At 46.6% G+C, this 72089-nt stretch overlaps 1 long non-coding RNA gene across 1 annotated transcript; it reads right to left on the bottom strand.

Moving 5' to 3' along the window:
* Positions 1–15200: 15200 nt before the first annotated feature.
* On the bottom strand, positions 15201–58746 carry LOC307205136. The gene is made up of 3 exons (XR_013833902.1): positions 58663–58746; positions 58211–58495; positions 15201–15215 (listed from the first exon to the last, which is right to left on the bottom strand). It is a non-coding gene; the product is annotated as an uncharacterized lncRNA (long non-coding RNA).
* Positions 58747–72089: the final 13343 nt, after the last annotated feature.

Below are 72089 nucleotides of genomic sequence, written 5' to 3'. Positions count from 1 at the left end.
AGACCACAAACTCTTCTGATGGGTTGGTTCTAAACTCACTTAAAAAAACCACAAACCGCACTGAGTTATTTTTGAGACTTCCTGATTGAGTAGCACTTCAGCAGAATCTCTCTGCTACTTAACACTTGTCTACAACAGAAACTTAGAAGTCACCAGAGTATTTGAGACAGGGACAGAGATCCATTCTGTTATGCCAGGCAAATTCAAGCCAAACAGTGAACATTCAGAGGTTTGAAGGTTTTACCCCAAAGCAAAGCTAGCAAAGCTCTTGGATATGGAATCATTTTTTTTTAAAGTTTTCACATATGAAATTGTTCTTGACTGATTTCATTGCTCATTCATTCATTTTTTTACTTTATTTTTTACTGTAAAACCCTTTGAGATAAGTTGTGGGATGTGACTCAGAAGTGGAATCAAGGACTTCCGGGTTAGCGCGATCGGTAATGGCTGATTCCTTCTGACTAGGAAGGAGCCGCCTCGAGGAAATCGGGTCTGTACCGCTACGGTGAATCAGAGACCCTTTAAAAATCACAGGCGGGAGAATCCTGTGAGCGTGGGATTCGGCGGGCACTTTTTGCGCCTCCCCCAATTCGCGGGGGATCCCGACTACGGGACCCGGAGTGAAGCGGGGTGAGCGGCGCGGTGCTGTGAATCGACTGCTTTTTCCTCGGAGCGAAGCTGCACAGCCGTTACCGGAGAGCGCTGACTTCTTCCTGGGACAATTCGACTTAAAAGTAACTACCCATGAGTAGGGAAAATTGGAATTATAAAAGGACGGAAAGATTCAATTTGGCACCGAAGTGGGGAGGTCCAAACAATGTGACTCAGAAGTGGAATCAAATAAGCCAATCACTCTTATTCCCTGATACATATTTGCAGTCCCAGTGTCCCAGGGAAGAAAATTTATTTCTGGAATGTCTGCACTCCACACTCTAAAATTTAATGCTTGAAGGTCTCGCTTTCCAAGTCTCACATCTGTTGCTCTGCAGGACTCTCTCCTAGCTATAGCCTGGGATTGATAGATGTGGTTGCTAAAGCAATAATAATAAAAAATCAAGGCTCCTTGTGCTCCTCTCCCCCTTTCTTCCTACCCAGGGTGGCCCTGCCCTCTGCTTTCACATCAGAGATGGCATATCATGCAGAGGTATATTCTTGTTATTTAAAAAGTGCACCTAGACATTCTGTTGTTGCACCCATAACCTAGGTTTAAGATGCTATTTAGCTCCTAGCTTTCATATCTCAGTTTCTAACACTGCTGTTGATAGTCTTTGAAACGATGGTCACCTACTAACATCAGCAGCTGCACACAAACTCTTTCTTGCCCCACCAGCCTCTTCCAACACATATACCAGATTGACTTTCTTCCATGACCATTTCAAGTCTGCACCTATGCTGCCACTTTCAGGCTCAATGAAACTCTTGAGTGGTTCATGTTACTTTCTCTTTGCATAAAGAGTGAATGCCTTTTTGTCTCAGTTCCCCATCAGATTGTATCACTGTGGAACTTGCTACCAGTTCTGTCCCAAGCACCACAGTAATAAACAGCCTCATCTTCAGGCTGGGTGCTGGAGATGGTTAAAGAGCCAGTGTTCCCGGATTCAGAGCCAGTGAACCGATCTGGGATCCCTTCTCCCCGGGTACTGGTACCAGCAAACACAAAGCGAGGAGCCTGTCCAGGTTTCTGTTGATACCAGTGAAAGCTGTACCAGCTACCACTACTTCTAGAGCAGGAGAGTTTCAGAGTTTGGCCCAGGGACACAGACTCCGAGGCTGGCTGAGTTACAGACTGTGAAATGACACCTTTGAAAAAATAAAAATATATGCATCAGAAAAACATTGTGTTTCTATGATAAATTACATGAAAAATGGGTTTGTTGCTCAACCCATTATTATTGCACAGGACAACCTGATCCCATTAACCACCCAGAACCAGACCTGAGTAGTAACTGAGAATGGTGAAAAGAAGAAGGAGCCAAGCCATGGTGAAGTCAAAGGAAGGGAGAGTCCCAAAGACAAACAGCTCCTCAATCTAGCTGCACCTTCCTCCTCCTCCTCCTCTCTTAAATCCCCTGGAAATTAGGAAAGATCTCTCATGCAAATAGGTCCACATCCATTGGCTTGGGCAGAGGCATCATGCTTAGCGACAAAGGGGGTGATTTGCATAAGGAAGGTCCAGTCCTTGGTATCCGAGTTAAAAAGGAAATGATCAAGTAGCAGATTATGAGAAAGTCCAAGAGACGCTGTCGTGAGCATCAGAATACTGGACTGGGATTGCTGCTTATTGCAAATTTATCCTGATTTGTCTGCAAGAAAATTGAACCAAGTCAACTGTTTATGTGGCCTCCATTCACACCTTTTTGCAGGGAGGGAAAATGATGTTACACATGGGAAATGTCACTCTACATTTTCCATTTCCCTCTCACTTTCCTTGTCACAAAAGTCTGCATCTATGAATGGTGATCATGTTTCTGGCCTGTCTTTGTGAAGGATCAAGAGATATGTGAGCATGCGAGGCAGAATTCTCTGACTTTTGCATGGATAGAAAGTGGCCTTGTGTAGAATGACCAGAGTCTCTCATCTGTTGCTCTGCAGGACTCTCTCCTAGCTATGGCAGACAGAAATCTGGCTTTCAGAAAACAAAGCACACATATCCTCCAACCTTCCTCAGAGGAAAATAGTGACATTTCTCATTTCCCCCCATCTGGATTCTTTTCGACACCCCATTTTTTGTTGTCCCCCCACAGAGAAGAAGTGCGAGTGGCACCAGCACTGCACCAATAGGGCACAAGACACATGCTCTCCACGGTCCTGAGAAAACCCCGTAATATTGATTTTATGATATTTTATGATTTGGTAGGTTTGCAAAAATAAAAACACACATCAATAAATGAATTTTAGAAAGGGGCAATATTAGATGCGGATGCAAAAGATTAAAATAAAAATCAAGACTCTTTGCGCTCGGCTCCCCTTTTCTTCCTGCCCAGGGCACCCCTGCCCTCTGCTTGCACCTCAGAGGTGGCACATCACACAGAGCGGGGCCTCAACAGCGGCAGCCATGCCATCCTCCTCCTCCTCCTCCTCCTCGGTCCAGCAGTACAGACACACAGAAAAGGAAACATCTAACTGTTTGTGGACCTCAGCTCCCATCAGCTCCATCAAGTGCAGCTCATTGTCAGGGATGGCGGGAGATGCAGCCCCATAGCATCCATAGGGAAACCTGTGGGTTATGCCTGCCCTTGACAAACTTTCTTTGCCCAAGGCAGTCCATCCATGCATCAGCCTTACAGCAAACATGGTCTTGGGCTGCATTCAGCTTCAGACTTTTCATTCCAATGGGTCTTCTCTGAGAACCCGTTACACACAACTTGCCTAAGCGTACTCAGAGTCTTAGGTAATATTCTTGGGTAGAGAAAGTTATTTTGGGGCCCTTGAGCTCTATACATTAGTAGTTTGGAGTGAACAATGCATAGCAAACATTTTCCTGCCGTGCTCTAGGTGCAACAGGAGGAAACAGTCTGTGCTGTTATCCTATTCTGCCAAATGTTGAGAAGATGCATCAACATCTCCCCTTAGAGGTGAGAACTGGGAGAGCAGGCATCACACACAGTTTTGACCTGCAATTGAAACAATTTGCAAGGCAAATATTCAGATTCATAACATTGTGAAGTATCCATTGCTAACCCCACTGCAATGTACACAGTACCCTAATAATAGAGACTTGGCCACGAGCTTCAGCTTAAATATCTGGATTTGCAGCCATAACCTGAGCAGATAACTGTTTTTGACAGGCACTTTATGCCTGCACAAGCCAAGCTGAGCCCATTAAACCTCCATAACCAGACCTGAGCAAGAACTGAGAAACACGAAGAGAACAAGGATCCAGGCCATGGGGAAAGTTAAAAGTAGGGTGAGCCTGAGAGGCAAACAGCTCTCTGATCTAGCTTCACCTTCCTTCTGCTTTCTTAATTAACCGGGAAATGAGGCATTTTCTATCCTATTTCAATGTCTGGATTGGATTGGCAAGTCTGCACAGCTCCTTTCAGAGGACTGGATTTGCAGTTTCAAGAAAAGGTTTTGCTTCCCACCTGAATGAATCCCTTCTCCCCAGCTGAAAAGATCATAAAACATAAAGCCAACAAGTGACCCAGGTTTCTGTTAGTACCCTTAAAAGCCATCCCAGTGTCCACGCTTGGAGAGGGAGAATGCTTGAATGGTTTGGGCTTGGCCCATAGACAAAGACGCATCATTTTCTGTGTTTCTATGATAAATTACACGAGGTAAATGGGTTTGTTGCTTGACCCATTATCTCAGCACAAGCCGACCTGATCCCATTAAACACCCAGAATCAGACCTGAGCAGTAGCTGAGAACGGCGAAGAGAAGAAGGCGCCAAGCCATGGTGAAGTCAAAGGAAGGCAGAGTCCCAGAGACAAACAGCTCCTCAATCTAGCTGCACCTTCAACCTCCTCCTCTCTCTTAAATCCCCCGAAATGAGAAATGATCTCTCATGCAAATAGGTCTGCATCCATTGGCTTTGTTAAAGGCATCATGCGGAAATGTGATGAATGTCTGACAAATGACCACAGAAATTTTTTTGCCTGAAGGGGGTGATGCAAAATAAGGACATAATTTATTTCCCTTGTGAAAGACAGGGGTGAGAAACCTCAGGACTCTGGGCCAAATGTCTGGCAGTCCCTCTGGTCCTTTGCCTTTTCCCAGGACATGCCCCCTTTCCCAAGGACACGCCTCTCACTGACATGGCTCTGTGCCCTCCTCCATTGCTCTTGTCTGCCTAGACTGCATCCATGAATGATGATTGTGTCTCTGGCCTGCCTGGGCAGAGGATGGAGAGACATGTGCATCTGACTTTGGCATGGATGGAAAGTGGTCTAGTGGGCAATGAGAAGAGTCTCACATCGATTGCTCTGTCCGCCCCCTTTTTGATTCCTATATGCTTACCATTTGTAGGTGGCCCCTAAAAGGGGGAATGTGGCCCTTGTGCTGAATACCTTTTTTTATATCTTCATTCTCCAGGCTGCTCCTTCCGCTGCAGCAAAAGTGCTCCCAAGAATTGCAAAAGCAGCCAGAGGAATGGGCAACTACAGCATGCCTTGTTCACCCCGAACTCACATGGGAGAGGTGGATTAACACCAGTTTCATGTGTTCTCAAAACCATCTCCATCTGTGGGCAGATTTTGAGAGGCCATTTCATAAAATCAACCCAGTTTTACAAGATGAAGACAGTAACACCACGTTCCAGACCTATCCAAACATCTCTCTGTACTCCACTAAAGGGAGCAAAGGGCACCATAAAATTCAAAGGAGATATTCCTGGCAGGAAAAGCACTTTGGGAGGGCTCAGACCAGGGCTTATTTGACGTGAAGTAGCCTGGGAAGAGGGCTTGATTTGAGGAGAGTCCTGAGGGCCAGAGAGACAGGCCCGGAGGGCCACATCTTGCCCATGAGCCTGAGATTCGTCACCTCTCTTCCAGACAGAAAAAGAAGGGCTGAAGCCACTAAACACCAATGATCAGATCTGAGAGAGGAATACAAAGTCAGAACCAGGCCCCCTTCAAGACAGTCGCTTAGCTCCTTCGTCACCTGAGTGTATTCTAAGGTAGATCAAGTTGTGTGCAGACACTGGAGTTTCATGCATGAGGAACACCCAGATAAAATGTTCATCTGTTTAACTTTTTACTGCAGGTGCAAATCTGTCAAATGTAGAGAAACGGAGCTAACATCTCCCCCTAGTGTCTAAAGCTCTGATATGTACAAAGGAGGTTGGGAGGAGGCCGTGGTGATGGTTATCCACCTGTATGCTGCTTTGTCAGGAGCCTGACGAGATGATAACCCAGCTGGGCCATGGGTGGGTCGAAGGGGTGGATGGAAAGGTGAGGACAGATCTTCCCTACTCCTGGCGAAACACAAAGATAAAGTAGAGAATCCTGGAGGGAATCTTGTTTCCTCCCAGATGTTGTTAGACTGCAACACCCTCCACCCCTGAGCTTTCAGATGGTTGTTTATTGAATCTAGGCATTTTTTTTTTCAAACCTATAATTTCAGGAGAAATCATCTAAAGTACACATTTGAATTCATATCATTCCAAATGAAATTTAGTTCATAATTTCCAGTTCTCATGGAACCACATCCTGCCCTCATTGGGTCATTTTGCATTTTGCTGATGTCTGTTGCCACAACCTTATTCACAACCCAGTCCACACCCACAGCCTTTTCCTTAGGGAATGCAAGCAAGGCTGCACATGATAGGTGAGGGGCTTGCCAGTACAAGTTTGCTTTGCCCAAGACTGCCAGTCAAAAAATGTGGAGTCCATTCATGGGTGGAGATCATTTCCTTAATAGCATCAATGTGACTAAATAACTTGATATAATCACACGGTCCTGTCAAAAACAAAGACCGCTCAACTATGACTAGTCATATTTTTGGGTTCTTCTTGTTTTCTCACTCTAGGGAGGTAGAGCAAAGGTTTATGTCTCAGTACCCAAACTGGTTGTACCACGGTGAAACGTTTTACTGTTGTCTTCCCAAGCAAGACAGTAATAAACTGCCTCAACTTCAGCCTGGGTGTTGGAGATGGTTAAATAGCCAGTGTTCCCAGAGATAGAGGCAGTGAACCGATCTGGGATCCCTTCTCCCCGGGTGCTGGTACTATAGATCACAAAGCGAGGAGCCTCTCCAGGTTTCTGTTGATGCCACTGAAAGTAGTACCAGCTACCACCATGACTGCCAGTGCAGGAGAGTTTAGCTGTTTGGCCGGGGGCCACAGAAGAGGAAGCAGGCTGGATCACTGTTGGTTGCGAACTGACACCTTTGAAAAAGAAATAGGAAATAAATCTTAACTTTGTTAAGTTACAGAAATATCACAAAAGCATTATGTTCCTTTGATGAGTACATCGTGAAAAGAGATTTGATCTTGGCCTGTGTTCACTGAGTCCTCGATACTTTTATTTATAAAAATATTTATATTCCTCTGTCTCATAAAAAAATATGTCACAGTGGTTTACAACAATATAAAAATAATAAACTCATAAAATGTTAAAGACAAGTTAAACACAACAAGAAATTAAAAACAAGCATCCATAGACAATTGTGGGGGATTTACTTGAGCAGAAGCTGAGAAGTGCCAGGAAAAACAGAGGCCAGGCCATGGTGAGCTCTCTAAAGGAGTCTGGCTTCCCTTCCGAAAGAGATCTAGATGGGATCCCCTTGATCCTCTCTGAAGCCCTCCAGAAATACCAAATGACTCCTTCATGCAAATTGGCTCTGTACTCATTGGTTCTGCAAGAACTTCTTTATCTACTTGTGTTTGCATAGAGGAGCAGACTGACAGATATACAGAGCTTTTCCCTTTCAAAATTCCAGAAAGGTTTGACCGGTGTGAGCTAAAAAGCATTGGTTGGGGGGGGGGTGACCAGGTGGTATTTAACATGATATCACTTCACTGTTTGCATCCCTGTCTCCAAATAAGTTGATGTCATCACAGATTCTTGTCCAAATCAGGCAATACACATAAAGGCTCCAAGAAACTCTTGAATGATTCTGCCTGCCTCACCCTAGAGAGGAAAGCAGAAGGTTTTTGTCTCACTTCTCCCTCAGATTGTACCACTGTGGAACCCTTGAATGATGCTGTGCTCCCAGTCACAACAGTAATAGACAGCCTCATTTTCGGCCTGGATGTTGGAGATCGTCAAATAGTCCATGTTGCCAGAGATGGAGCAAGTGAAGCGAGCAGAGATCCCTGTTCTCCGGCTAGATCCATAGCACAGAAGAAGAGGAGCCTCTCCAGGTCTCTGCTGAAACCAGTGAAATCCATCCCATTTACTGCCACTGTTTCTAGAGCAGGAAAGTTTAGCTGTTTGGCCCAAGGAGACAGACTCAGAGGCAGGTTGAGTCAAGGCTGGCTGTCAACTGACACCTTGAAAAACACACACAAAGAAAGATGACCATTGAGAATCATAGAATCGTAAAATTGTAGAGGTGGAACACCCCCAGGGGTCATCTAGTCCAACCCCCTTCAATGCAGGAATCTCAGCTAAAGCTTCCAGGACAGATGACCATCCAAGCTCTGCTTAAAACCCTCCAAGGAAGGAGAGTCTACAACCTCTAGAGTCCTACCCTCCAGACAAGGAGAAAACAAGCTTGTTCCCTCTTCCATGTGACAGCCTTGGAGATATTTGAAGATGCCTATCATATCTCCTCACAAGTCTCCTCTTTTCCATGCTAGACATATCCAGCTCCTTCAACTGTTCCTCATAAGGCTTGGTTTCCAGGCCCTTGGTCATCTTGGTTGAGAAGTGACTGAGGACAAATGGGCTTTCCACGCTTTTTAGCTCTTTAGTTCAAACGCTCCTCTGACATCAACAAAAATTGGCCCCTGAGTGCTAGTTCATTCTCAGCTCTAGGGAGGGAAAGGGAATGTTTTTGTCTCACTTCTCCCTCAGATTGTATCACGGTGGAGCTTGTTACTCCCAGTGTACTCCCAATCAGCACAGTGAAAAACTGCCTCATCCTCAGCCTGGATCTTGGAGATGGTTAAATAGCCCATGTTGCCAGAGACGGAACCAGTGAAGCGATCAGAGATGCCAGTTCTCCGGCTAGATCCATAGCACAGAAAAAGAGGAGCCTCTCCGGGTCTCTGCTGAAGCCAGTGAAATTCATTCCATTTACTGCCACCATTTCTTGAGCAGGAGAGTTTAGCTGTTTGGCCCAAGGAGACAGACTCAGAGGCAGGTTGAGTCAAGGTTGGCTGTGAACTGACACCTTGTCATCAAGAAAAGAGGGGAAAGCATGAATTGGGTACATTTTACATGTTCTCAGATATCACAGAGGCACTCAGTCTCCATGACAAGCACAGTGTGTGACTGGGGCAACCCAACCGGATGGGCAGGGTATTAATAATGGAATTATTCAATTATTATAGTGGAAATAGGCTTCTGGAGTGAGTCCTCCATACCCTTACCTAGGCAGAAGCTGAGAAGTGCCAGGAAAAACAGAGGCTGTGCCATGGTGAACTCTCCAAAAGGGTGTGCCTTTCTTTGGGAAAGAGATCAAGATGGGATCTTCTTCCTCCTATCTAAACCCCCCTATAAATACCAAAGGGGTTCTTCATGCAAATTGGTTCTACAGTGATTGGCTCTGCAGGAACTTATTTGACTCCTTGTCCAAAGCCAATATTCTAAGGAGACATTTGCACAAGAGTGATGGGGGCAGAATTCGAAACTCCCATTATTCAAGCCTTCTTCTCCAACAAGAAATTTCATTAGCGTGAACAATTTCTGACATCTGGGCGCAGTACGGTGCCTCAGATTTCAGAATAAAACTGCAGAGTGGAAGGAAAGGAGGACCTTTTCCTGCCTCCTCACTTCCAGCCACTCTCTGAAGACTGGAGAAGCGACAAACTTAAGAATATTAATGGGGCGGGCAGAGGAAGCATGGCTTTCTTTTTGGTAGTCTTCAGATGAGGACTGGACCATGTGAAAAACGGGTATAAGATTTTAGCTGCAGTTCATTCATTTTCAGCTTTGTATTCTTCTTATAAAAAAGTGTGACTAGACATTCCATTGTTGTGCCCTTAACCAAAGTGTAAAGTGCCCTTTAGCTCCTAGCTTTCATATCTCAGAGCTCCAGACCAGAAGTGCTCTGGCAGGACCCTGCTAATGTCTCAGTTTCAGTGAGAAAAATTCTTGGAGGGTATGTAACATTTGTTGTGGAATATGTGTAAAGCTATTCTTTCTCACCATTAACGCCAAACACTTCTTAAAAAGGAGAGACTTGGCAGGTTCCATTGTGCCACTTTCTGGCCAAGACAGGGCTGATTTAGAAATACAGTTGTACCTTGGGTTAAGTACTTAATTTGTTCTGGAGGTCCGTTCTTAACCTGAAACTCTTCTTAACCTGAAGCACCACTTTAGGTATTGGGGCCTCCTACCGCTGCCGCACAATTTCTGTTCTCATCCTGAAACAAAGTTTTTAACCTGAGGTACTGTTTCTGGGTTAGCAGAGTCTGTAACCTGAAGCGTCTGTAACCTGAAGTGTATGTAACCCGAGGTACCACTATACTACAAACACACACAAATACACACACACACACACACACATTTAAGCTTCTCATGGAAACCATCACAGACTGCCCTCTTCCTTCCAAGGCTTTCAAGACTCACAAAACTTTCCCAAGCATGAGACAAAGGTGAATTGGTTGGGAGTGAGGTTGCCTCGGCCTCTGTTGTGTGCACACTGACAGTTATGGTTGGATTTCTGCGCACAAATGAGTAGGAAGGGCAGCTGGGGGTGGAAAGCTGAGCAGGTGTGTCCTTCTGAGCTGCCTCCTGCTTCATTGGCTCTGCAGGTGCTGGCAATGCTCACACTCTCCGTGGCAGTTAAACTCTATGAAATGTGGGGAAGGTGGTCCCACTTCTCCCCCTACAGACAGAGGCAGGAAATGTCAGGTTCTAAAGCATTTCGCAGAAACCAGTTAAATGCAATTGTAGTGGGACAGTGTTTGAGAAGTTGAGTCCAAGATAAAAAAAGTATATAAACAGGTAAAGAAGAATTCCTGGAGAGAGATAGCTCAGTTGGTAGAGCATGAGACTCTGAATCTCAGAGTTGACGCTTCAAGCCCCATATTGGGCAAAAGAGTCCTGCATAGCACGGGGGGACTAGATGACCCTCGTGGTCCCTTCCAACACTTCCAGGAAAGCTCTGGACCTCTTCCAACTGGACTTCATCGCCAACTGCCCTAGGGGAAGGATCCTGATGACTTTGTAATATGCATCCCACCTCAGGAATTTTGCTGCCCTTCAATGTATTTTGAATGCAGTTTCTGTTCTCATTCGCTAATGGAGAATGGCTCAAAAAATAAGACTTCTTGGAACAGCATCAGCTACACTCAAGGCCAGATGAAGCCCTTTAAAGCCCTAACATTCCTATGTGGTTGTGTCACTGTGTGCTGCTCACTGCTGTCATCAGACAGACAGTAATAAACGGCTTTCTCTTCTGCTTCTAGATAGTAAATGGTTCAGCTGGCAGAGTTAGCGGGTTGGCACTTTCTTGCTCAAAAAAGCTCTTCAATCATTCAGGTTACCTACTATAGGGAGGAAAGGAGAAGGTTTTTGTCTCAGTTCCCCATCAGATTGTATCACTGTGATACTTCCAGCTACCAGTGACCTCCACAGCACCACAGTAATAAACTGCCTCATCTTCAGCCTGGGTGTTGGAGATGGTTAAATAGCCAGTGTTCCCGAATTCAGAGCCAGTGAACCGATCTGGGATTCCTTCTCCCCTGCTGGAGCCATACGACACAAAACGAGGAGCCTGTCCAGGTTTCTGTTGATACCAGCCAAAGCTGAGCCAGCCACCACTACCTCTGGAGCAGGAGAGCTTCACATTTTGGCCCAGGGACACTGACTCCGAGGCTGGCTGTGTTAAAGTCTGTGAAATGACACCTTTGCAAAAAGAAAAAGAAAAAAGACTATGCATCATTTTCTGTGTTTATAACGATCAGATAAGCATTGTTTTTCTATGATAAATTACACGAGGTAAATGGGTTTGTTGCTTGACCCATTATCTCAGCACAAGCCGACCTGATCCCATTAACCACCCAGAACCAGACCTGAGCAGTAGCTGAAAACTGTGAAGAGAAGGAGCCAAGCCATGGTGAAGTCAAAGGAAGGGAGAGTCCCAGAGACAAACAGCTCCTCAATCTAGCTGCACCTTCCTCCTCCTCCTCCTCCTCCTCCTCCTCCTCCTCCTCCTCCTCCTCTCTCTTAAATCCCCAGAAATGAGAAATAATCTCTCATGCAAATAGGTCTGCATCAATTGGCTTTGTTAAAGGCATCATGCGGAAATGTGATGAATGTCTGACAAATGACCACAGAAATTTTTTTGCCTGAAGGGGGTGATGCAAAATAAGGACATAATTTATTTCCCTTGTGAAGGACAGGGGTGAGAAACATCAGGACTCAGAGCCAAACGTCTGGCAGTCCCCCTGGTCCTTGGCCTTTTCCCAGGACATGCCCCCTTTCCCAAGGACACGCCTCTCACTGACATGGCTCTGTGCCCTCCTCCATTGCTCTTGTCTGCCTAGACTGCATCCATGAATGGTGATTGTGTCTCTGGCCTGCCTGGGCAGAGGATGGAGAGACATGTGCATCTGACTTTGGCATGGATGGAAAGTGGTCTAGTGGGCAATGATAAGAGTCTCACATCGATTGCTCTGTCCGCCCCCTTTTGGACTCCTGTAAGTTTACCACTTTTAGGTGGCCCCTGAAATAGGGAATGTGGCCCTTGTGCTGAATACCTTTTCCCCCAGCCCTGGTATGGAGGGAGGATGTGTGTGTTCCATTTATGTCCTGAAGTTGCAGAGGAAAACCTGAAGGCAAATATATGTTCATTCTCCAGGCTGCTCCTTGCGCTGCAGCAAAAGTGCTCCCCAGAATTGCAAAAGCAGCCAGAGGGATGGGCCAGTATAGCATCTCTTGTTCACGCCCTGACTCACAAGGGAGAGGTAGATTAACACCAGTTTCATGTGTTCTCAAAACCAGCTTCATCTGGGGGTAGATTTTGAGAGACTATTTCATAAAATCAACCCAGTTTAGCAAAATGAAGCCAGGAACACCACCTTCCAGGCCTATCCAAACCTCTCTCTGTTCTCCATCAAGGGAAGCAAAGGGCACCATAAAATTCGAAGGAGATATTCCTGGCAGGAAAGGCACTTTGGGAGGACTAAAGCAGAGCTTCTTAGGGGTGTAGTAGCCTGGGAAGGGGGCTTGATTGGAGGAGAGTCCTGAGGGCCAGAAACAGGCCTGGAGGGCCACATCTTGGCCATGAGCCTGAGATTCATCACCCGTCCTACAGATAGAGAAAGAAGGGCTGGAGCCATTAAACATGAGTTATCAGATCTGAGAGAGGAATACAACATCAGAACCAGACCCCCATCAAGATGACTGCTTAGCTCATTCGTCATCTGAGTGTATTCTAAGGTAGATCAAGTTGTGTGCAGACACTTGAGTTTCATGCATAAGGAATACCCAGATAAAATGCTCATCTGATTAACTTTTTACTGCAGGTGCAAATCTGTCAAATGTGGAGAAATGGAACTAACTTCTCCCCCTGGTGTCTAAAGCTCTGATATGCACAAAGGTGGTTCGGAGGAGGCCATGGTGATGGTTCCCCACCTGTATGCTGCTTTGTCAGGGGCCTGACTAGATGTAAACCCAGCTGGGCCATGGGTTGGTTGAAGGGGTGAGTGGAAAGGTGAGGACAGATCTTCCCTACTCCTGGCAAAACACAAAGATAAAGTAGAGAATCCTGGAGGGAATCTTGTTTCCTCCCAGATGTTGTTAGACTGCAACACCCTCCACCCCTGAGCTTTCAGACGGTTGTTTATTGAATCTAGGGTTTTCACCAAACCTATAATTTCAGCAGAACTCATCTAAAGTACACATTTGAATTCATGTCATTCCAAATGAAATTTAGATAATGATTTCTTGTTTTCAAGGAACCACATCCTGCCCTCTTTGGGTTTTGCATTTTGCTGATATCTGTTGGCACAACCTTATTCACAACCCAGTCCACACCCACCACCTTTTCCTTAGGGAATGCCCGCAAGGCTGCACATGATAGGTGAGGGGCTTGCCAGTACAATTTTGCTTTGCCCAAGTCTGCCAGTCAAAAAATGTGGAGTCCATTCATGGGTGAAGATCATTTCCTTAATAGCATCAATGTGACTAAATAACTTGATATCATCTCACATTCCTGTCAAAAACAAAGAATGCTCAACTATGACTAGACATGTTTTTGGGTTCTTCTTGTTTTCTCGCTCTAGGGAGGAAGAGCAAAGGTTTTTGTCTCAGTTCCCCATCAGGTTGAACCACTGTGAAACGTTTTACTGTTGCCTTCCCAAGCAAGACAGTAATAAACTGCCTCATCTTCAGCCTGGCTGTTGGAGATGGTTAAATAGTAAGTGTTCCCAGAGGAAGAGCCAGTGAACCGATCTGGGATGCCTTCCCCCCTGGTGCTGGAGCCATACCATACAAAGCGAGGAGCCTGTCCGGGTTTCTGTTGATGCTACTGATAGTCATACCAGCTGCCACCATTACTGGCTGTGCAGGAGAGTTTAGCTGTTTGGCCGAGGGTGACAGATGAAGAAGCAGGCTGCGTCACTGTTGGTTGTGAAGTGACACCTGTCCAAAGAAATATGAAATAAATCATGACTTTGTTAAGTTACACAGATATCACAAAAGCATAATGTTCCCATGATGAGTACATCATGAAAAGAGATTTGATCTTGGCCTGTATTCACTGAGTCCTCCATACTTTTATTTATAAAAATATTTATATTCCTCTGTCTCATAAAATAGAAGATCACCATGGTTTACAACAATATACAAACAATGAAATCATAGAAAGTTAAAGACAAGTTAAAAGCAAAAAAAAAATACAAACAAGCATCCAAAGACAATTGTGGGGGATTTACTTGAGGAGTAGCTGAGAAGTGTCAGGAAAAACAGAGGCCAGGCCATGGTGAGCTCTCTAAAGGAGTCCGGCTTCCCTTCCGAAAGAGATCTAGATGGGATCCTCTTCACCCTCTCAGAAGCCCCCCAGAAATAGCAAATGACTCCTTCATGCAAATTGGCTCTGTGCTCATTGGTTCTGCAAGAACTTCTTTATCTCCTTGCATTTGCATAGAGGTGCAGACAGACAGATATACAGAGCTTTTCCCTCCCAAAATTCCAGAAAGGTTTGACTGGTGTGGGCTAAAAAGCATTGGTTTGGGGGGGTGACCAGGTGGTATTTAACGTGATATCACTTCACTGTCTGCATCCCTGTCTCCAAATAAGTTGATGTCATCACAGTTTCTTCTCCAAAACAGACAATACACAAAACGGCTCCAAGAGACTCTAGAATGATTCTGCCTGCCTCACCTTAGAGAGGAAAGGAGAAGGTTTTTGTCTCACTTCTCCCTCAGATTGTACCACTGTGGAACCCTTGAATGATGCTGTGCTCCCAGTCACAACAGTAATAAACAGCCTCATCTTCAGCCTGGATGTTGGAGATGGTTAAATAGCCCATGTTGCCAGAGATAGAGCCTGTGAACCGATCAGAGATCCCTGTTCTCCGGCTGGATCCATAGCACAGAAAAAGAGGAGCCTCTCCAGGTCTCTGCTGAAACCAGTGAAATCCATCCCACTTACTACCACCTTTTCTTGAGCAGGAGAGTTTAGCTGTTTGGCCCAAGGAGACAGACTCAGAGGCAGGCTGAGTCAAGGTTGGCTGTGAACTGATCCCTTGTCATCAAGAAAAGAGGGGAAAGCATGAGTTGGATACATTCTGCATGTTCTCAGATATCGCAGAGGCACTCAGTCTCCATGACAAGGACAGTCTGTGACTGGGGCAACCCAGACAGATGGGCAGGGTATAAATAATAAAAATATTAAATCATTATAGTGGAAATAGTTTTGTTGAGTGAGTCCTCCATAGCTTTACCTGAGCAGTATTAGCTGAGAAGTTCCAGGAAAAACAGAGGCCATGCCATGGTGACCTCTCCAAAGGAGTATGGCTTCCTTTGGGAAAGCGATCAAGATGGGATATTTTTCCTCCTATCTAAATCCCCCTATAAATACCAAATGGGTTCTTCATGCAAATAGGCTCTAGAGTAATTGGTTCTGCAAGAACTTATTTAACTCCTTGTTTGTGTCTGTCCAAAGCCCATCTTCAAAGGAGACATTTGCCCAAGAGTGATGGGGTTTGGTTCTCACTCTGGCCAGAAGAAACAGGAGCCAGCAATGGAGCTTTCAGGACAGGACTTGAGGGCGGACGACCGAGGTTCCTATAGCAGAGTCAGCAGGAGGGTCCCTGAAGACAGCAGGTCTACTGGCTTCGCACATCTGGAAGGGAAGTTAATGCACATTCCCATCTAAAGAGCCTATCTCCCCAATTAGTCCATTAATTCCACATTACCTCAGCTCAGGGGTGGGGAACATTTTTCTGACAGAGGGGTTCATCCCCACCCAGACAATTTTCCAGGTTGGGTGGGGCCTGAGGCAAAACTGTTCAAGAGCAACACCAATAGATTTTCATCCTTGCACCACAGGCTAGTTTCTGCACTCTCAGCCCACGATCAATTCCTCATTTTCAGGCAATCCAGAGGCAATATCAGAGTTCAAAAACAGAATCCGGATGGTCGGAAATACTGAAGGAGAAGGCAAAGCAGGGGTTGGGGTGAGGGGGTGGCCTGGGGAGAGAGGAGGCAGCTTAAGAGGGGAATGACATGGGGAAATGGGGAGGCCTGGGAGGTTTTATTTGGGGCCCAGCTGAGAAGATTTTCAGCTCCACACTAACAGCAGCACTGGAAAGAGTGGCAGCCAAACCAAAAGAAATAACATCATAGCCGTCAACAGTCCTGTTTTAAGTGGGACATTCTGGGATCACTTCTGCTTGCATCCAAGAATGCCTGTCTTTTGGTCCAGCGCTCTGAAATTAGTCCTCACACCAGAGCTCTGAACCCAAAAAATGCTCACTCTGGTGTGAGTCAGCAGGGTGATTACCAGAACACTTTCCTGACTCTTCTGACTCGCGCCAGAGCTCCGGACCAGAAGGTGCTCTGCCACAACCCTGCTAAGTCACAATTTCTGCGAGAAATGAGGAACAGATGTAAGGCTATTCTTTCTCACCATTCATGCCAAACATTTTTTAAAAGGAGAGGCTTAGTGAATTTTCTGAAGATGTGAATAGTTCCATTTTCCCACTTCCTGGCCAAGACAGGGCTGATTTACAAATAATACAAACAAGAAGCACACACACGCATACACACACACACACACACACATTTTTAAGCTTCTCATGGAAACAACCATAGACTGCCCTCTTCCTTCCAAGGCTTTGCAGATTCACAAAACTTTCCCAAACATGAGACGAAGGTGAATCGGTTGGGAGTGAGGTTGCCTCGGCCTCTGCTGTGTGCACACTGACAGTGATGGTTGGATTTCTGCGCACAAATGAGTAGGAAGGGCAGCTGGCGGTGGAAAGCTGAGCAGGTGTGTCCTTCTGAGCTGCCTCCTGCTTCATTGGCTCTGCCGGTGCTGGCGATGCTCCCACTCTCCGTGGCAGTTAAATTCTATGAAATGTGGGGAAGGTGGTCCAACTTCTCCCCCTACACACAGAGGCAGAAAATGTCAGGTTCTAAAGCATTTCTAAGAAACCAGTTACATGTAATCCTAGTGAGACAATATTTTAGAACATGAGTCCAAGATGAAAAAAGGAAATAAACAGGCGGGGAAGGATCCCTGGAGAGAGATAGCTCAAATGGTAGAGCTTGAGACTCTGATTCCTCATATTGGACAATTTTTTCCTGCATTGCTGGGGGTTGGACTAGATAGAATCATAGAATGATAGAGTTGGAAGAGACCACAAGGGCCATCGAGTCCAACCCCCTGCCAAGCAGGAAACACCATCAGAGCACTCCTGACATATGGTTGTCAAGCCTCTGCTTAAAGACCTCCAAAGAAGGAGACTCCACCACACTCCTTGGCAGCAAATTCCACTGTCAAACAGCTCTTACTGTCAGGAAGTTCTTCCTAATGTTTAGGTGGAATCTTCTTTCTTGTAGTTTGGAGCCATTGCTCCGTGTCCGCTTCTCTGGAGCAGCAGAAAACAACCTTTCTCCCTCCTCTGTGAGACATCCTTTTATATATTTGAACATGGCTATCATATCCCCCCTTAACCTCCTCTTCTCCAGGCTAAACATGCCCAGCTCCCTTAGCCGTTCCTCATAAGGCATCGTTTCCAGGCCTTTGACCATTTTGGCTGCCCTCCTCTGGACACGTTCCAGTTTATCAGTGTCCTACTTGAACTGTGGTGCCCAGAACTGGACACAGTACTCCAGGTGAGGTCTGACCAGAGCAGAATACAGTGGCACTATTACTTTCCTTGATCTAGATGCTATACTCCTATTGATGCAGCCCAGAATTGCATTGGCTTTTTTAGCTGCCGCGTCACACTGTTGGCTCATGTCAAGTTTGTGGTCAACCAAGACTCCTAGATCCTTTTCACATGTACTGCTCTCAAGCCAGGTGTCACCCATCTTGTATTTGTGCCTCTCATTTTTTTTGCCCAAGTGCAATACTTTACATTTCTCCCTGTTAAAACTCATCTTGTTTGTTTTGGCCCAGTTCTCTAATCTGTCAAGATCGTTTTGAAGTGTGATCCTGTCCTCTGGGGTGTTAGCCACCCCTCCCAGTTTGGTGTCATCTGCAAATTTGATCAGGATGCCCTTGAGTCCATCATCCAAGTCGTTGATAAAGATGTTGAATAAGACCTGGCCCAAGACAGAACCCTGTGGCACCCCACTAGCCACTCTTCTCCAGGATGAAGAGGAACCATTGATGAGCACCCTTTGGGTTCGGTCAGTCAGCCAGTTACAAATCCACTGAGTGGTAGCATAGTCAAGACTGCATTTTACCAGCTTCTTTACAAGAATATCATGGGGCACCTTGTCAAATGCCTTGCTGAAATCAAGGTAGGCTACATCCACTGCATTCCCTTCATCTACCAGGCTTGTAATTCTGTCAAAAAACGAGATCAGGTTAGTCTGACATGACTTATTTTTCAGAAATCCATGCTGACTATTGGTGATCCCTCATGGTCCCTCCCAACTCTTCTATGAAAGCTCTGGACCTGTTCCAACTGGACTCAAAAAAGCTCTTGATTCTAAGATCCAAACTTTTAATGACGTCTCGAAATACCTTTTTCATCTTAGATTTAACTATGGCGATTTGGTTGCCCTGTCGAGAAGGAATAAAATCACCTTTAGGTGGGAGTTTCCCCGAGATCTACTCTTTAGCCTCAAAGGAAGGAAAATGAAAATAAGATAAGTGGAAGACAAAGTAAAGTTCATGTATAAATATGAAGAAGACCCGCAGAAGGGACTTGGAAAAGAGTTAAGAGCATCGGACAGAAGATCACCAGGTTGATGGACTATTTGGAATTGGCAGATATGACTGGCAGAATCCGGGATCAGGGAGCAGGGTCAGTGGAAGAAGATTAGAAAAAGTTTAAAGACTATTTATATAAATATTGTAAAATTAATGAGTGTTAGAAAATGTTGGAAAGGAGTTATATTGCTTTAGTAGAAATGTTACAAGGATTTAAGTACAAATAGATTTTTTGTATTTTTAGTATTAAAGGGAAAATAAGGTTAAAATATGTTAAGACAATTATATACTGTATTAAAGGGAAAAATAAGGTTAGAATATGTTAAGATAAATTACAGGGCAGAAAACAGAGGAAGATGGAAAGGAATTGCTGAAACAGTTAATTAAAGTGGAATACAAAAAGGGAGGTGTGAGGAGGTCCTTGAAACAAGTGAATGAAAGTTAAAATATTGAACTTATTAGATGTGTTTTAAATTGTGTTTGTTTGGTTTTGTTAATTTAATGTTTTGGTGTTGGTGTTGTGTGGTGTTTTTGTTTTTGTATTGTATTATATTGTTTTGTTTAATTCTTTTTCTCTTCTTTTTCTTTTTCTCTTCTTTGTAGTTCTTAAAATGTTAATAATATTATTATTTTTTTAAAAAAGCTCTTCACTCATTCAGGTTACGTAATCCAGGGAGGAAGAGTGAAGGTTTTTGTATCAGTTCCCCATCAGATTGTATCACCGTGAAACATGCTGCTGTCATACTTCCAGGCACCACAGTAATAAACTGCCTCATCTTCAGCCTGGATGTTGGAGATGGTTAAAGAGCCAGTGTTCCCAGAGGAAGAAGGAGTGAACCGATCTGGGAACCCTTCTCCCCTTGTGCTGGAGCCATACCACACAAAGCGAGGAGCCTGTCCAGGTTTCTGTTGATACCAGCCAAAGGGGTCCCAGCTACCACCACTACTTCTAGAGCAGGAGAGTTTCACAGTTTGGCCCAGAAACACAGACTCTGAGGCTGGCTGAGATACAGTCTGTGAAATGACACCTTTGAAAAAAGAAAAAGAAAAAAGACTATGCATCATTTTCTGTGTTTATAACAATCAGACAAGCATTGTGTTTCTATGATAAATTACATGAGGTAAATGGGTTTGTTGCTTGACCCATTATCTCAGCAAAAGCCGACCTGATCCCATTAACCACCCAGAACCAGACCTGAGCAGTAGCTGAAAACTGCGAAGAGAAGGAGCCAAGCCATGGTGAAGTCAAAGGAAGGGAGAGTCCCAGAGACAAACAGCTCCTCAATCTAGCTGCACCTTCAACCTCCTCCTCTCTCTTAAATCCCCAGAAATGAGAAATAATAACTCATGCAAATAGGTCTGCATCCATTGGCTTTGTTAAAGGCATCATGCGGAAATGTGATGAATGTCTGACAAATGACCACAGAAATTTTTTTGCCGGAAGGGGGTGATGCAAAATAAGGACATAATTTATTTGCCTTGTGAATGACAGGGGTGAGGAACCTCAGGACTCAGAGCCAAACGTCTGGCAGTCCCTCTGGTCCTTGGCCTTTTCCCAGGACATGCCCCCTTTCCCAAGGACACGCCTCTCACTGACATGGCTCTGTCCCCAACTCCATTGCTTTCCTGGCAGGAAAAAGCACTTTGGGAGGACTCAGACCAGGGCTTATTTGAGGTGTAGTAGCCTGGGAAGGGGGCTTGATGTGAGGAGAGTCCTGAGGGCCAGAGAGACAGGCCAGGAGGGCCACATCTTGCCCATGAGCTTGAGATTCGTCACCCATCCTACAGATAGAGAAAGAAGGGCTGAAGCCATTAAACACGAATGATCAGGTCCTAAATTTGGCAGAGGAATACAAAGCCAGAACCAGACCCCATTCAAGACAACTGCTTAGCTCATTCGTCACCTGAGTGTATTATAAGGCAGATCAAGTTGTGTGCAGACACTGGAGTTCCATGCATGAGGAACACCCAGATAACATGCTCATCTGTGTAACTTTTTACTGCAGGTTCAAATCTGTCAAATGTAGAGAAACTGATCCAACATCTCCCCCTGGTGTCTAAAGCTCTGATCATCCCAAAGGATGTATATAATATTGTACAGTAGTATATTCACTTTTTTTAAAAGATCAGATTTACCAGAGCAGAACTGACTGTTTCCTTTTAAGCAATGTTCTTGCCAAGGAAGCAGTCTTCAGTCCAACACAGGGCGCCTCTTTGTTCATTGCAGGCTGGAGTTGCCTCCCCTTTTGTTCTACAATGTGCATGAACAAATATCCTGCTTCACATCTTTCAAATGGCTTTGCAAAGTGCTCCTCAGGATTTGGAGAGGATTACGAATGGGTATCGACTGAATATCTGAGACCTTGTCAACAGTTGTATTTTGCGATCTGGGTGTTTTTGAGTCAACGGCTCCCTTGACCAAATAAAATCTTTCTGCGGCACCCCTATGGGGCTCAGGAACCCAGTTAGGTCACCCCTTGCCTCCAGAGCCGGCAGCCCCTCACCCCTTTTCAAGTCCCCTCCCTTGTGGAGTTTTTCCTCAGCCTCCTCTCCTCTCTCCTCTTCTTGGGAGTCATCTGGGCAGCCACTGGTCTCTGAGCTGCCCCCACCCCACCCCAAAAAAAGTTACCTTCTCACACTGCCCCACAGGGTCCTGGGAAGCACCCCCTGGCCAGCCCCAGAGGCACCATTCGCCTGGGGACCTTGTAGCCAGGGCAGCTGCAACAAACAGCTGTGGAAGCCTCTGGGAGGGAGAGACGTGAGAGGGCATCAGAGGAGGGAGGGAAGGAAAAAGGGATGGAGCCAGTGTCCCCTGCCGCACCCCGACCATCGTTCAAGGCACCCCAGGGAACCACGGCACAGTGGTTAAAAACCACTGGTGTTGGGGAATCGTGCTTCCAGAAAGGGGGAGACAGCCAGGACCACCACTGACATCTGTCTGTATACAGTGGTACCTCTGGTTAAGAACTTAATTTGTTCTGGGGGTCTGTTCTTAATCTGAAATTTTCTTAACCTGAGGTACCACTTTAGCTAATGGGGCCCCGTGCTGCTGCCGTGCCACCGCCGTGCAATTTCTGTTGTCATCCTGAAGCAAAGTTCTTAATGTGTGGTATTATTTGTGGGTTAGCGGAGTCTGTAACCTGAAGTGTCTGTAACCTGAAGCTTCTGTAACCTGAGGTACCACTGTATATGTATGGATGTGAGTGGCACTGTGGTCTAACCCACTGAGCCCAGTGGCGGAGGAAGCGGGGTGCGGGGTGTGCAACTTGTCCCGGGTGTCATCACTACCGTGGGGGTGACAAAAGGAGCTGTTGTTTTTTATAAAGGCTCACAAAACTGTTTAGGAGTGATGTGGTACCTTAGGCGCCTGCAGGTTCTGCACTGCCTGAAATGGCAGCATGGGACTTGCCTCTGCCTAGTGCCTTTCCCTCAGCCGCCCTACAACTGAGGGGGAGGCAGCAGAGAGGCTGCAAGCTTTGGAGAGTCTTGCCCCGCCCCTGGCTGCAGGACACACCCCCATACCAGGCACCTGAGTGACGAACTATGCTGCTGACTGAGCCTCTGGGGCTTGCCAATCACAAGGTCGGTGGTTCAAATCCATGTGATGGGATGAGCTCCCACTGCTTTGTCCCAGCTCCTACCAACCTAGAAGGGTGAGCCTAATAGGGGAGGGGGCTTCTCCCTACAAAACTTGCTCATGTGAAGTTATGCTCTTGAGTGATTCGGGCTTCTCCACACTAAGAAAGAGGAGTGAAAGGTTTTTGTCTCAGTTCCCCATTAGATAGCACCACTGTGGAACCTCACGCTGCTTTCATAGTTACAGCAGTGATAAACTGCCTCATCTTCAGCCTTGATGTTGGAGATAGTTAAGTATCCCATATTCCCAGAGGCTGAGCCAGTGAAGCGATCTGGGACCCCTTCTCCCCGGGTGCTGGAGCCATACCACAGAAAACGGGGTGCCTGTCCAGGTTTCTGTTGATACCAATGAAATAGATCCCAGCTACTGCCACCATTTCTGGTGCAGGAGAGTTTCACAGTTTGGCCCAGAGACACAGACTGGGAGCCCAGCTGAGTCACCGTTGGCTGTGAATGGACACCTTTACAAAAAGAAAAAGCACAGAAATCGTGACTTGAGTACATTTTCTATGCTTTCATATATCACAGCTGCATGATGTTCCTATGATAGTTAAATCACAGAAATAGCTTTGACGTTGTCTTATGTCAACTGAATCTTCCATACCCTTACCTGAGAAATAGCTGAGAAGTGCCAGGAAAAGCAGGGGCCAGGCCATGGTCAGCTCTCTGAAGGAGTGTGACAATCGTTTAGAGGGAGATTTAGATGGGATCCTCTTTCTCCTTTCTGGATTCCCCAAGAAATACCAAACAAATCCTTCATGCAAATTAGTTCTGTCCTGATTGGTTCAGCAAGAACTTCTTTGTTTAGCTGCTTGTGTTAGTGTGAAGCCAATGAAGAAAGGACCTATTTTCATAATGGTACTGTGGGCGGTCCTCACTTCGGCCAAGATACAAAGGAGAAGGGCTATAATGACATCAGGACAGGAGTTTGGGGCAGATGCCCATTGGGCAACCCAGAAGAATGAGCAGGGAGCATTCTCAAATACAACACAACTGGCTTTCCACGTTGGGAAGGGATGTAAAACACAATGCCATAGAAAGAGACACCTCTTCTTCAGGTACTCCTGGGGAGAATCTGAAGGGCCAAATGCAGAGGACTGGGGGGGGGCAGTATTTGTCCTTGGTCTTTAGGTTTTCCACCCCCAGAAGTTGGGAATCTGTAGTAACTTTTCCAAATATAGCAAGAGAACCAGTTTCAGTAGGCTACATTCTGTCCAATGCAGATCTTATTCCTGGAAATAATATACACAGAAACAAACACAACTTGAGGAAACAATACAATAATTTGCTCTTCCTCCCCCAAATATGAGAATTCACAGCTGTTTCCAAGGCTTGGATAGATGGTTATTTCATGGGAGCAAATTGGAAATGAATCTGTATCAGGTGCACTCAAAGAGATTGCTGTGTGTTTGATCTTGATGAATGAATGAATGAGGCCATGGAAGCGGGGCAAGGATCCTGACCCTATAGGGACTGAACGTACATGTGTGTGAATGTGGTGCAAAGAGTGTGACATTTTGATCAAATTTAGGAAACTTGCTCCAGCCTCTCTTCCCACAGGTCAAAAGTCAGAGAATTGGAAGATCAACAACTGTGATTACCAAGGTTTTACTTACAAAGTTTTGGGAAAACCCCAAACCTCAAAACTTCCCATGAATCCAAGCTGAAATTATTGTTCAATCTCGGATTTTCTTTCTATCTATAATTTAATCAAAGCTCATCTAAAATTTAACATTTAAATTCAAGTAATTCCAAAGGAAGTTTAGATCATGATTTCCGGTTTTCAAGGAACCCCACCCTGCCCTCTTTGGGTCATTCTGCATTTTGCTGACATCTGTTGGCACAACCTTATTCACAACACAGTCCACACCCACCACCTTTTCCTTAGGGAATGCCAGCAAGGCTGCAGATGATAGGTGAGGGGCTTGCCAGTACAATTTCGCTTTGCCCAAGACTGCCAGTCAATAATTGTGGAGTCCATTCATGGGTGGAGATCATTTCCTTAATAGCATCAGTGTGACTAAATAACCTGATATCATCACACATTTCTTTCGAAAACAAAGAACACTCAATTGTGACGAATGATGTTTTTGGGTGCTTCTGGTTTCTCACTCTAGGCAGGAAGAGCAAAGGTTTTTGTCTCAGTTCCCCATCTGGCAGTATCACGGTGATACTTCAACCCAACAGTGCTCTCCCGGGCACCACAGTAATAAACTGCCTCATCTTCTGCCTGGGTGTTGGAGAGGGTTAAATGGTAATTGTTCCCAGTGGAAGACGCAGTGAACCGATCTGGGATCCCTTCTCCCCTGCTGCTCCCAAAGAGCACCAAGCGAGGAGCCTGTCCGGGTTTCTGCTGGTGCCACTGAAAGTAGTGCCAGCTCCCACCATGACTGGCTGTGCAGGAGAGTTTAGCTGTTTGGCCGAGGGTCACAGATGAAGAAGCAGGCTGGGTCACTGTTGGTTGCGAAGAGACACCTTTGCAACAGAAACAGGAAATAAATCATGACTTTGTTAAGTTACAAAAACAGCACAAAAGCATCATGTTCCTATGATGAGTACATAGTGAAAAGAGATTCGATCTTGGTCTGTGTCCATTGATTTAGTTACAGGTAGGTAGCCGTGTTGGTCTGCCATAGTCGAAACAAAATAAAAAAATTCCTTCAGTGGCACTTTAGAGACCAACTAAGTTTGTTATTGGTATGAGCTTTCATGTGCATGCACACTTCTTTACGTGCACATGAAATCTCATACCAAAAGCAAACTTAGTTGGTCTCTAAGGCGCTACTGGAAGGGATTTTTTTTATTTAGTGTTCATTGAGTCTTCCACACTTTTATTCACTTATTCATTAAAAAATATATATTCCTCTGTCTCTTATATGGTTTACAACCATATAAAAACAATAAAATCATGAAAAGTTAAAGACATGTGAAAAGCAAAAAGAAATTAAAATCAAGTTGTGGGGAATTTACTTGAATAGTAGCTGAGAAGTGCCAGGAAAAACAGAGGCCAGGCCATGGTGAGCTCTCTAAAGGAGTCTGGCTTCCCTTCCGAAAGAGATCTAGATGGGATCCTCTTCATCCTCTCTGAAGTCCCTCAGAAATACCAAATGTCTCCTTCATGCAAATTGGCTCTGTGCTCATTGGTTCTGCAAGAACTTCTTTATCTACTTGTATTTGCATAGAGGTGCAGACAAACAGATATACAGAGCTTTTCCCTTTCAAAATTCCAGAAAGGTTTGACAGGTGTGGGCTAAAAAGCATTGGTTTTGGGAGGGGTGTGACCAGGTGGTATTTAACATGATATCACTTCACTGTTTGCATCCCTGTCTCCAAATAAGTTGATGTCATCACTGATTCTTGTCCAAAACAGACAAGACACATAAAGGCTCCAAGAAACTCTGGAATGATTCTGCCTGCCTCACCCTAGAGAGGAAAGGAGAAGGTTTTTGTCTCACTTCTCCCTCATATTGTACCACTGTGGAACCCTTGAATGATGCTGTGCTCCCAGTCACAACAGTAATAGACAGCCTCATCTTCAGCCTGGATGTTGGAGATTGTCAAATAGCCCATGTTGCCAGAGATGGAGCAAGTGAAGCGATCAGAGATGCCTGTTCTCTGGCTAGATCCATAGCACAGGAAAAGAGGAGCCTCTCCAGGTCTCTGCTGAAACCAGTGAAATCCATCCCATTTACTGCCACCGTTTCTAGAGCAGGAAAGTTTAGCTGTTTGGCCCAAGGAGACAGACTCAGAGGCAGGTTGAGTCAAGGCTGGATGTGAACTGACACCTTGAAAAACACACACAAAGAAAGATGCCCCTTGAGAATCATAGAATCATAAAATTGTAGAGGTGGAACACGCCCAGGGGTCATCTAGTCCAACCCCCTTCAATGCAGGAATCTCAGCTAAAGCTTCCAGGACAGATGACCATCCAACCTCTGCTTAAAACCCTCCAAAGAATGAGAGTCCACAACCTCTAGAGTCCTACCCTCCAGAGCAGGAGAAAACAAGCTTGTTCCCTCTTCCATGTGACAGCCTTTGGGATATTTGAAGATGGCTATCATATCTCCCCACAAGTCTCCTCTTTTCCAGGCTAAACATATCCAACTCTTTCAACTGTTCCTCATAAGGCTTGGTTTCCAGGCCCTTGGTCATCTTGGTTGAGAAGTCCTCCATACCCTTACCTAGGCAGAAGCTGAGAAGTGCCAGGAAAAACAGAGGCTGTGCCATGGTGAACTCTCCAAAAGGGTGTGGCTTCCTTTGGGAAAGAGATCAAGATGGGATCTTCTTCCTCCTTTCTAAACCCCCCTATAAATACCAAAGGGGTTCTTCATGCAAATTGGTTCTACAGTGATTGGTTCTGCAGGAACTTATTTGACTCCTTGTTCAAAGCCAATATTCTAAGGAGACATTTGCACAAGAGTGATGGGGGCAGCATTCGAAACTCCCATTATTCAAGGCTTATTCTGCAACAAGAAATTTCATTAGCGTGAACAGTTTCTGACATCTGGGCACAGTGCTGCGCCTCAGATTTCAGAATAAAACTGCAGAGTGGAAGGAAAGGCGGACCTTTTCCTGCCTCCTCACTTCCAGCCACTTTCTGAAGACTGGAGAAGAGACCCTTTAGTGGGGAAGTATTGCTTTGTTTTTTACAGTCTTCAGATGAGGACTAGACCATGTGAAAAACAGATATAAGATTTTAGCTGCAGTTCATTCATTTTCAGCTTTGTATTCTTCTTATTAAAAAGTGTGCCTAGACATTCCATTGTTGTGCCCTTAACCAAAGTTTAAAGTGCCATTTAGCTCCTAGCTTTCATATCTCAGAGCTCCAGACCAGAAGGTGCTCTGGCAGGACCCTGCTAATGTCTCAGTTTCAGTGAGAAAAATTGTTGGAGGGTATGTAACATTTGTTGAGGAATATGTGTAAGGCTATTCTTTCTCACCATTAACACCAAACACTTCTTAAAAAGGAGAGACTTGGCAGGTGTAGTAAATTTTCTGAAGATGTGAATAGTTCCATTATTCCACTTTCTGGCCAAGACAGGGCTGATTTCCAAATAACACACACACACACACACACACACACACACACACACACACACGAATCTAAGCTTCTCATGGAAACAATCATAGACTGCCCTCTTCCTTCCAAGGCTTTGCAGATTCACAAAACTTTCCAAAGCATGAGACGAAGGTGAATCGGTTGGGAGTGAGGTTGCCTCGGCCTCTGTTGTGTGCACACTGAGAGTTACGGTTGGATTTCTGTGCAGAAATGAGTAGGAAGGGCAGCTGGGGGTGGAAATCTGAGCAGGTGTGTCCTTCTGAGCTGCCTCCTGCTTCATTGGCTCTGCAGGTGCTGGCGATACTCACACTCTCCATGGCAGTTAAATTCTATGAAATCTGGGGAAGGTGGTCCAACTTCTCCCCCTACAGACAGAGGCAGGAAATGTCAGGTTCTAAAGCATCTCTAGGAAAGCAGTTAAATGCAATTGTAGTGGGACAGTGTTTGAGAAGATGAGTCCAAGATGAAGAAAGTATATAAACAGGTAAAGAAGAATTCCTGGAGAGAGATAGCTCAGTTGGTAGAGCATGAGACTCTGAATCTCAGAGCTGACGCTTGAAGCCCCATATTGGGCAAAAGATTCCTACATAGCAGGGGGTTGGACTAGATGACCCTCATGGTCCCTTCCAACACTTCTAGGAAAGTTCTGGACCTGTTCCAACTGGACTTCATCACCAACTGCCCTAGGGTAAGGATCCTGATGCCTTTTCATATGCATCCCACCTCAGGAGTTTTGCCAAAACATTTGCTGCCCTTCAATGTATTTTGAATGAAGATTCTCTTCTCATTCGCTAATGGAGAATGGCTCAAAAAATAAGACTTCTTGGAACAGCAACAGCTACACCCAAGGTCAGATGAAGCCCTATAAAGACCTAACATTCCTATGTGGTTGTGTCCCTGTGTGCTGCTCACTGCTGTCATCAGACAATAATGAACAGCCTACTCTTCTGCTTCAAGGTAGGAAATGGTTCAGGTGGCAGAGTTAGCAGGGTGTCACTTTCCTGCTCAAAAAAGCTCTTGAATCATTCAAGTTACCTACTATAGGGAGGAAGACTGAAGGTTTTTGTCTCAGTTCCCCATCAGGTTGTATCACTGTGGAACTTGCTACTACCAGTGTACTCCCAGGCACCACAGTAATAAACTGCCTCATCTTCAGTCTGGATGTTGGAGATGGTTAAATAGCCATTGTTCCCAGAGGCTGAACCTGTGAACCGATCTGGGATCCCTTCTCCCCGGGTGCTGGAGCCATACCACACAAAGCGAGGAGCCTGTCCAGGTTTCTGTTGATACCAGCCAAAGGGGTACCAGCTACCACCACTACTTCTGGAGCAGGAGAGCTTCACATTTTGGCCCAGGGACACAGACTCCGAGGCTGGCTGAGTTACGGTCTGTGAAATGACACCTTTGCAAAAAGAAAAAGAAAAAAGCCTATGCATCATTTTCTGTGTTTATAACGATCAGACAAGCATTGTTTTTCTATGATAAATTACATGAGGTAAATGGGTTTGTTGCTTGACCCATTATCTCAGCAAAAGCCGACCTGATCCCATTAACCACCCAGAACCAGACCTGAGCAGTAGCTGAAAACTGCGAAGAGAAGGAGCCAAGCCATGGAAGGAGTCAAAGGAAGGGAGAGTCCCAGAGACAAACAGCTCCTCAATCTAGCTGCACTTTCAACCTCCTCCTCTCTCTTAAATCCCCAGAAATGAGAAATAATAACTCATGCAAATAGGTCTGCATCCATTGGCTTTGTTAAAGGCATCATGCGGAAATGTGATGAATGTCTGACAAATGACCACAGAAATTTTTTTGCCTGAAGGTGGTGATGCAAAATAAGGACATAATTTATTTCCCTTGTGAAAGACAGGGCTGAGGAACCTCAGGACTCTGGGCCAAACGTCTGGCAGTCCCCCTGGTCCTTGGCCTTTTCCCAGGACATGCCCCCTTTCCCAAGGACACGCCTCTCACTGACATGGCTCTGTGCCCTCCTCCATTGCTCTTGTCTGCCTAGACTGCATCCATGAATGGTGATTCTGTTTCTGGCCTGCCTGTTTCTGGCAGAGGATGGAGAGACATGTGCATCTGACTTTGGCATGGATGGAAAGTGGTCTAGTGGGCAATGAGAAGAGTCTCACATCGATTGCTCTGTCCACCCCCTTTTGGACTCCTGTAAGTTTACCACTTTTAGGTGGCCCCTGAAATAGGGAATGTGGCCCTTGTGCTGAATACCTTTTCCCCCAGCCCTGGTCTGGAGGGACGATGTGTGTGTTCCATTTATGTCCTGAAGTTGCACAGGAAAACCTGAAGGCAAATATATTTTCGTTCTCCAGGCTGCTCCTTGCGCTGCAGCAAAAATGGGGAGCCAGAATTGCAAAAGCAGCCAGAGGGATGGGCCAGTATAGCATCTCTTGTTCACGCCCTGACTCATGAGGGAGAGGTGGATTAACACCAGTTTCATGTGTTCTCAAAACCATCTCCATCTGTGTGTAGATTTTGAGAGACAATTTCATAAAATCAGCCCAGTTAGCAAAATGAAGATAGTAACACCACCTTCCAGGCCTATCCAAACATCTCTCTGTGCTCCACCAAAGAGAGCAAAGGGCAGAATAAAATTCGAAGGACATATTCCTGGCAGGAAAAAGCACTTTGGGAGTGTTCAGAACAGGGCTTATTTGAGGTGTAGTAGCCTGGGAAGGGGGCTTGATTTGAGGAGAGTCCTGAGGGCCAGAAACAGGCCTGGAGGGCCACATCTTGCCCATGAGCCTGAGATTCGTCACCTCTCTTCCAGACAGAAAAAGAAGGGCTGAAGCCATTAAACATGAGTTATCAGATCTGAGAGAGGAATACAACATCAGAACCAGACCCCATTCAAGACGACTGCTTAGCTCCTTCGTCACCTGAGTGTATTCTAAGGCAGATCAATTTGTGTGCAGACACTTGAGTTTCATGCATGAGGAACACCCAGATAAAATGCTCATCTGTGTAACTTTTCACTGCAGGTGCATATCTGTCAAATGTAGACAAACGGAAGTAACACCTCCCCCTGGTGCCTAAGGCTCTGATATGTACAAAGGAGGTTGGGAGGAGGCCATGGTGATGGTTCCTCACCTACCTATATGCTGCTTTGTCAGGCTCTGCAGTAATTGGTTCTGCAAAAACTTATTCAACTCCTTCTTTGCGTCTGTCCAAAGCCCATCTTCAAAGGAGACATTTGCCCAAGAGTGATGGGGTTTGGTTCTCACTCTGGCCAGAAGAAACAGGAGCCAGCAATGGAGCTCTCAGGACAGGACTTGAGGGCGGACGACCGAGGTTCCTATAGCAGAGTGAGCAAGAGGGTCCCTGAAGACAGCAGGTCTACTGGCTTCACACATTTGAAGGGAAGTTAATGCACATTCCCATATAAAGAGCCTATCTCCCCAATTAGTCCATTAATTCTGCAACATAGAATTACCTCAGCTCAGGGGTAGGGAACCTTTTTCTGACAGAGGGGTTCATCCCCACCTGGGCAATTTTCCAGGTTGGGTGGGGCCTGAGGCAAAACTGTTCAGAGCAACACCTTTAGATTTTCATCCTTGCCCCATAGGATAGTTTCTGCACTCTCAGCCCACGACCGAGTCCTCGTTTTCAGGCAGTCCAGAGGCATTATCAGAGTTCAAAAACAGAATCTGGATGGCCAAAAACACTGAAGGAGACTGCTAAGTGTGGAGAGGGGGTGTCCTGGGGAGAGAGGGACAGCTTAAGAGGGGAATGACTTGGGGAAATGGGGAGGCCTGGGAGATTTTATTTGGGGCCCAGCCGAGAGGATTCTCAGCTCCACACTAACAGCAGCACTGGAAAGAGTGGCAGCCAAACCCAGAGAACGAACATCATAGCTGTCAACAGTCCTGTTTTAAGTGGGACATTCTGGGATCACTACTACTTGCATCCAAGAATGTCTGTCTTTTGGTCCAGCGCTCTGACATGGGTCCTCACACCAGAGCTCCGAACCCAAAAAATGCTCACTCTGATGTGAGTCAGCAGGGTGATTGCCAGAACACCTTCCTGACTCTTCTGACTCGTGCCAGAGCTCCGGACCAGAAGGTGCTCTGCCACAACCCTGCTAAGACTCAATTTCAGTGAGAAATGTATGTAACTTTTGTTGAGGAATATATGTAAGGCTATTCTTTCTCACCATTCATGCCAAACACTTTTTAAAAGGAGAGGCTTAGTGAATTTTCTGAAGATGTGAATAGTTCCATTTTCCCACTTCCTGGCCAAGACAGGTCTGATTTCCAAATAATACAAACAAGAAGCATGCGCACAAACACACATAAATGCATGCATATAAGCTTCTCGTGGAAACAACCATAGACTGCCTTCTTCCTTCCAAGGCTTGCAGATTCACAAAACTTTCCAAAGCATGAGGCGAAGGGGAAGCGGTTGGGAGTGAGGTTGCCTCGGCCTCTGTTGTGTGCACACTGACAGTTACGGTTGGATTTCTGCACACAAATGAGTAGGAAGAGCAGCTGGGGGTGGAAAGCTGAGCAGGTGTGTCCTTCTAAGCTGCCTCCTGCTTCATTGGCTCTGCAGGTGCTGGCGATGCTCACACTCTCCGGGGCAGTTAAATTCTATGAAATATGGGGAAGGTGGTCCAACTTCTCCCACTACAGACAGAGGCGGAAAATGTCAGGTTCTAAAGCATTTCTCAGAAACCAATTACATGCAATTGTAGTGGGACAATATTTTAGAACATGAGTCCAAGATGAAAAAAGTATATAAACAGGTAAAGAAGAATACCTGGAGAGAGATAGCTCAGTTGGTAGAGCATCAGACTCTGAATCTCAGAGTTGACGCTTCAAGCCCCATATTGGGCAAAAGATTCCTGCATAGCAGGGGGGTGGACTAGATGACCCTCATGGTCTCTTCCAACACTTCTGGGAAAGTTCTGGACCTGTTCCAACTGGACTTCGTCACCAACTGCCATAGGGGAAGGATCCTGATGACTTTTTCATATGCATCCCACCTCAGGAGTTTCGCCAAAACGTTTGCTGCCCTTCGAAGCATTTTGAATGCAGTTTCTGTTCTCATTCGCTAATGGAGAATGGCTCAAAAAATAAGACAACAGCTACACTCAAGGCCAACTGAAGCTCTATAATGACCTAACATTCCTTTGTGGTTGTGTCACTGTGTGCTGCTCACTGCTGTCATCAGACAGACAGTAATAAACGGCTTTCTCTTCTGCTTCTAGATAGGAAATGGTTCAGCTGGCAGAGTTAGCAGGTTGGCACTGTCATGCTCAAAAAAGCTCTTGAATCATTCAGGTTACCTACTGTAGGGAGGAAAGGAGAAGGTTTTTGTCTCAGTTCCCCATCAGATTGTATCACTGTGGAACTTGCTACTACCAGTGCTCTCCCAGGCACCACAGTAATAAACAGCCTCATCTTCAGCCTGGATGTTGGAGATGGTTAAATAGCCATTGTTCCCAGAGGCTGAACCTGTGAACCGATCTGGGATCCCTTCTCCCCTGGTGCTGGAGCCATACCACACAAAGCGAGGAGCCTGTCCAGGTTTCTGTTGATACCAGCCAAAGGGGTACCAGCTACCACCACTACTTCTGGAGCAGGAGAGCTTCACATTTTGGCCCAGGGACACAGACTCCGAGGCTGGCTGAGTTACGGTCTGTGAAATGACACCTTTGCAAAACGAAAAAGAAAAGAGTCTATGCATCATTTTCTGTGTTTATAATGATCAGAAAAGCATTGTGTTTCTATGATAAATTGCAAAAGGTGGATGGGTTTGTTGCTTGACCCATTATCTCAGCACAAGACGACCTGATCCCATTAACCACCCAGAACCAGACCTGAGCAGTAGCTGAGAAGAGCGAGGAGAAGAAGGAGCCAGGCCATGGTGAAGTCACAGGAAGGGAGAGTCTTCAATCTAGATGCACCTTCCTCCTCCTCCTCTCTTAAATCCCCTGAAATGAGAAATAATCTCACATGCAAATAGGTCTGTTTCCATTGGCTTTGTTAGAGGCATCATGCGGAAATGTGATGAATTTCTGACAAATGACCACTGAAATTTTTTTGCCTGAAGGGGGTGATGTAAAACAAGGACATAATTTATTTGCCTTGTGAATGACAGGGGTGCGGAACCTCAGGACTCAGAGCCAAACGTCTGGCAGTCCCCCTGGTCCTTGGGCTTTTCCCAGGACATGCCCCCTTTCCCAAGGACACGCCTCTCACTGACATGGCTCTGTCCCCAACTCCATTGCTTTCCTGGCAGGAAAAAGCACTTTGGGAGGACTCAGACCAGGGCTTATTTGAGGTGTAGTAGCCTGGGAAGGTTGGGACGTGGGTGGCGCTGTGGGTAAAACCTCAGCGCCTAGGACTTGCTGATCGCATGGTCGGCGGTTCGAATCCCCGCGGCGGGGTGCGCTCCCGTCGTTCGGTCCCAGCACCTGCCCACCTAGCAGTTCGAAAGCACCTCCGGGTGCAAGTAGATAAATAGGGACCGCTTACCAGCGGGAAGGTAAAAGGCGTTCCGTGTGCTGCGCTGGCTCGCCAGATGCAGCTTGTCACGCTGGTCACGTGACCTGGAAGTGTCTGCGGACAGCGCTGGCTCCCGGCCTATAGAGTGAGATGAGCACACAACCCTAGAGTCTGGCAAGACTGGCCCGTACGGGCAGGGGTACCTTTACCTTTACCTTTCGCCTGGGAAGGGGGCTTGATTTAAGGAGAGTTCTGAGGGCCAGAGAGACAGGCCAGGAGGGCCACATCTTGCCCATGAGCTTGAGGTTCGTCACCCGTCCTACAGATAGAGAAAGAAGGGCTGAAGCCATTAAACACGAATGATCAGGCCCTAAATTTGGCAGAGGAATACAAAGCCAGAACCAGACCCCATTCCAGACGACTGCTTAGCTCATTCGTCACCTGAGTGTATTATAAGGCAGATCAAGTTGTGTGCAGACACTGGAGTTCCATGCATGAGGAACACCCAGATAACATGCTCATCTGTGTAACTTTTTACTGCAGGTTCAAATCTGTCAAATGTAGAGAAACTGATCCAACATCTCCCCCTGGTGTCTCAAGCCCTGATCATCCCAAAGGATGTATATAATATTGTACAGTAGAATATTCACTTTTTTAAAAGATCAGATTTACCAGAGCAGAACTATTTCCTTTTAAGCAATCTTCTTGCCAAGGAAGCAGTCTTCAGTCCAACACAGGGCGCCTCTTTGTTCATTGCAGGCTGGAGTTGCCTCCCCTCAGTGTGGTGTAGTGGTTAAGAGTGGTAGTCTCGTAATCTGGGGAACCGGGTTTGCTTCCCCGCTCCTCCACATGCAGCTGCTGGGTGACCTTGGGCCAGTCACAATTCTTTGAAGTCTCTCAGCCCCACTCACCTCACAGAGTGTTTGTTGTGGGGGAGGAAGGGAAAGGAGAATGTTAGCCGCTTTGAGACTCCTGAAGGGGAGTGAAAGGCGGGATATCAAATCCAAACTACCAAACTACCCTCCTCCTTCTATCCTGCCTCACATCTTTCAAACGGCATTGCAAAATGCTCCTCAGGATTTGGAGAGGATTACGAATGGATATCTTTTGAATATCTGGGACCTTGTCAACAGTTCTATTTTGGGATCTGGGTGTGTCTAGGGCAGAGGTTTTCAACCTTTTTGAGTCCACGGCTCCCTTGACCTATTAGATCCATTCTGCGGCACCCCTGTGGGACTCAGGAACCCAGTTAGGTCACCCCTTGCCTCCAGAGCCAGCAGCCCCTCACCCCTTTTCAAGTCCCCTCCCTTGTGGAGTTTTCCCTCAGCCTCCTCTCCTCTCTCCTCTTCTTGGGAGTCATCTGGGCAGCCATTGGTCTCTGAGCTGCCCCCACCCCACCCCAGAAAGAGTTGCCTTCTCACACTGCCCCACAGGGTCCTGGGAAGCACCCCCTGGCCAGCCCCAGAGGCACCATTCGCCTGGGGACCTTGTAGCCAGGGCAGCTGCAACAAACAGCTGTGGAAGTCTCTGGGAGGGAGAGACGTGAGAGGGCATCAGAGGCGGGAGGGAAGGAAAGAGTGATGGAGCCAGTGTTCCCTGCGGCATCCATGACCATCGTTCAAGGCACCCCAGGGTACCACGGCACAGTGGTTAAAAACCACTGGTGTTGGGGAATCGTGCTTCCAGAAAGGGGGAGACAGTCAGAACCACCACTGACATCTGTCTGTATACAGTGGTACCTCCGGTTAAGAACTTAATTCGTTCTGGAGGTCTGTTCTTAATGTGAAATTTTCTTAACCTGAGGTACCACTTTAGCTAATGGGGCCTCGTGCTGCTGCCGTGCCACCGCCGTGCAATTTCTGTTCTCATCCTGAAGCAAAGTTCTTAACCTGAGGTATTATTTCTGGGTTAGCGGAGTCTGTAACCTGAAGTGTCTGTAACCTGAAGCGTCTGTAACCTGAGGTTCCACTGTATATGTATGGATGTGAGTGGCACTGTGGTCTAACCCACTGAGCCCAGTGGCGGAGGAAGTGGGTTGCGGGGGGTGCAACTTGTCCCGGGTGTCATCACTAAGGTGGGGGTGACAAAAGGAGTTGTTGTTTTTTTAAAAGGCTCACAAAACTGTTTAGGAGTGATGTGGTACCTTATGTGGAGAGAATCAGAACTTACAGGGTTAAATAGTTCTGAGTGACGTCTCACATTTTGAGGCGTGGCGTTTGTTCCAGAGGGGAGTGTTTTCTCTGTCTGTTTTTTTTTTCTTCTTCGCTGGTGCAGCGAGGCAGCATGATGTGCGCTCTCTCGCCGGGTTGATTGATGACGTTTTCTACACGAATAAAGACTATTAGAGATAAGCAAGGACGCCTGATTTATTACACACACACGCATTGCAACAGGCTTCTGCCGCTGTGTCGAACTCTGCTGAAGGAAGCTGACGGAGAGCTTCCGTGGGAGTCCAGTGAGGCGCAGAGGAAGCGTGTTGGACTCCATTCCAATAGCCAGACCTTAGGCGCCTGCAGGTTCTGCACTGCCTGAAATGGCAGCATGGGACTTGCCTCTGCCTAGTGCCTTTCCCTCAGCCGCCCTACAGCTGAGGGGGAGGCAGCAGAGAGGCTGCAAGCTTTGGAGAGTCTTGCCCCGCCCCTGGCTGCAGGACACACCCCCATACCAGGCACCTGAGTGACGAACTATGCTGCTGACTGAGCCTCTGGGGCTTGCCGATCACAAGGTCGGTGGTTCGAATCCATGTGATGGGATGAGCTCCCATTGCTTTGTCCCAGCTCCTGCCAACCTAGAAGGGTGTGCCTAATAGGGGAGGGGGCTTCTCCCTACAAAACTTGCTCATGTGAAGTTATGCTCTTGAGTGATTCAGGCTACTCTATAGTAAGAAAGAGGAGTGACAGGTTTTTGTCTCAGTTCCCCATTAGATTTCACCACTGTGGAACCTCACGCTGCTCTCATAGTTACAGCAGTGATAAACTGCCTCATCTTCAGCCTGGATGTTGGAGATAGTTAAGTATCCCATATTCCCAGACTCTGAGCCAGTGAAGCGATCTGGGACCCCTTCTCCCCGGGTGCTGGAGCCATACCACAGAAAACGAGGTGCCTGTCCAGGTTTCTGCTGATACCAGTGAAAGTAATTCCAGCTACTGCCACCATTTCTGGTGCAGGAGAGTTTAATAGTTTGTCCCAGAGACACAGACTGGGAGCCCGGCTGAGTCACTGTTGGCTGTGAATGGAGACCTTTACAAAAAGAAAAAGCACAGAAATTGTGACTTGAGTATATTTTCTATGCTTTCATATATCACAGCTGCATGATGTTCCTATGATAGTTAAATCGCAGAAATAGCTTTGACGTTGTCTTATGTCAACTGAATCTTCCATACCCTTACCTGAGAAATAGCTGAGAAGTGCCAGGAAAAGCAGGGGCCAGGCCATGGTCAGATCTCTGAAGGAGTGTGACAATCGTTTAGAGGGAGATTTAGATGGGATCCTCTTTCTCCTTTCTGGATTCCCCAAGAAATACCAAACAAATCCTTCATGCAAATTAGTTCTGTCCTGATTGGTTCAGCAAGAACTTCTTTGTTTAGCTGCTTGTGTTAGTGTGAAGCCAATGAAGAAAGGACCTATTTTCATAATGGTACTGTGGGCGGTCCTCACTTCGGCCAAGATACAAAGGAGAAGGGCTATAATGACATCAGGACAGGAGTTTGGGGCAGATGCCCATTGGGCAACCCAGCAGAATGAGCAGGGAGCATTCTCAAATGCAACACAACTGGCTTCCCATGTTGGGAAGGGATGTAAAACACAATGCCATAGAAAGAGACGCCTCTTCTTCAGGTACTCCTGGGGAGAATCCGAAGGGCCAAATGCAGAGCACTGGGAGGCAGTATTTGTCCTTGGTCTTTAGGTTTTCCACCCCCAAAAGTTGGGAATCTGTAGTAACTTTTCCAAATATAGCAAGAGAACCAGTTTCAGTAGGCTACATTCTGTCCAATGCAGATCTTATTCCTGGAAATAATATACACAGAAACAATCACACAGAAACACAACTTGAGGAAACAATACAATAATTTGTTCTTCCTCCCCCAAATATGAGAATTCACAGCCGTTTCCAAGGCTAGGATAGATGGTTATTTCATGGGAGCAAATTGGAAATGAATCTGTATCAGGTGCACTCAAGGAGATTGCTGTGTGTTTGATCTTGATGAATGAATGAATGAATGAATGAATGAGGCCATGGAAGTGGGGCAAGGATCCTGACCCTATAGGGACTGAACATACATGTGTGTGAATGTGGTGCAAATAGTGTGACATTTTGATCAAATATAGGAAACTTACTCCAGCCTCTCTTCCCACAGGTCAAAGGTCAGAGAATTGGAAGATCAACAACTGTGATTACCAAGGTTTTACTTACAAAGTTTTGGGAAAACCCCAAACCTCAAAACTTCCCATGAATCCAAGCTGAAATTATTATTCAATCTCGGATTTTCTTCCTATCTATAATTTAAGCAAAGCTCATCTAAAATTTAACATTTAAATTCAAGTAATTCCAAAGGAAGTTTAGATCATGATTTCCGGTTTTCAAGGAACCCCACCCTGCCCTCTTTGGGTCATTCTGCATTTTGCTGACATCTGTTGGCACAACCTTATTCACAACACAGTCCACACCCACCACCTTTTCCTTAGGGAATGCCAGCAAGGCTGCACACAATAGGTGAGGGGCTTGCCAGTACAATTTCGCTTTGCCCAAGATTGCCAGTCAATAATTGTGGAGTCCATTCATGGGTGGAGATCATTTCCTTAACAGCATCAGTGTGACTAAATAACCTGATATCATCACACATTTCTTTCGAAAACAAAGAACACTCAATTGTGACGAATGATGTTTTTGGGTGCTTCTGGTTTCTCACTCTAGGCAGGAAGAGCAAAGGTTTTTGTCTCAGTTCCCCATCTGGCAGTATCACGGTGATACTTCAACCCAACAGTGCTCTCCCGGGCACCACAGTAATAAACTGCCTCATCTTCTGCCTGGGTGTTGGAGAGGGTTAAATGGTAATTGTTCCCAGTGGAAGACGCAGTGAACCGATCTGGGATCCCTTCTCCCCTGCTGGTCCCAAAGAGCACCAAGCGAGGAGCCTGTCCGGGTTTCTGTTGATGCCACTGAAAGTAGCGCCAGTTACCACCATGACTGGCTGTGCAGGAGAGTTTAGCTGTTTGGCCGAGGGTCACAGATGAAGAAGCAGGCTGGGTCACTGTTGGTTGCGAAGAGACACCTGTACAAAGAAACAGGAAATAAATCATGACTTTGTTAAGTTACAAAAACAGCACAAAAGCATCATGTTCCTATGATGAGTACATAGTGAAAAGAGATTCGATCTTGGTCTGTGTCCATTGATTTAGTTACAGGTAGGTAGCCGTGTTGGTCTGCCATAGTCGAAACAAAATAAAAAAATTCCTTCAGTGGCACTTTAGAGACCACTTTAGAGTTTGTTATTGGTATGAGCTTTCATGTGCATGTGAAGAAGTGTGCATGCACATGAGAGCTCATACCAATAACAAACTTAGTTGGTCTCTAAGGTGCTACTGGAAGGGATTTTTTTTATTTAGTGTTCATTGAAGTCCTCCATACTTATATTCATTTCTTCATTAAAAAATATATATTCCTCTGTCTCATATATGGTTTACAACCATATAAAAACAATAAAATCATGAAAAGTTAAAGACATGTTAAAAAGCAAAAAGAAATTAAAAGCAAGCATCCAAAGACAATTGTGGGGGATTTACTTGAGCAGAAGCTGAGAAGTGCCAGGAAAAACAGAGACCAGGCCATGGTGAGCTCTCTAAAGGAGTCTGGCTTCCCTTCCGAAGGAGACCTGGATGGGATCCTCTTCATCCTCTTTGAAGTCCTCCAGGGGGGGGAAAATGACTTCTTCATGCAAACTGGCTCTGTGCCCATTGGTTCCACAAGAACTTCTTTATCTCCTTGCATTTGCATAGAGGTGCAGACAGACAGATATACAAAGATTTTCCCCTTCAAAAGTTTGACTGGAGCTAGTAAGTATGGGTTTGGGGGATGAACAGGTGGTATTTAACATGATATCACTTCACTGTTTGCATCCCTGTCTCCAAATAAGTTGATGTCATCACTGATTCTTGTCCAAAACAGACAATACACATAAAGGCTCCAAGAAACTCTTGAATGATTCTGTCTGCCTCACCCTAGAGAGGAAAGGAGAAGGTTTTTGTCTCACTTCTCACTCTGATTATACCACTGTGGAACCCTTGAATGATGCCTTGCTCCCAGTCAGAACAGTAATAGACAGCCTCATCTTCAGCCTGGATGTTGGAGATCATCAAATAGCCCATGTTGCCAGAGATGGAGCAAGTGAAGCGATCAGAGATGCCTGTTCTCCGGCTAGATCCATAGCACAGAAAAAGAGGAGCCTCTCCAGGTCTCTGCTGAAACCAGTGAAATCCATCCCATTTACTGCCACCGTTTCTAGAGCAGGAAAGTTTAGCTGTTTGGCCCAAGGAGACAGACTCAGAGGCAAGTTGAGTCAAGGTTGGCTGTGAACTGACACCTTGTCATCAAGAAAAATGGGGGAAAGCATGAATTGGGTCCATTTTACATGTTCTCAGCTATCAAAGAGGCACTCAGTCTCCATGACAAGCACAGACCATGACTGGGGCAACCCAGACAGATGGGCAGAGTATAAATAATAAAATTATTAAATTATTATAGTGGGAATATGCTTCTGGAGTGAGTCCTCCATACCCTTACCTAAACAGAAGCCGAGAAGTGCCAGGAAAAACAGAGGCTGTGCCATGGTGAACTCTCCAAAAGGGTGTGGCTTCCTTTGGAAAAGAGATCAAGATGGGATCTTCTTCCTCCTTTCTAAACGCCCCTATAAATACCAATGGGGTTCTTCATGCAAATTGGTTCTACAGTGATTGGTTCTGCAAGAATTTATTTAACTCCTTGTCGAAAGCCAATATTCTAAGGAGACATTTGCACAAGAGTGATGGGGGCAGCATTCGAAACTCCCATTATTCAAGGCTTGTTCTGCAACAAAAAATTTCGTTAGCGTGAACAATTTCTGACATCTGGGCGCAGTGCTGTGCCTCAGATTTCAGAATAAAACTGCAGAGTGGATGGAAAGGAGGACCTTTTCCTGCCTCCTCACTTCTAGCCACTCTCTGAAGACTGGAGAAGTGACGAACTTAAGAATATTCGTGGGGCGGGCAGAGGAAGCATGGCTTTCTTTTTGGTAGTCTTCAGATGAGGACTAGACCATGTGAAAAACGGGTATAAGATTTTAGCTGCAGTTCTTTCATTTTCAGCTTTGTATTGTTATAAAAAAGTGTGCCTGGACATTCCGTTGTTGCGCCTTAACCAAAGTGTAAAGTGCCCTTTAGCTCCTTGCTTTCATATCTCAGAGCCCCGGACCAGAAGGTGCTCTGGCAGGACCCTGCTAATGTCTCAGTTTCATTGAGAAAAATTGTGGGAGAGTATGTAGCATTTGTTGAGGAATATGTGTAAGGCTCTTCTTTCTCACCATTAACACTAAACACTTTTTAAAAAGGAGAGACTTGGCAGGTGTGGTGAATTTTCTGAAGATGTGAATAGTTCCATTGTGCCACTTTCTGGCCAAGACAGGGCTGATTTCAAAATACTACAAACAAGAAACACACACACACACACATATGCATCTAAGCTTCTCATGGAAACAACCATAGACTGCCTTCTTCCTTCCAGGGCTTTGCAGATTCACAAAACTTTCCAAAGCATGAGGCGAAGGGAAAGCGGTTGGGAGTGAGGTTGCCTCAGCCTCTGTTGTGTGCACACTGACAGTTACGATTGGATTTCTATGCACAAATGAGTAGGAAGAGCAGCTGGGGGTGGAAATCTGAGCAGGTGTGTCCTTCTGAGCTGCCTCCTGCTTCATTGGCTCTGCAGGTGCTGGCGATGCTCACACTCTCCGTGGCAGTTAAACTCTATGAAATGTGGGGAAGGTGGTCCAACTTCTCCCCCTACAGACAGAGGCAGGAAATGTCAGGTTCTAAAGCATTTCTCAGAAACCTGTTAAATGCAATTGAAGTAGGGCAGTGTTTGAGAAGATGAGTCCAAGATGAAGAAAGTATATAAACAGGTTAAGAAGAATTCCTGGAGAGAGATAGCTCAGTTGGTAGAGCATGAGACTCTGAATCTCACAGTTGACGCTTCAAGCCCCATATTGGGCAAAAGATTCCTGCATAGCAGGGGTTGGACTAGATGACCCTCATGGTCCCTTCCAACACTTCCAGGAAAGCTCTGGACCTGTTCCAACTGGACTTCATCACCAACTGCCCTAGGGGAAGGATCCTGATGACTTTGTAATATGCATCCCCCCTCAGGAATTTTGCTGCCCTTCAAAGTATTTTGAATGCAGTTTCTGTTCTCATTTGCTAATGGAGAATGGCTCAAAAAATAAGACTTCTTGGAACAGCATCAGCTACACTCAAGGCCAGATGAAGCCCTTTAAAGCCCTAACATTCCTATGTGGTTGTGTCACTGTGTGCTGCTCACTGCTGTCATCAGACAGACAGTAATAAACGGCTTTCTCTTCTGCTTCTAGATAGGAAATGGTTCAGCTGGCAGAGTTAGCGGGTTGGCACTTTCATGCTCAAAAAAGCTCTTGAATCATTCAGGTGACCTACTATAGGGAGGAAAGGAGAAGGTTTTGGTCTCAGTTCCCCATCAGATTGTATCACCGTGAAACATGCTGCCGTCATCCTTCCAGGCACCACAGTAATAAACTGCCTCATCTTCAGCCTGGATGTTGGAGATGGTTAAATAGCCATTGTTCCCAGAGGCTGAACCTGTGAACCGATCTGGGATTCCTTCTCCCCTGCTGGAGCCAAACCACACAAAGCGAGGAGCCTGTCCAGGTTTCTGTTGATACCAGCCAAAGCTGAGCCAGCCACCACTACCTCTGGAGCAGGAGAGCTTCACATTTTGGCCCAGGGACACAGACTCCGAGGCTGGCTGAGTTACAGTCTGTGAAATGACACCTTTGCAAAAAGAAAAAGAAAAAAGACTATGTATCATTTTCTGTGTTTATAACGATCAGACAAGCATTGTTTTTCTATGATAAATTACACGAGGTAAATGGGTTTGTTGCTTGACCCATTATCTCAGCAAAAGCCGACCTGATCCTATTAACCACCCAGAACCAGACCTGAGCAGTAGCTGAAAACTGCGAAGAGAAGGAGCCAAGCCATGGTGAAGTCAAAGGAAGGGAGAGTCCCAGAGACAAACAGCTCCTCAATCTACCTGCACCTTCCTCCTCCTCCTCTCTCTTAAATCCCCAGAAATGAGAAATAATAACTCATGCAAATAGGTCTGCATCAATTGGCTTTGTTAAAGGCATCATGCGGAAATGTGATGAATGTCTGACAAATGACCACAGAATTTTTTTTGCCTGAAGGTGGTGATGCAAAATAAGGACATAATTTATTTCCCTTGTGAGGGACAGGGGTGAGGAACCTCAGGACTCAGGGCCAAACGTCTGGCAGTCCCTCTGGTCCTTGGCCTTTTCCCAGGACATGCCCCCTTTCCCAAGGACACGCCTCTCACTGACATGGCTCTGTGCCCTCCTCCATTGCTCTTGTCTGCCTAGACTGCATCCATGAATGGTGATTGTGTCTCTGGCCTGCCTGGGCAGAGGATGGAGAGACATGTGCATCTGACTTTGGCATGGATGGAAAGTGGTCTAGTGGGCAATGAGAAGAGTCTCACATCGATTGCTCTGTCCACCCCCTTTTGGACTCCTGTAAGTTTACCACTTTTAGGTGGCCCCTGAAATAGGGAATGTGGCCCTTGTGCTGAATACCTTTTCCCCCAGCCCTGGTCTGGAGGGACGATGTGTGTGTTCCATTTATGTCCTGAAGTTGCACAGGAAAACCTGAAGGCAAATATATTTTCGTTCTCCAGGCTGCTCCTTGCGCTGCAGCAAAAGTGGGGAGCCAGAATTGCAAAAGCAGCCAGAGGGATGGGCCAGTATAGCATCTCTTGTTCACGCCCTGACTCATGAGGGAGAGGTGGATTAACACCAGTTTCATGTGTTCTCAAAACCATCTCCATCTGTGTGTAGATTTTGAGAGACAATTTCATAAAATCAGCCCAGTTAGCAAAATGAAGATAGTAACACCACCTTCCAGGCCTATCCAAACATCTCTCTGTGCTCCACCAAAGAGAGCAAAGGGCAGAATAAAATTCGAAGGAGATATTCCTGGCAGGAAAAAGCACTTTGGGAGTGTTCAGAACAGGGCTTATTTGAGGTGTAGTAGCCTGGGAAGGGGGCTTGATTTGAGGAGAGTCCTGAGGGCCAGAAACAGGCCTGGAGGGCCACATCTTGCCCATGAGCCTGAGATTTGTCACCTCTCTTCCAGACAGAAAAAGAAGGGCTGAAGCCATTAAACATGAGTTATCAGATCTGAGAGAGGAATACATCAGAACCAGGCCCCCTTCAAGACGACTGCTTAGCTCCTTCGTCACCTGAGTGTATTCTAAGGCAGATCAATTTGTGTGCAGACACTTGAGTTTCATGCATGAGGAACACCCAGATAACATGCTCATCTGTGTAACTTTTCACTGCAGGTGCATATCTGCCAAATGTAGACAAACGGAAGTAACACCTCCCCCTGGTGCCTAAGGCTCTGATATGTACAAAGGAGGTTGGGAGGAGGCCATGGTGATGGTTCCTCACCTACCTATATGCTGCTTTGTCAGGATCTGCAGTAATTGGTTCTGCAAAAACTTATTCAACTCCTTCTTTGCGTCTGTCCAAAGCCCATCTTCAAAGGAGACATTTGCCCAAGAGTGATGGGGTTTGGTTCTCACTCTGGCCAGAAGAAACAGGAGCCAGCAATGGAGCTCTCACGACAGGACTTGAGGGCGGACGACCGAGGTTCCTATAGCAGAGTGAGCAAGAGGGTCCCTGAAGATAGCAGGTCTACTGGCTTCACACATTTGAAGGGAAGTTAATGCACATTCCCATCTAAAGAGCCTATCTCCCCAATTAGTCCATTAATTCCACAACATAGAATTACCTCAGCTCAGGGGTGGGGAACCTTTTTTCAACAGAGGGGTTCATCCCCACCTGGGCAATTTTCCAGGTTGGGTCGGGCCTGAGGCAAAACTGTTCAGAGCAACACCTTTAGATTTTCATCCTTGCCCCATAGGATAGTTTCTGCACTCTCAGCCCACGACCGAGTCCTCGTTTTCAGGCAGTCCAGAGGCATTATCAGAGTTCAAAAACAGAATCTGGATGGCCAAAAACACTGAAGGAGACTGCTAAGTGTGGCGAGGGGGTGTCCTGGGGAGAGAGGGACAGCTTAAGAGGGGAATGACTTGGGGAAATGGGGAGGCCTGGGAGATTTTATTTGGGGCCCAGCCGAGAGGATTCTCAGCTCCACACTAACAGCAGCACTGGAAAGAGTGGCAGCCAAACCCACCCAGAGAACGAACATCATAGCTGTCAACAGTCCTGTTTTAAGTGGGACATTCTGGGATCACTACTACTTGCATCCAAGAATGCCTGTCTTTTGGTCCAGCGCTCTGACATGGGTCCTCACACCAGAGCTCTGAACCCAAAAAATGCTCACTCTGATGTGAGTCAGCAGGGTGATTGCCAGAACACCTTCCTGACTCTTCTGACTCGTGCCAGAGCTCCGGACCAGAAGGTGCTCTGCCACAACCCTGCTAAGACTCAATTTCAGTGAGAAATGTATGTAACTTTTGTTGAGGAATATATGTAAGGCTATTCTTTCTCACCATTCATGCCAAACACTTTTTAAAAGGAGAGGCTTAGTGAATTTTCTGAAGATGTGAATAGTTCCATTTTCCCACTTCCTGGCCAAGACAGGTCTGATTTCCAAATAATACAAACAAGAAGCATGCGCACAAACACACATAAATGCATGCATATAAGCTTCTTGTGGAAACAACCATAGACTGCTCTCTTCCTTCCAAGGCTTGCAGATTCACAAAACTTTCCAAAGCATGAGGCGAAGGGGAAGCGGTTGGGAGTGAGGTTGCCTCGGCCTCTGTTGTGTGCACACTGACAGTGATGGTTGGATTTCTGCGCACAAATGAGTAGGAAGAGCAGCTGGGGGTGGAAAGCTGAGCAGGTGTGTCCTTCTGAGCTGCCTCCTGCTTCATTGGCTCTGCAGGTGCTGGCGATGCTCACACTCTCCGGGGCAGTTAAATTCTATGAAATATGGGGAAGGTGGTCCAACTTCTCCCACTACAGACAGAGGCGGAAAATGTCAGGTTCTAAAGCATTTCTCAGAAACCAATTACATGCAATTGTAGTGGGACAGTGTTTGAGAAGATGAGTCCAAGATGAAAAAAGTATATAAACAGGTAAAGAAGAATTCCTGGAGAGAGATAGCTCAGTTGGTAGAGCATCAGACTCTGAATCTCAGAGTTGACGCTTCAAGCCCCATATTGGGCAAAAGATTCCTGCATAGCAGGGGGTGGACTAGATGACCCTCATGGTCTCTTCCAACACTTCTGGGAAAGTTCTGGACCTGTTCCAACTGGACTTCGTCACCAACTGCCATAGGGGAAGGATCCTGATGACTTTTTCATATGCATCCCACCTCAGGAGTTTCGCCAAAACCTTTGCTGCCCTTCAAATTATTTTGAATGCAGTTTCTGTTCTCATTCACTAATGGAGAATGGCTCAAAAAATAAGACAACAGCTACACTCAAGGCCAACTGAAGCTCTATAATGACCTAACATTCCTTTGTGGTTGTGTCACTGTGTGCTGCTCACTGCTGTCATCAGACAGACAGGAATAAACAGCTTTCTCTTCTGCTTCTAGATAGGAAATGGTTCAGCTGGCAGAGTTAGCAGGTTGGCACTGTCATGCTCAAAAAAGCTCTTGAATCATTCAGGTTACCTACTATAGGGAGGAAAGGAGAAGGTTTTTGTCTCAGTTCCCCATCAGATTGTATCACTGTGGAACTTGCTACTACCAGTGACCTCCCAGGCACCACAGTAATAAACTGCCTCATCTTCAGTCTGGATGTTGGAGATGGTTAAATAGCCATTGTTCCCAGAGGCTGAACCTGTGAACCGATCTGGGATCCCTTCTCCCCGGGTGCTGGAGCCATACCACACAAATCGAGGAGCCTGTCCAGGTTTCTGTTGATACCAGCCAAAGTGGTCCCAGCTACCACCACTACTTCTGGAGCAGGAGAGCTTCACATTTTGGCCCAGGGACACAGACTCCGAGGCTGGCTGAGTTAAAGTCTGTGAAATGACACCTTTGCAAAAAGAAAAAGAAAAAAGCCTATGCATCATTTTCTGTGTTTATAACGATCAGAAAAGCATTGTGTTTCTATGGTAAATTACAAGAGGTGATCCCATTAACCACCCAGAACCAGACCTGAGCAGTAGCTGAGAAGGGCGAGGAGAAGAAGGAGCCAAGCCATGGTGAAGTCAAAGGAAGGGAGAGTCTTCAATCTAGATGCACCTTCCTCCTCCTCCTCCTCTCTTAAATCCCCTGAAATGAGAAATAGTCTCTCATGCAAATAGGTCTGCATCCACTGGCTTTGTTAGAGGCGTCATGCGGAAATGTGATGAATTTCTGACAAATGACCACAGAATTTTTTTTGCCTGAAGGGTGTGATGTAAAACAAGGACATAATTTATTTGCCTTGTGAGGGACAGGGGTGAGGAACCTCAGGACTCAGAGCCAAACGTCTGGCAGTCCCTCTGGTCCTTGGGCTTTCCCCAGGACATGCCCCCTTTCCCAAGGACACGCCTCTCACTGACATGGCTCTGTCCCCAACTCCATTGCTTTCCTGGCAGGAAAAAGCACTTTGGGAGGACTCAGACCAGGGCTTATTTGAGGTGTAGTAGCCTGGGAAGGTTAGAACGTGGGTGGCGCTGTGGGTAAAACCTCAGCGCCTAGGACTTGCTGATCGTATGGTCGGCGGTTTGAATCCCCGCGGCGGGGTGCGCTCCCGTCGTTCGGTCCCAGCACCTGCCAACCTAGCAGTTCGAAAGCACCTCCGGGTGCAAGTAGATAAATAGGGACCGCTTACCAGCGGGAAGGTAAACGGCGTTCCGTGTGCTGCACTGGCTCGCCAGATGCAGCTTGTCACGCTGGCCACGTGACCTGGAAGTGTCTGCGGACAGCGCTGGCTCCCGGCCTATAGAGTGAGATGAGCACACAACCCTAGAGTCTGGCAAGACTGGCCCGTACGGGCAGGGGTACCTTTACCTTTACCTTTAGCCTGGGAAGGGGGCTTGATTTAAGGAGAGTCCTGAGGGCCAGAGAGACAGGCCAGGAGGGCCACATCTTGCCCATGAGCTTGAAGTTCGTCACCCGTCCTACAGATAGAGAAAGAAGGGCTGAAGCCATTAAACACGAATGATCAGGCCCTAAATTTGGCAGAGGAATACAAAGCCAGAACCAGACCCCATTCCAGACGACTTCTTAGCTCATTCGTCACCTGAGTGTATTCTAAGGCAGATCAAGTTGTGTGCAGACACTGGAGTTCCATGCATGAGGAACACCCAGATAACATGCTCATCTGTGTCACTTTTTACTGCAGGTTCAAATCTGTCAAATGTAGAGAAACTGATCCAACATCTCCCCCTGGTGTCTCAAGCTCTGATCATCCCAAAGGATGTACATAATACTGTACAGTAGAATATTCACTTTTTTAAAAGATCAGATTTACCAGAGCAGAACTGACTATTTCCTTTTAAGCAATCTTCTTGCAAAGGAAGCAGTCTTCAGTCCAACACAGGGCACCTCTTTGTTCATTGCAGGCTGGAGTTGCCTCCCCTTTTGCTCTACAATATGCATCAACAAATATCCTGCCTCACATCTTTCAAATGGCTTTGCAAAGTGCTCCTCAGGATTTGTAGGGGATTACGAATGGATATCTTCTGAATATCTGGGACCTTGTCAACAGTTCTATTTTGGGATCTGGGTGTGTCTAGGGCAGAGGTTTTCAACCTTTTTGAGTCCACGGCTCCCTTGACCTATTAGATCCATTCTGCGGCACCCCTGTGGGACTCTGGAGCTCCGTTAGGTCACCCCTTGCCTCCAGAGCCGGCAGCGTCTCACCCCTTTTCAAGTCCCCTCCCTTGTGGAGTTTTCCCTCTGCCTCCTCTCCTCTCTCCTCTTCTTGGGAGTCATCTGGGCAGCCACTGGTCTCTGAGCTGCCCCACCCCACCCCAGAAAGAGTTGCCTTCTCACACTGCCCCACAGGGTCCTGGGAAGCACCCCCTGGCCAGCCCCAGAGGCACCATTCGCCTGGGGAACTTGTAGCCAGGGCAGCTGCAACAAACAGCTGTGCAAGCCTCTGGGAGGGAGAGACGTGAGAGGGCATCAGAGGAGGGAGGGAAGGAAAGAGTGATGGAGCCAGTGTTGCCTGCGGCATCCATGACCATCGTTCAAGGCACCCCAGGGTACCACGGCACAGGGGTTAAAAACCACTGGTGTTGGGGAATCGTGCTTCCAGAAAGGGGGAGACAGTCAGAACCACCACTGACATCTGTATGTATACAGTGGTACCTCAGGTTAAGAACTTAATTCGTTCTGGAGGTCTGTTCTTAATCTGAAATTTTCTTAACCTGAGGTACCACTTTAGCTAATGGGGCCTCGTGCTGCTGCCGTGCCACCGCCGTGCAATTTCTGTTCTCATCCTGAAGCAAAGTTCTTAACCTGGGGTATTATTTCTGGGTTAGCGGAGTCTGTAACCTGAAGTGTCTGTAACCTGAAGCGTCTGTAACCTGAGGTTCCACTGTATATGTATGGATGTGAGTGGCACTGTGGTCTAACCCACTGAGCCCAGTGGCGGAGGAAGTGGGGTGCGGGGGGTGCAACTTGTCCCGGGTGTCATCACTACCGTGGGGGTGACAAAAGGAGTTGTTGTTTTTTTAAAAGGCTCACAAAACTGTTTAGGAGTGATGTGGTACCTTATGTGGAGAGAATCAGAACTTACAGGGTTAAATAGTTCTGAGTGACGTCTCACATTTTGAGGCGTGGCGTTTGTTCCAGAGGGGAGTGTTTTCTCTGTCTGTTTTTTTTTCTTCTTCGCTGGTGCAGCGAGGCAGCATGATGTGCGCTCTCTCGCCGGGTTGATTAATGACGTTTTCTACACGAATAAAGACTATTAGAGATAAGCAAGGACGCCTGATTTATTACACACACACGCACTGCAACAGGCTTCTGCCGCTGTGTCGAACTCTGCTGAAGGAAGCTGACGGAGAGCTTCCGTGGGAGTCCAGTGAGGCGCAGAGGAAGCGTGTTGGACTCCATTCCAATAGCCAGACCTTAGGCGCCTGCAGGTTCTGCACTGCCTGAAATGGCAGCATGGGACTTGCCTCTGCCTAGTGCCTTTCCCTCAGCCGCCCTACAGCTGAGGGGGAGGCAGCAGAGAGGCTGCAAGCTTTGGAGAGTCTTGCCCCGCCCCTGGCTGCAGGACACACCCCCATACCAGGCACCTGAGTGACGAACTATGCTGCTGACTGAGCCTCTGGGGCTTGCCGATCACAAGGTCGGTGGTTCAAATCCATGTTGTCAGAGCCACCCTGGGTCCCAGCTCACAAGAGACCAAAGTCCAGTCCAAGTTATATACAAAAGGTTTTATTGAAGATCATTGTCGTCGTTACATCCAAACTCCGTGGCTCCACATCTGTTACCCTTAGATGTTAGAAGTCCCCTCTGAGTCCGTCCCTCCCCTGCACCAATTTAAGAGGCTTGTGCTGCTCCACCTTTTCCTCTCCTTCCTTTTCCGCAGGGTCTTCCTGCCCCCCTGTGTTCCCTCTTTCCGGGACTCCCCAGAGGCTGAGTCTTCTCCTGCCTGCTGCCCCCTCCTTCGTGCTTTAGCACCAGGCTCCTCCCCAGAGCTCTCCCCACTTCCGCGCGCCTCCACATTTGAACTTGGCGCGCGTACGTTGCTCCTCACCTTCCTTTCAACAGCCACACTGCTCCCGGTACTGCTTTCCGCCCCTTCCGGCAGGACGTCTTGCCCCGATCTCCTTCCCCCCTCTGCTCCTTGTTCTGTTCCTCCCGACACACTGGTAACTCCACCCTCTTCACTCCGTTCCGGTGGAGAAGCAGGTCTCGATCTCCAACTCCCACTGGCGGTTCCCCCTACGTTCCCCTGCTCCTGACTGCTTCCCCCTTGGGCTCCCCTTGGCTTGACCAGGGGGGCTCCCTTTTGGGAATCCTCCGATTCACTGGACGGACTCATGGACCATCTCGGGTCATTGTCGTCCTCTTCCTCGTCAGGCTGGAATCCTTCTCCCTCACTCTCGGTTTCCTCCCTCCTCTGCGCCTCTCTCCCTGAACCCCTGACACATGTGATGGGATGAGCTCCCATTGCTTTGTCCCAGCTCCTGCCAACCTAGAAGGGTGTGCCTGATATGGGAGGGGGCTTCTCCCTACAAAACCTGCTCATGTGAAGTTATGCTCTTGAGTGATTCAGGCTACTCTATAGTAAGAAAGAGGAGTGACAGGTTTTTGTCTCAGTTCCCCATTAGATTTCACCACTGTGGAACCTCACGCTGCTCTCATAGTTACAGCAGTGATAAACTGCCTCATCTTCAGCCTGGATGTTGGAGATAGTTAAGTATCCCATATTCCCAGACTCTGAGCCAGTGAAGCGATCTGGGACCCCTTCTCCCCGGGTGCTGGAGCCATACCACAGAAAACGGGGTGCCTGTCCAGGTTTCTGCTGATACCAGTGAAAGTAATTCCAGCTACTGCCACCATTTCTGGTGCAGGAGAGTTTCACAGTTTGGCCCAGAGACACAGACTGGGAGCCCGGCTGAGTCAGTGTTGGCTGTGAATGGACACCTTTACAAAAAGAAAAAGCACAGAAATTGTGACTTGAGTATATTTTCTATGCTTTCATATATCACAGCTGCATGATGTTCCTATGATAGTTAAATCACAGAAATAGCTTTGACGTTGTCTTATGTCAACTGAATCTTCCATACCCTTACCTGAGAAATAGCTGAGAAGTGCCAGGAAAAGCAGGGGCCAGGCCATGGTCAGCTCTCTGAAGGAGTGTGACAATCGTTTAGAGGGAGATTTAGATGGGATCCTCTTTCTCCTTTCTGGATTCCCCAAGAAATACCAAACAAATCCTTCATGCAAATTAGTTCTGTCCTGATTGGTTCAGCAAGAACTTCTTTGTTTAGCTGCTTGTGTTAGTGTGAAGCCAATGAAGAAAGGACCTATTTTCATAATGGTACTGTGGGCGGTCCTCACTTCGGCCAAGATACAAAGGAGAAGGGCTATAATGACATCAGGACAGGAGTTTGGGGCAGATGCCCATTGGGCAACCCAGCAGAATGAGCAGGGAGCATTCTCAAATACAACACAACTGGCTTCCCATGTTGGGAAGGGATGTAAAACACAATGCCATAGAAAGAGACGCCTCTTCTTCAGGTACTCCTGGGGAGAATCTGAAGGGCCAAATGCAGAGGACTGGGGGGGGCAGTATTTGTCCTTGGTCTTTAGGTTTTCCACCCCCAGAAGTTGGGAATCTGTAGTAACTTTTCCAAATATAGCAAGAGAACCAGTTTCAGTAGGGTACATTCTGTCCAATGCAGATCTTATTCCTGGAAATAATATACACAGAAACAATCACACAGAAACACAACTTGAGGAAACAATACAATAATTTGCTCTTCCTCCCCCAAATATGAGAATTCACAGCCGTTTCCAAGGCTAGGATAGATGGTTATTTCATGGGAGCAAATTGGAAATGAATCTGTATCAGGTGCACTCAAAGAGATTGCTGTGTGTTTGATCTTGATGAATGAATGAATGAGGCCATGGAAGTGGGGCAAGGATCCTGACCCTATAGGGACTGAACATACATGTGTGTGAATGTGGTGCAAATAGTGTGACATTTTGATCAAATATAGGAAACTTACTCCAGCCTCTCTTCCCACAGGTCAAAGGTCAGAGAATTGGAAGATCAACAACTGTGATTACCAAGGTTTTACTTACAAAGATTTGGGAAAACCCCGAACCTCAAAACTTCCCATGAATCCAAGCTGAAATTATTATTCAATCTCGGATTTTCTTCCTATCTATAATTTAAGCAAAGCTCATCTAAAGTGCACATTTAAATTCAAGTCATTCCAAAGGAAGTTTAGATCATGATTTCCGGTTTTCAAGGAACCCCACCCTGCCCTCTTTGGGTCATTCTGCATTTTGCTGACATCTGTTGGCACAACCTTATTCACAACACAGTCCACACCCACCACCTTTTCCTTAGGGAATGCCAGCAAGGCTGCAGATGATAGGTGAGGGGCTTGCCAGTACAATTTCGCTTTGCCCAAGACTGCCAGTCAATAATTGTGGAGTCCATTCATGGGTGGAGATCATTTCCTTAACAGCATCAGTGTGACTAAATAACCTGATATCATCACACATTTCTTTCGAAAACAAAGAACACTCAATTGTGACGAATGATGTTTTTGGGTGCTTCTGGTTTCTCACTCTAGGCAGGAAGAGCAAAGGTTTTTGTCTCAGTTCCCCATCTGGCAGTATCACGGTGATACTTCAACCCAACAGTGCTCTCCCGGGCACCACAGTAATAAACTGCCTCATCTTCTGCCTGGGTGTTGGAGAGGGTTAAATGGTAATTGTTCCCAGTGGAAGACGCAGTGAACCGATCTGGGATCCCTTCTCCCCTGCTGGTCCCAAAGAGCACCAAGCGAGGAGCCTGTCCGGGTTTCTGTTGATGCCACTGAAAGTAGTACCAGCTCCCACCATGACTGGCTGTGCAGGAGAGTTTAGCTGTTTGGCCGAGGGTCACAGATGAAGAAGCAGGCTGGGTCACTGTTGGTTGTGAAGTGACACCTGTACAAAGAAACAGGAAATAAATCATGAATTTGTTAAGTTACAAAAACAGCACAAAAGCATTATGTTCCTATGATGAGTACATAGTGAAAAGAGATTCGATCTTGGTCTGTGTCCATTGATTTAGTTACAGGTAGGTAGCCGTGTTGGTCTGCCATAGTCGAAACAAAATAAAAAAATTCCTTCAGTGGCACTTTAGAGACCACTTTAGAGTTTGTTATTGGTATGAGCTTTCATGTGCATGTGAAGAAGTGTGCATGCACATGAGAGCTCATACCAATAACAAACTTAGTTGGTCTCTAAGGTGCTACTGGAAGGGATATTTTTATTTAGTGTTCATTGAGTCTTCCACACTTTTATTCACTTATTCATTAAAAAATATATATTCCTCTGTCTCTTATATGGTTTACAACCATATAAAAACAATAAAATCATGAAAAGTTAAAGACATGTGAAAAGCAAAAAGAAATTAAAATCAAGTTGTGGGGGATTTACTTGAATAGTAGCTGAGAAGTGCCAGGAAAAACAGAGGCCAGGCCATGGTGAGCTCTCTAAAGGAGTCTGGCTTCCCTTCCGAAAGAGATCTAGATGGGATCCTCTTCATCCTCTCTGAAGTCCCTCAGAAATACCAAATGTCTCCTTCATGCAAATTGGCTCTGTGCTCATTGGTTCTGCAAGAACTTCTTTATCTACTTGTATTTGCATAGAGGTGCAGACAAACAGATATACAGAGCTTTTCCCTTTCAAAATTCCAGAAAGGTTTGACAGGTGTGGGCTAAAAAGCATTGGTTTTTTTTGGGGGGGGGGTGACCAGGTGGTATTTAACATGATATCACTTCACTGTTTGCATCCCTGTCTCCAAATAAGTTGATGTCATCACTGATTCTTGTCCAAAACAGACAAGACACATAAAGGCTCCAAGAAACTCTGGAATGATTCTGCCTGCCTCACCCTAGAGTGGAAAGCAGAAGGTTTTTGTCTCACTTCTCCCTCATATTGTACCACTGTGGAACCCTTGAATGATGCTGTGCTCCCAGTCACAACAGTAATAGACAGCCTCATCTTCAGCCTGGATGTTGGAGATTGTCAAATAGCCCATGTTGCCAGAGATGGAGCAAGTGAAGCGATCTGAGATGCCTGTTCTCTGGCTAGATCCATAGCACAGGAAAAGAGGAGCCTCTCCGGGTCTCTGCTGAAACCAGTGAAATCCATCCCATTTACTGCCACCGTTTCTAGAGCAGGAAAGTTTAGCTGTTTGGCCCAAGGAGACAGACTCAGAGGCAGGTTGAGTCAAGGCTGGCTGTGAACTGACACCTTGAAAAACACACACAAAGAAAGATGCCCCTTGAGAATCATAGAATCATAAAATTGTAGAGGTGGAACACCCCCAGGGGTCATCTAGTCCAACCCCCTTCAATGCAGGAATCTCAGCTAAAGCTTCCAGGACAGATGACCATCCAAGCTCTGCTTAAAACCCTCCAAAGAAGGAGAGTCCACATCCTCTAGAGTCCTACCCTCCAGAGCAGGAGAAAACAAGCTTGTTCCCTCTTCCATGTGACAGCCTTTGGGATATTTGAAGATGGCTATCATATCTCCCCACAAGTCTCCTCTTTTCCAGGCTAAACATATCCAGCTCCTTCAACTGTTCCTCATAAGGCTTGGTTTCCAGGCCATTGGTCATCTTGGTTGAGAAGTGACTGAGGACAAATGGGCTTTCCATGCTTTTTAGCTCTTTAGTTCAAAAGCTCCTCTGACAGCAACAAAATTAAGCCCCAAAGCGCTAGCTCATTCTCAGCTCTTGTCATCAAGAAAAGAGGGGAAAGCATGAATTGGGTACATTTTACATGTTCTCAGATATCACAGAGGCACTCAGTCTCCATGACAAGCACAGTGTGTGACTGGGGCAACCCAACCGGATGGGCAGGGTATTAATAATAGAATTATTCAATTATTATAGTGGAAATAGGCATCTGGAGTGAGTCCTCCATACCCTTACCTAGGCAGAAGCTGAGAAGTGCCAGGAAAAACAGAGGCTGTGCCATGGTGAACTCTCCAAAAGGGTGTGGCTTCCTTTGGAAAAGAGATCAAGATGGGATCTTCTTCCTCCTATCTAAACCCCCCTATAAATACCAAAGGGGTTCTTCATGCAAATTGGTTCTACAGTGATTGGCTCTGCAGGAACTTATTTGACTCCTTGTCCAAAGCCAATGTTCTAAGGAGACATTTGCAGAAGAGTGATGGGGGCAGAATTCGAAACTCCCATTATTCAAGGCTTCTTCTCCAACAAGAAATTTCATTAGCGTGAACAATTTCTGACATCTGGGCGCAGTACGGTGCCTCAGATTTCAGAATAAAACTGCAGAGTGGAAGGAAAGGAGGACCTTTTCCTGCCTCCTCACTTCCAGCCACTCTCTGAAGACTGGAGAAGCGACAAACTTAAGAATATTAATGGGGCGGGCAGAGGAAGCATGGCTTTCTTTTTGGTAGTCTTCAGATGAGGACTGGACCATGTGAAAAACGGGTATAAGATTTTAGCTGCAGTTCATTCATTTTCTGCTTTGTATTGTTATAAAAAAGTGCGCCTAGACATTCCATTGTTGTGCCCTTAACCAAAGTTTAAAGTGCCCTTTAGCTCCTAGCCTTCATATCTCAGAGCTCCAGACCAGAAGTGCTCTGGCAGGACCCTGCTAATGTCTCAGTTTCAGTGAGAAAAATTCTTGGAGGGTATGTAACATTTGTTGAGGAATATGTGTAAAGCTATTCTTTCTCACCATTAACGCCAAACACTTCTTAAAAAGGAGAGACTTGGCAGGTTCCATTGTGCCACTTTCTGGCCAAGACAGGGCTGATTTAGAAATACAGTTGTACCTTGGGTTAAGTACTTAATTTGTTCTGGAGGTCCGTTCTTAACCTGAAACTCTTCTTAACCTGAAGCACCACTTTAGGTATTGGGGCCTCCTACCGCTGCCGCACAATTTCTGTTCTCATCCTGAAACAAAGTTTTTAACCTGAGGTACTGTTTCTGGGTTAGCAGAGTCTGTAACCTGAAGCGTCTGTAACCTGAAGTGTATGTAACCCGAGGTACCACTATACTACAAACACACACAAATACACACACACACACACATTTAAGCTTCTCATGGAAACCATCACAGACTGCCCTCTTCCTTCCAAGGCTTTCAAGACTCACAAAACTTTCCCAAGCATGAGACGAAGGTGAATTGGTTGGGAGTGAGGTTGCCTCGGCCTCTGCTGTGTGCACACTGACAGTTATGGTTGGATTTCTGCGCACAAATGAGTAGGAAGGGCAGCTGGGGGTGGAAAGCTGAGCAGGTGTGTCCTTCTGAGCTGCCTCCTGCTTCATTGGCTCGGCAGGTGCTGGCAATGCTCACACTCTCCGGGGCAGTTAAATTCTATGAAATGTGGGGAAGGTGGTCCAACTTCTCCCCCTACAGACAGAGGCAGGAAATGTCAGGTTCTAAAGCATTTCGCAGAAACCAATTACATGCAATTGTAGTGGGACAGTGTTTGAGAAGATGAGTCCAAGATGAAAAAAGTATATAAACAGGTAAAGAAGAATTCCTGGAGAGAGATAGCTCAGTTGGTAGAGCATGAGACTCTGAATCTCACAGTTGACGCTTCAAGCCCCATATTGGGCAAAAGATTCCTGCATAGCAGGGGGTTGGACTAGATGACCCTCGTGGTCCCTTCCAACACTTCCAGGAAAGCTCTGGACCTGTTCCAACTGGACTTCATCGCCAACTGCCCTAGGGGAAGGATCCTGATGACTTTGTAATATGCATCCCACCTCAGGAGTTTCGCTGCCCTTCAATGTATTTTGCTGCCCTTCAATGTATTTTGAATGCAGTTTCTGTTCTCATTCGCTAATGGAGAGTGGCTCAAAAAATAAGACTTCTTGGAACAGCATCAGCTACACTCAAGGCCAGATGAAGCCCTTTAAAGCCCTAACATTCCTATGTGGTTGTGTCACTGTGTGCTGCTCACTGCTGTCATCAGACAGACAGTAATAAACGGCTTTCTCTTCTGCTTCTAGATAGGAAATGGTTCAGCTGGCAGAGTTAGCGGGTTGGCACTTTCATGCTCAAAAAAGCTCTTCAATCATTCAGGTTACCTACTATAGGGAGGAAAGGAGAAGGTTTTTGTCTCAGTTCCCCATCAGATTGTATCACTGTGATACTTCCAGCTACCAGTGACCTCCACAGCACCACAGTAATAAACTGCCTCATCTTCAGTCTGGGTGTTGGAGATGGTTAAATAGCCAGTGTTCCCGGATTCAGAGCCAGTGAACCGATCTGGGATTCCTTCTCCCCTGCGGGAGCCATACCACACAAAACGAGGAGCCTGTCCAGGTTTCTGTTGATACCAGCCAAAGCTGAGCCAGCCACCACTACCTCTGGAGCAGGAGAATTTCACATTTTGGCCCAGGGACACTGACTCCGAGGCTGGCTGAGTTACAGTCTGTGAAATGACACCTTTGCAAAAAGAAAAAGAAAAAAGACTATGCATCATTTTCCGTGTTTATAACGATCAGACAAGCATTGTTTTTCTATGATAAATTACACGAGGTAAATGGGTTTGTTGCTTGACCCATTATGTCAGCACAAGCCGACCTGATCCCATTAACCACCCAGAACCAGACCTGAGCAGTAGCTGAAAACTGTGAAGAGAAGGAGCCAAGCCATGGAAGGAGTCAAAGGAAGGGAGAGTCCCAGAGACAAACAGCTCCTCAATCTAGCTGCACCTTCAACCTCCTCCTCTCTCTTAAATCCCCAGAAATGAGAAATAATAACTCATGCAAATAGGTCTGCATCAATTGGCTTTGTTAAAGGCATCATGCGGAAATGTGATGAATGTCTGACAAATGACCACAGAAATTTTTTTGCCTGAAGGTGGTGATGCAAAATAAGGACATAATTTATTTCCCTTGTGAAAGACAGGGGTGAGAAACCTCAGGACTCTGGGCCAAATGTCTGGCAGTCCCTCTGGTCCTTGGCCTTTTCCCAGGACATGCCCCCTTTCCCAAGGACACGCCTCTCACTGACATGGCTCTGTGCCCTCCTCCATTGCTCTTGTCTGCCTAGACTGCATCCATGAATGATGATTGTGTCTCTGGCCTGCCTGGGCAGAGGATGGAGAGACATGTGCATCTGACTTTGGCATGGATGGAAAGTGGTCTAGTGGGCAATGAGAAGAGTCTCACATCGATTGCTCTGTCCACCCCCTTTTGGACTCCTGTAAGTTTACCACTTTTAGGTGGCCCCTGAAATAGGGAATTTGGCCCTTGTGCTGAATACCTTTTCCCCCAGCCCTGGTCTGGAGGGACGATGTGTGTGTTCCATTTATGTCCTGAAGTTGCACAGGAAAACCTGAAGGCAAATATATTTTCGTTCTCCAGGCTGCTCCTTGCGCTGCAGCAAAAGTGGGGAGCCAGAATTGCAAAAGCAGCCAGAGGGATGGGCCAGTATAGCATCTCTTGTTCACGCCCTGACTCATGAGGGAGAGGTGGATTAACACCAGTTTCATGTGTTCTCAAAACCATCTCCATCTGTGTGTAGATTTTGAGAGACAATTTCATAAAATCAGCCCAGTTAGCAAAATGAAGATAGTAACACCACCTTCCAGGCCTATCCAAACATCTCTCTGTGCTCCACCAAAGAGAGCAAAGGGCAGAATAAAATTCGAAGGAGATATTCCTGGCAGGAAAAAGCACTTTGGGAGTGTTCAGAACAGGGCTTATTTGAGGTGTAGTAGCCTGGGAAGGGGGCTTGATTTGAGGAGAGTCCTGAGGGCCAGAAACAGGCCTGGAGGGCCACATCTTGCCCATGAGCCTGAGATTCGTCACCTCTCTTCCAGACAAAAAAAGAAGGGCTGAAGCCATTAAACATGAGTTATCAGATCTGAGAGAGGAATACAACATCAGAACCAGACCCCATTCAAGACGACTGCTTAGCTCCTTCGTCACCTGAGTGTATTCTAAAGCAGATCAATTTGTGTGCAGACACTTGAGTTTCATGCACGAGGAACACCCAGATAAAATGCTCATCTGTGTAACTTTTCACTGCAGGTGCAAATCTGTCAAATGTAGACAAACGGAAGTAACACCTCCCCCTGGTGCCTAAGGCTCTGATATGTACAAAAGAGGTTGGGAGGAGGCCATGGTGATGGTTCCTCACCTACCTATATGCTGCTTTGTCAGGCTCTGCAGTAATTGGTTCTGCAAAAACTTATTCAACTCCTTCTTTGCGTCTGTCCAAAGCACATCTTCAAAGGAGACATTTGCCCAAGAGTGATGGGGTTTGGTTCTCACTCTGGCCAGAAGAAACAGGAGCCAGCAATGGAGCTCTCACGACAGGACTTGAGGGCGGACGACCGAGGTTCCTATAGCAGAGTGAGCAAGAGGGTCCCTGAAGACAGCAGGTCTACTGGCTTCACACATCTGGAAGGGAAGTTAATGCACATTCCCATCTAAAGAGCCTATCTCCCCAATTAGTCCATTAATTCTGCAACATAGAATTACCTCAGCTCAGGGGTAGGGAACCTTTTTCTGACAGAGGGGTTCATCCTCACCTGGGCAATTTTCCAGGTTGGGTGGGGCCTGAGGCAAAACTGTTGAGAGCAACACCTTTAGATTTTCATCCTTGCCCCATAGGATAGTTTCTGCACTCTCAGCCCACGACCGAGTCCTCATTTTCAGGCAATCCAGAGGCATTATCAGAGTTCAAAAACAGAATCTGGATGGCCAAAAACACTGAAGGAGACTGCTAAGTGTGGAGAGGGGGTGTCCTGGGGAGAGAGGGACAGCTTAAGAGGGGAATGACTTGGGGAAATGGGGAGGCCTGGGAGATTTTATTTGGGGCCCAGCCGAGAGGATTCTCAGCTCCACACTAACAGCAGCACTGGAAAGAGTGGCAGCCAAACCCAGAGAACGAACATCATAGCTGTCAACAGTCCTGTTTTAAGTGGGACATTCTGGGATCACTACTACTTGCATCCAAGAATGCCTGTCTTTTGGTCCAGCGCTCTGAAATTAGTCCTCACACCAGAGCTCTGAACCCAAAAAATGCTCACTCTGATGTGAGTCAGCAGGGTGATTGCCAGAACACCTTCCTGACTCTTCTGACTCGTGCCAGAGCTCCGGACCAGAAGGTGCTCTGCCACAACCCTGCTAAGACTCAATTTCAGTGAGAAATGTATGTAACTTTTGTTGAGGAATATATGTAAGGCTATTCTTTCTCACCATTCATGCCAAACACTTTTTAAAAGGAGAGGCTTAGTGAATTTTCTGAAGATGTGAATAGTTCCATTTTCCCACTTCCTGGCCAAGACAGGTCTGATTTCCAAATAATACAAACAAGAAGCATGCGCACAAACACACATAAATGCATGCATATAAGCTTCTCGTGGAAACAACCATAGACTGCTCTCTTCCTTCCAAGGCTTGCAGATTCACAAAACTTTCCAAAGCATGAGGCGAAGGGGAAGCGGTTGGGAGTGAGGTTGCCTCGGCCTCTGTTGTGTGCACACTGACAGTTACGGTTGGATTTCTGCACACAAATGAGTAGGAAGAGCAGCTGGGGGTGGAAAGCTGAGCAGTTGTGTCCTTCTGAGCTGCCTCCTGCTTCATTGGCTCTGCAGGTGCTGGCGATGCTCACACTCTCCGGGGCAGTTAAATTCTATGAAATATGGGGAAGGTGGTCCAACTTCTCCCACTACAGACAGAGGCGGAAAATGTCAGGTTCTAAAGCATTTCTCAGAAACCAATTACATGCAATTGTAGTGGGACAGTGTTTGAGAAGATGAGTCCAAGATGAAAAAAGTATATAAACAGGTAAAGAAGAATTCCTGGAGAGAGATAGCTCAGTTGGTAGAGCATCAGACTCTGAATCTCAGAGTTGACGCTTCAAGCCCCATATTGGGCAAAAGATTCCTGCATAGCAGGGGGGTGGACTAGATGACCCTCATGGTCTCTTCCAACACTTCTGGGAAAGTTCTGGACCTGTTCCAACTGGACTTCGTCACCAACTGCCGTAGGGGAAAGATCCTGATGACTTTTTCATATGCATCCCACCTCAGGAGTTTCACCAAAACCTTTGCTGCCCTTCAAAGTATTTTGAATGCAGTTTCTGTTCACATTCGCTAATGGAGAATGGCTCAAAAAATAAGACAACAGCTACACTCAAGGCCAACTGAAGCTCTATAATGACCTAACATTCCTTTGTGGTTGTGTCACTGTGTGCTGCTCACTGCTGTCATCAGACAGACAGTAATAAACGGCTTTCTCTTCTGCTTCTAGATAGGAAATGGTTCAGCTGGCAGAGTTAGCAGGTTGGCACTGTCATGCTCAAAAAAGCTCTTGAATCATTCAGGTTACCTACTATAGGGAGGAAAGGAGAAGGTTTTTGTCTCAGTTCCCCATCAGATTGTATCACTGTGGAACTTGCTACTACCAGTGACCTCCCAGGCACCACAGTAATAAACTGCCTCATCTTCAGTCTGGATGTTGGAGATGGTTAAATAGCCATTGTTCCCAGAGGCTGAACCTGTGAACCGATCTGGGATCCCTTCTCCCCGGGTGCTGGAGCCATACCACACAAAGCGAGGAGCCTGTCCAGGTTTCTGTTGATACCAGCCAAAGTGGTCCCAGCTACCACCACTACTTCTGGAGCAGGAGAGCTTCACATTTTGGCCCAGGGACACAGACTCCGAGGCTGGCTGAGTTACGGTCTGTGAAATGACACCTTTGCAAAAAGAAAAAGAAAAAAGCCTATGCATCATTTTCTGTGTTTATAATGATCAGAAAAGCATTGTGTTTCTATGATAAATTACAAAAGGTGGATGGGTTTCTTGCTTGACCCATTATCTCAGCACAAGACGACCTGATCCCATTAACCACCCAGAACCAGACCTGAGCAGTAGCTGAGAAGAGCGAGGAGAAGAAGGAGCCAGGCCATGGTGAAGTCAAAGGAAGGGAGAGTCTTCAATCTAGATGCACCTTCCTCCTCCTCCTCTCTTAAATCCCCTGAAATGAGAAATAATCTCTCATGCAAATAGGTCTGCATCCATTGGCTTTGTTATAGGCGTCATGCGGAAATGTGATGAATTTCTGACAAATGACCACAGAATTTTTTTGCCTGAAGGGGGTAATGTAAAACAAGGACATAATTTATTTGCCTTGTGAATGACAGGGGTGAGGAACCTCAGGACTCAGAGCCAAACGTCTGGCAGTCCCCCTGGTCCTTGGGCTTTTCCCAGGACATGCCCCCTTTCCCAAGTACACGCCTCTCACTGACATGGCTCTGTCCCCAACTCCATTGCTTTCCTGGCAGGAAAAAGCACTTTGGGAGGACTCAGACCAGGGCTTATTTGAGGTGTAGTAGCCTGGGAAGGTTGGGATGCGGGAGGTGCTGTGGGTAAAACCTCAGGGCCTAGGACTTGTCGATCGCATGGCCGGCGGTTCGAATCCCTGCGGCGGGGTGCGCTCCCATCTTTCGGTCCCAGCACCTGCCAACCTAGCAGTTCGAAAGCACCTCCGGGTGCAATAGATAAATAGGGACCGCTTACCAGCGGGAAGGTAAATGGCGTTCCGTGTGCTGCTCTGGTGCCGGTTCGCCAGATGCAGCTTGTCACGCTGGCCACGTGACCCGGAAGTGTCTGCAGACAGCGCTGGCTCCCGGCCTCTAGAGTGAGATGAGCGCACAACCCTAGAGTCTGGCAAGACTGGCCCGTACGGGCAGGGGTACCTTTACCTTTACCTTTAGCCTGGGAAGGGGGCTTGATTTAAGGAGAGTCATGAGGGGCAGACAGGCCAGGAGGGCCACATCTTGCCCATGAGCTTGAGGTTCGTCACCCATCCTACAGATAGAGAAAGAAGGGCTGAAGCCATTAAACACTAATGATCAGGTCCTAAATCTGGCAGAGGAATACAAAGCCAGAACCAGACCCCATTCCAGACGACTGCTTAGCTCATTCGTCACCTGAGTGTATTCTAAGGCAGATCAAGTTGTGCGCAGGCACTGGAGTTCCATGCATGAGGAACACCCAGATAACATGCTCATCTGTGTAACTTTTTACTGCAGGTTCAAATCTGTCAAATGTAGAGAAACTGATCCAACATCTCCCCCTGGTGTCTCAAGCTCTGATCATCCCAAAGGATGTATATAATATTGTACAGTAGAATATTCACTTTTTTAAAAGATCAGATTTACCAGAGCAGAACTGACTATTTCCTTTTAAGCAATCTTCTTGCCAAGGAAGCAGTCTTCAGTCCAACACAGGGCGCCTCTTTGTTCATTGCAGGCTGGAGTTGCCTCCCCTCAGTGTGGTGTAGTGGTTAAGAGTGGTAGTCTCGTAATCTGGGGAACCGGGTTTGCTTCCCCGCTCCTCCACATGCAGCTGCTGGGTGACCTTGGGCCAGTCACAGTTCTTTGAAGTCTCTCAGCCCCACTCACCTCACAGAGTGTTTGTTGTGGGGGAGGAAGGGAAAGGAGAATGTTAGCCGCTTTGAGACTCCTGAAGGGGAGTGAAAGGCGGGATATCAAATCCAAACTACCAAACTACCCTCCTCCTCCTATCCTGCCTCACATCTTTCAAACGGCATTGCAAAATGCTCCTCAGGATTTGGAAAGGATTACGAATGGATATCTTTTGAATATCTGGGACCTTGTCAACAGTTCTATTTTGGGATCTGGGTGTGTCTAGGGCAGAGGTTTTCAACCTTTTTGAGTCCATGGCTCCCTTGACCTATTAGATCCATTTTGCAGCACCCCTGTGGGACTCAGGAACCCAGTTAGGTCACCCCTTGCCTCCAGAGCCAGCAGCCCCTCACCCCTTTTCAAGTCCCCTCCCTTGTGGAGTTTTCCCTCAGCCTCCTCTCCTCTCTCCTCTTCTTGGGAGTCATCTGGGCAGCCATTGGTCTCTGAGCTGCCCCCACCCCACCCCAGAAAGAGTTGCCTTCTCACACTGCCCCACAGGGTCCTGGGAAGCATCCCCTGGCCAGCCCCAGAGGCACCATTTGCCTGGGGACCTTGTAGCCAGGGCAGCTGCAACAAACAGCTGTGGAAGCCTCTGGGAGGGAGAGACGTGAGAGGGCATCAGAGGAGGGAGAGAAGGAAAGAGGGATGGACCCAGTGTTGCCTGCGGCATCCCTGATCATCGTGGAAGGCACCTCAGGGTAACACAGCACAGGGGTTAAAAACCACTGGTGTTGGGGAATCGTGCTTCCAGAAAGGGGGAGACAGTCAGAACCACCACTGACATCTGTCTGTATACAGTGGTACCTCGGGTTAAGAACTTAATTCATTCTGGAGGTCTGTTCTTAATCTGAAGCTGTTCTTAACCTGAGGTACCACTTTAGCTCATGGGGCCTCCCATTGCCGCCTCGTTATTTCTGTTCTCATCCTGAAGCAAAGTTATTAACCTGGGGTACTATTTCTGTGTTAGCGGAGTCTGTAACCTGAAGCATCTGTAACCTGAAGCATCTGTAACCTGAAGCATCTGTAACCCGAGGTACCACTGTACATGTAAAGCGGGGATATGGGTGGCACTGTGGTCTAAACCACTGAGCCCAGTGGCGGAGGAAGTGGGGTGTGGGGTGTGCAACTTGTCCTGGGTGTCATCACTAAGGTGGGGGTGACAAAAGGAGTTTTTTAATAAATAAATAAATAAATAAATAAATAAATAGGCTCACAAAATGTTTTACGAATGACGTTGTGGCTTAGGCACCTGCGTGGGACTTGCCTCTGCCTACTGCCTCTCCCTCTGCCCCCCTATAGCTGAGAGGGAGGCGGCAGAGAGGCTGCAAGCCTCAGAGAGACTCACCCTGCCCCCATGGGTGGAACGCCCCTCCCCTGGCTGCAGGACACGCCCCCACACCAGGCACCTGAGCAGCGAGCTGAGCAGCGGGGTGTGGGGTGTGCAACTTGTCCTGGGTGTCATCACTAAGGTGGGGGTGACAAAAGGAGTATTTTAAAAAATAAATAAATAGGCTCACTAGAAACTTTTTAAGAGTGACGTGGTGGCTTAGGCGCCTGCAGGTTCCACTCTGCCTGAAAAGGCAGCCTGGGACTTGCCTCTGCCTACTGCCCCTCCTTCAGCCGCAGTTCAGGTGAGGGGGAGGCAGCAGAGAGGCTGCAAGCTTCAGAGAGGCTCGCTCCACCCCCATTGGCAGATCATTCCGCCCCTGGCTGCAGGACACGCCCCCATACCAGGCACCTGAGCAGCGAACTACGCTGCTGACTGAGCCTCTTGGGCTTGCAGATCACAAGGTCGGTGGTTCAAATCCATGTGATGGGGTGAGCTCCCGCTGCTCTGTCCCAGCTCCTGCCAACCTAGAAGAGTGTGCCTAATAGGGGAGGGAGCTTCTCCCTACAAAACTTGCTCATGTGAAGTTATGCTCTTGAGTGATTCGGGCTTCTCCACACTAAGAAAGAGGAGTGAAAGGTTTTTGTCTCAGTTCCTCATTAGATTTCACCACTCTGGAACCTCACGCTGCTCTCATAGTTACAGCAGGAATAAACTGCCTCATCTTCAGCCTTGATGTTGGAGATAGTTAAGTATCCCATATTCCCAGAGGCTGAGCCAGTGAAGCGATCTGGGACCCCTTCTCCCCGAGTGCTGGAGCCATACCACAGAAAGCGGGGTGCCTGTCCAGGTTTCTGATGATACCAATGAAATAGATTCCAGCTACTGCCACCATTTCTGGTGCAGGAGAGTTTCACAGTTTGGCCCAGAGACACAGACTGGGAGCCCGGCTGAGTCACCGTTGGCTGTGAATGGACACCTTTACAAAAAGAAAAAGCACAGAAATCGTGACTTGAGTAAATTTTCTATGCTTTCATATATCACAGGTGTATGATATTCCTGTGATAGTTAAATCGTGGAAATAGCTTTGACGTTGTCTTATGTGAACTGAATCTTCCGTACCCTTACCTGAGAAATAGCTGAGAAGCACCAGGGGGAAAAGGGGCCAGGCCATGGTGAGCTCTCTGAAGGAGTGTGACTATCATTCAGAGGGAGATCTAGATGGGATCCTATTTCTCCTTTCTGGATTCCCCAAGAAATACCAAACAGATCCTTCATGCAAATTAGTTCTGTGCTGATTGGTTCGGCAAGAACTTATTTGTTTAGCTCCTAGTGTGTGAAGCCAATGAAGAAAGGACATATTTTCATAATGGTGCTGTGGGAGGTCTGCATTTTGGCCAAGATACAAAGGAGAAGTGCTATGGTGACATCAGGGCAGGAGTTTGGGGCAGATGCCCATTGGGCAACCCAGCAGAATGAGCAGGGAGCATTCTCAAATGCAACACAACTGGCTTCCCACATTGTGAAGGGATGTAAAACACAATGCCATAGAAAGAGACCCCTCTTCTCCAGGGACTCCTGGGGAGAATCTAGAGGGCCAAATTCAGAGGACTGGGGGGGGGGTGCAGTATTTGTCCTTGGTCTTTAGGTTTTCCACCCCCAGAAGTTGGGAATCTGTAGTAACTTTTCAAAATATAGCAAGAGAACTAGTTTCAGTAGGCTACATTCTGTCTAAGCAGATCTTATTCCTGGAAATAATATACACAGAAACACTCACACAGAAACACAACTTGAGGAAACAATACAACTTGAGGAAACAATACGATACAATAATTTGCTCTTCCTCCCCCAAATATGAGAATTCACAAATGTTTCCAAAGGTTTGGATAGAATGTTAATCACATGGGAGCGAATTGGAAATGAATCTGTATCAGGTGCACTCAAAGAGATCGCTGGGTGTTGATCTTGATGAATGAATGAGGACATGGAAGCGGGGCAAGGATCCTGACCCTATAGGGACTGAACATACATGTGTGTGAATGTGGTGCATAGAGTGTGACATTTTGATCAAATTTAGGAAACTTGGTCCAGCCTTCCACTCCACAGGTCAAAGTTCAGAGAACTGGAAGATCAACAACTGTGATTACCAACGTTTTACTTACAAAGTTTTGGGGAAACCCCAAACCTGAAAACATACCCATTAGTCCTAGCTGAAATTACTATTGAATCTCAGATTTTCTTCCTACCTATAATTACAGCAAAGCTCATCTAAAGTGCATATTTGAATTCATGTCATTCCAAAGGAAGTTTAGATCATGATTTCCGGTTTTCAAGGAACCCCACCCTGCCCTCTTTGGGTCATTAAGCATTTTGCTGATATCTGTTAGCACAACCTTATTCACAACACAGTCCACACCCACCTCTTCATCCTCTTTGAAGTCCCCCATAAATACCAAATGACTCCTTCATGCAAACTGACTCTGTGCTCATTGATTCCACAAGAACTTCTTTATCTACTTGTATTTGCATAGAGGTGCAGACAAACAGATATACAGAGCTTTTCCCTTTCAAAATTCCAGAAAGGTTTGACCAGTGTGGGCTAAACAGCATTGGTTTTGGTGGGGGGGAGGTGACCAGGTGGTATTTAACGTGGTATCACTTCACTGTTTGCATCCCTGTCTCCAAATAAGTTGATGTCATCACTGATTCTTGTCTAAAACAGACAATACACATAAAGGCTCCAGCAAACTCTTGAATGATTTTGCCTGCCTCACCTTAGAGTGGAAAGCAGAAGGTTTTTGTCTCACTTCTCCCTCATATTGTACCACTGTGGAACCCTTGAATGATGCTGTGCTCCCAGTCACAACAGTAATAGACAGCCTCATCTTCAGCCTGGATGTTGGAGATCATCAAATAGCCCATGTTGCCAGAGATGGAGCCTGTGAACCGATCAGAGATGCCTGTTCTCCGGCTAGATCCATAGCACAGAAAAAGAGGAGCCTCTCCGGGTCTCTGCTGAAGCCAGTGAAATTCATCCCACTTACTGCCACCATTTCTTGAGCAGGAGAGTTTAGCTGTTTGGCCCAAGGAGACAGACTCAGAGGCAGGTTGAGTCAAGGCTGGCTGTGAACTGACACCTTGAAAAACATACACAAAGAAAGATGATCCTTGAGAATCATAGAATCATAGAATCCTACAATTGTAGAGGTGGAACATCCCAAAGGGCCATCTAGTCCAACCCCCTTCAATGCAGGAATCTCAGCTAAAGCTTCCAGGACAGATGACCATCCAACCTCTGCTTAAAACCCTCCAAGGAAAGAGAGTCCACAACCTTTAAAGTCCTACCCTCCAGACAAGGAGAAAACAAGCTTGTTCCCTCTTCCATGTGACAGCCTTTGAGATATTTGAAGATGGCTATCATATCTCCCCACAAGTCTCCTCTTTTCCATGCTAAACATATCCAGCTCCTTCAACTGTTCCTCATAAGGCTTGGTTTCCAGGCCCTTGATCATCTTGGTTGAGAAGTGACTGAGGACAAATGGGCTTTCCATGCTTTTTAGCTCTTTAGTTCAAAAGCTCCCCTGACAGCAACAAAATTAAGCCCCAAAGCGCTAGTTCATTCTCAGCTCTGGGCTGGAAAAGGGAAGTGTAGTAATGCTCACCCCCAACCGCTTGCCCCTCCCTTCTCCTGTCTCTGCTCTCCGGCCAGACTAGGACGCCCAGGGCAAGGTTGGCGGGTGAATTACTTTTTTCAGAACAGAACAAACACGACCCGGTAGGGCTGCCACCACTCCCTATGTCCAGGGGACCCAGACCACAACCCAGGGAGAAGGCTGTGACCCATTTAACCTGGCTGTCCCCCTGTTCCACAAGCTGCATCCACAGACTTGCAGGCAGAAGTTCTACGGTAGAGCGTAACCAAGCGTAAGGCTAGGACTTAGCTATTCCCTCCGGAAAGGCACACAAACTAAAACAGTTTCATTCTTAAAAAGTTTATTTTAAAATAACATAAAAAACATGCTAGAATAGCAGGCACTCTTTTGAACGTTACAGACAAGAAAATAAGAACATTGCATAGTATACCTAGCTATACATACTCACAAGCTCTAACACACAATAGGATAGTTGAAACCTTTAGGACTCTGCAAGTTGAAGGCTTTTGAAGATCTCCATTTCAAAAGGCAAAACGACGGCTGATAAGATGGGACATCAGAGCCGGGCCTCTATGCGGATTGTAGAGCAATGGCAGAGAGCGCAATTTCTCAAACAATTCCCTGATCCTTTATTCACAATTCGCATTCTGCGTCGTAACTTTCAAGCCAATCATAAGACTCAAATTATTTTTGAATACACCAATGACCGGCTTGCTGGTCAATCAATTTACTTCTTGACAGCTGGGCCAATTTGGAATCCAAACTTTAAATCAAAGGGTTTCCTCCCTTCCGAGGAAATTAGCCAGAGACACATTCCCAAGCAATTCAAGGACAGATAGCATCACTGAGGGGGGATGTTTGCACCCTCGAACTCAGGTGTTAGATCTTCTCATTAAATCAAGGCTTCCTTGGTTCCCATAAAGCTTTCAACTAAGGAGCCATCTAGTCTAGAATTTAAAGATACACACTTCTTTCCCAGGGTCCTTGTGGCTGATGAAACTCCCACAAGGCCTCACTCCTTTTGCTTGACCAAAGAATAATTTTCTAAATAAGACTAACTTTACTACACCCTCCCCTCTAAGATGAAATTATAGGGTGAAGTCCCATAATTTCATCAAAGAAAATTATTTACATACTGAGGTAGATCATCCGGTCCAGGGGGCTTTAGCAGCTTTTAAAACATACATTACTAGCAGCACCCCCCTAATCCGATTTTTCACAGTTCTTAGGCAATACTCAATAATAACATCTCATGGAACAGATTGGTACATTCTAGACAAAGTATCAGCAACAACGTTACTCTTTCCTGCGATGTGAGTGACTTTAAACTGAAAATCTTGAAGAGCCATACTCCACCTAAGCAATTTCTGGTTGGATGATTTTACCCTTTCCAACCAACACAGTGGAGAGTGGTCAGTTTGAACCTCAAAGGTGTTACCCCACAGATAAGGACGCAGTTTGGTCAGAGCCCAGACCAAAGCAAAACACTCCTTCTCTATGGTTGAATAATTTTGTTCAGAAGTGATCAACTTTTTACTCAAGTAAACCACAGGACGCCAATTTCCTTTTTCATCTTCTTGGAGCAAAACTGCTCCTAGTCCAGTCTGACTGGCATCAGTCTGCACTATAAACGGACGTCTCTGATCTGGGGCCAGCATGACCTGGGAACTCATAAGGGCATGTTTTAACAAATCAAAGGCCCTTTGGCACTCCTCGGTCCAATTTACTCTAACTGGCAAAGACTTCTTACAAAGGTTGGTGAGCGGAGCAGCTAAAGTTGCAAAATGGTTAACGAAGCGCCTATAATAATTCACCAACCCGATAAAAGACTGCACATCCTTCTTCACGATGGGGCGAGGCCATTCTTGAATGCACTGCACCTTGGCCTCTAAAGTCTTGATGTTTCCTGACCCCACTCTGAATCCTAAGTACACTACTTCCCCTTGGGCAAACTGGCATTTTGATATTTTAACAGTCAGGTTTGCCTCTTGCAACCGGGCCAAAACTCTCTGCACATGCTTAAGGTGTTCTGGCCACGATTCAGAAAAAATTGCTAGATCATCTAAATAAGCACAGCAAAACTCATTCAGGTCATGAATCAAGGAGTTAATTAACCGTTGGAAAGCTGCAGGAGCATTTCGTAATCCAAACGGCAGCACTTTAAACTGGTACAAGCCTACATGAGTGACAAAAGCAGACTTTTCAGAAGCTTCTGGGGACAGCGGGATTTGCCAATACCCTTTTGTCAGATCCATGACAGTGATGAATCTCGCCCGTCCCAACTTCTCAATCAAGGTGTCAATCCTAGGTAAGGGAAACACATCAGGGACAGTAACTAGGTTAATTTTTCGATAGTCTATGCAAAAGCGAATAGTTCCGTCTGGTTTTGGAACCAGTACTATGGGAGAAGCCCAAGCACTCTTACTAGGTTCTATAACTCCCAACTCCAACATTTCTTTCAATTCAGTCTCAATGTTCTGTGCATGTGCCTCACCAACTCGGTATGGACGTGAGGAAATGGGGGGAGTGTCCCCCGTGACAAAATGATGTTGAGCCAAGTGAGTCTTACCAGGCTTGGTGCTAAAGGTGTTGCTATAAGGTTGCAGTGCCTCAT

Source organism: Podarcis cretensis (genome assembly GCF_951804945.1).
Source record: "Podarcis cretensis genome assembly, chromosome: 16".
Taxonomy (NCBI): domain Eukaryota; kingdom Metazoa; phylum Chordata; class Lepidosauria; order Squamata; family Lacertidae; genus Podarcis; species Podarcis cretensis.
The sequence above is the reverse complement of the archived record's forward strand: the minus strand, read 5'-3'. Positions and strand labels throughout refer to the sequence as shown.